Here is a 72089-nt window from a genome sequence, read left to right as displayed (position 1 = left end):
GTGCAAACTTGTGTTCCTCCTATACAGGAATTTTTTACTGCCCTGTAAGGAACTGGCTAGTCAGCAACACTCAATTCCTTCCAAACTGTCAGTTCCTTCGAGACTGAAGTCCCAATTTAATTTCTTAGGCTTGTTCCAAGCAATTTCTCTTTTCCAACATACTTACATGATTCCTAGAAAAATATACTCCTATTTTTCTGCCTTGAAGCTTCTACTCCAAAGCTTCTATTCCTTCAAAGGAACTTCTTTTTGCTTGTTCTCACTTTGGAACTGCTACTTATTCTCAAAGAACTTCTTCTCATTCTTCTTAGGAATTGCATACAGAGTCTAACAATATGTTTGTACGTTTAGACTCCATCTCTTTGTGTTCTCCCTGAGGAACTCAAGCAACGATCTATACATTATACGTAGGGAACCATCTTTAATAATGATCTAACATGTACTCAATAATCTTCATGTTTCATGACTTGTTCATGCACATCTCAATCCACATATTAGTTAGATAATCATCATTTGTTCATAATCATCAAAACCTTACAACAATTTCCCCCTTTTTGATGATGACAAACAAATAATGCTTATCACAAATTAAATAGTAGAAGAGATATATATATATATATATATATATATATATATATATATATATATATATATATATATATATATATATATATATATATAATCATTCAAATTAGGAGCTCTTGAATAAATAATGCATGTACGATAATAAACTACTCATAAGAAGACAATAACATCTTAATCATGATGTGGAAACCTGATTGTGTCTCCCCAAAAACCAAATCTGGTGATGAGAATCTTTCATGTCTTTGATTATCAAGTAAGGTGAAATGTTGAAGAGTCTCGTGAATTTCCCTTCTCTAAAATGTTTTAATTCAAAATAGTTCATTTTATATTTCAAAAATCATTTATTTCGTGTCCTATAGGGAATATTTCAAGCATCCCACACTTGAGCCCCACTGTGATCATACACTTAAGCATGGTGGCGTCCAAAGGGAAGGAAGCTAGAGAAAAAGAGTCGCCAACAAGTTTTAGGAACTTTTAAACCGTTCACAGGGTGAAGGTTACACCCCTTCACGATCCTAGAGATCGCTAACTCCATAGTAGTCTGGAACCATGACTGGATATTCGAGGATGAAGGAACGAATCCAACCTAAAAGAAATTGAATCCGCCCTAAAATAGGCCTGTACTTTATTCTTCTCATATTCATGTGTGCTTTCCGACTAACGTACAATCAATATATTAACCCTAAACCTATTTAATCTATGTTGGTTGATTGTTAATGCACAAATAAATCTATTATTGGCGATCACTTGAATTAAAATCAAATTATCCTAATTCAAATTATTAATTATCTTATTAAGTGTGATTTCAAATATAAATTCCCTTTAAACCCGCAAGAGAGGGCGTGATCAAGCAATAATATAATATCAAGCAACATAATAATATTGATACAATAAATCATCATCATCATAATATTCTCGTCAAAGTATAATAACATTAGCAAGATCCTAGCATGATACTAATAAGATTAATAACAAATCCTAGCAGTTCACTTAGCAATAAAAATCAAAGCTTTATCCCTAACATGATACCAGAAACATACATGATATTAGAAATATTAGTTAACTCCCTAAACATGATACTAGAAAGCAATAAAAGCATCCTAATATAATAATAGAAATTAATAAAATAATCTAAACATGATTTCTATATCAAAAAAATAATTAAGTAATTAAATTACTTACTTTGATTCCTCGTATCTCTTTCTATCAAAACAAAATACACGTTAGTAACTTCAATAAAAATATTAAACCAAACAATAAATTTAAATAATTGAAATTAGATTTGGGACCAAACCCTCAGAAATTATCAACCTTTCACGTCTAGGGCGAAGGCAACTTCGAGCTTGGCTAGGTATGTCTAAGTCTCGTGATGAAGGAATAGTGTATTTAAAAAGGCAAGGCTAGAAAGAGGGAGAAAGAATAAGCTTTAGCTTAGAGAGAGTAGAGAAAGAATAGATGATTGTTGATGATTTGAAAACGGGGAATAACGACCCTATTTATAGAGAAAAATATCTGAAAACGATCAGAAAAGAGTTAGAATTCGAATCACAGTAAAACTGATTTGTCGCGACGTGACAGAACTTGTCACGGCGTGATAGGATTATCGCGACACGACAGAATTATCGCGTCGCGATAAGACAGTTTTTGCGGATTTTGTTTTTATCATAACTTTTGATCCAGAAGTCGAAATAAGTGTCGTAGGAAAGCTCTTGAAGTCTACTTTCCAACCCAATTAAAATCTTTTGTAGAATAAAAGATATGGCCGAAATAGTGGAAGGGTGGCAGTTTTGGATAGAGTTTCGTATTTCTTTCATATCTTTTTCGTTATAGCTCGGAATTAATATTATAATATTTCATTGGAAAGATAATTTCAAGAGCTATCCAACCATCTAAGTTTTGGATAAAATTATGAGGAACGAAAATAATATTTGGCTGTCTTTGAACATCTTTCATTTCGAATAGAATTAGGACTTTCAAAAAGAGGAGTTTTATTCAATTTCAAATTCTTTATCTTTATCTTTTCAAAAAGGATAATTAAGATCTTTTATAAACTTCTAGAAGCTTACAATTATTCCTAATAGGTTTAAAAATATATTTAATATTAATGCACCCTCCACATGATCATTGGGTCGTAGATAAAACTCGTTTTAGGCCCAGTTTAGTATTTTTGCCATAACTTCCGCGTTATGAATCGGAATTGGACTTATAATATATCGTTGGAAAAGTATTTTCAAACCCCATCCAACTACATAATTATTGGACCCTAATTATGGACTATACTAAACTAGATTGGATGTTTTTTCATAAATACGATACGAAATGAATGATTTTCGAAAACAGAAAAACATTTTAGAAAACAGAAGAATTCACGATACTCTTCAACATTTCACCTTACTCGATATCAATGACGTGAAATGTAGTCATCACTAGGTTTGGTTTTTGGGGAAACACAATTAGGTGTCTACATGTCCTGGTTATGAAAAACGTCCAAACTAGTTTATTTTGGTCCATAATCTGGGTTCAATAATTGTGTAGTTAGATAGGGTTTAAAAAGATCTTTCCAACGATATATTATAAGCCCAAATGCGAGTCATAACGAGGAAGTTATGGCCAAAATACTAAACTGGGCCCAAACCGAGTCGGAAACGGGGTTTCCGACGGAATTTCCGTCGGAACTGGTTGTCGGAATAGGTTTGGTAGGAAAAACGGTCTCTTTCGGTGGAAAGAGATTTTCCAGCACCGGAAAATTCCATCGAAAAATTATTTCATGAAATTAAAAAAAAAAAAACACGTCATGCCACCACTAGCACGGCGTATCACCACCTCCAACCACCCAAAACGCCGCTACCAACCCCACCCCTACCCAACTAACCGAACCACACTACTACCCACCTTAACCGAACCAAACCCACCACCCCAACCCTCACAAACTAAACCCACCTCCTAGCCCTAACCTAACCAGACCTACCACCCTAACCCTCCTAAACTAAACCCTGATCTAAAACCACCCACCACGGCCCACCTAAACTAGATCTAAACCCAACCACCACAGTTCACCTAAACTTGACCCACCCACCATGGTCCATCTAAACCCGACCCACCCACCACAAAAAAAAAAACAACCGAAAATATAAGGAAAAAAATAAACAAGCCACCGATCCTCCAGATCCCTACACCACGGCACCAGCCACCACATCCACACCCACCACAACAACAATCTGAACAACCAAAAATTTAAAAAAAAAAAAAACAAAAACAAAATATTAAAGAGTCGGAAAAACATACCTTAATAGTCGAAACTGGCTTTGAATTCTTGATTTTAGTTTAAATAGGCCAAATTCGACCATAAAAAGTCTAGATCTAGACTTTTCATGGTCGAATTTGACCAAAAAACCATTAATTTCTATAACATCGAGAAAACAACACCCATATATTCCGGCCAAAAAACCTTCAAAGTCTAGATCCGACCATCTTCCTTTAACGTAAAGAAGAAAAGAGATGAGGAGAAGAGAAAGAAAACAGAACGGCGGAGGAGAGAGGAAGAGAAGAGGAAGGAAGAGGAGGGGGCGGAGGAGAGAGGATGAGATGAGAAAGAAAACAGAAGAGGAATGAAGAGGAGGGGGCGGAGGAGAGAGGAAGAGAAGAGAAAGAAAACAAAGAAGGAGAAATGAAGGGGAAAATGGGTCGGTTTAGGGTTTTAACGGGTAAGTTTATATATATACATTCCAATGGAATATTCCGTCGGAAATTTTCGATGGATTTTAATTCCGTCGGAAATTTAAATTTTTGACTGAATATTCCGTCGGAACGCCCATATATTCCGATGGATTTTTATTCCGTCGTAAATTTCCGACGGATTGTTAAAATTCGTCGGAAATATCCGACGGAATAAAAATCCGTCGAACTTTCCAACTTTTCTGATGGAATTACGTGTCCGTCGAAACTAGTCCGTCGGAAATAGGCCTATTTCTAGTAGTAGTGTAACCTACACCCGTTGACGGTTTACTAGTTCCTAAAATTTGTTGGTGACTCTTTTGCTCTAACTTCTTTCCCTTTGGACGCCACCATGCTTAAAGGCATGATCATAGTGGGGCTCAAAGTTGATGTTTGAAATATTCCCTACACATGGAAATTAGGAGCTCTTGAACAAATCATGCATGTACGATAAGAAATTATTCATAGAAAGACAATAACATGTTTGAAGTACATTACATGGACGTACACCAATATGACTTAAATATACGATAAGGAACTACTCATAAAAAGACAATAACATGTTTGAAGTACATTATATGGACGTACACAAATATGACTTAACTTGACTACTTTATTCATTAAATATCACTCATTCAATAAGTATCACTCATGAATAAGCACACATCACTCATGATTAAGCATATCCAACATCACATAAATAGGAAGAAGCATCACACACATATTCTTCCCCCTTTTATCATATCAAAAAAAGGTATTCTTGCACACATTTATTAATTCAAAAAAATCATTTATTCTTACATACATAAGATCAAATGTCACACAAGCCACTATAAAAATGGTTAAACACTTGGTTTTCCTAAAAGCTTAAGATACTCAATTTTCAAACTAGGATGCCACTACACAAATTTCCAATTCACAATCCAAAGACCCAACTTCAAAACCAATGAAGAAACTTGACAAATAAGATACATAATCAAGCAAAAAACCAGTTTTGAGAGTTTGATAGAGAAGGATGATGAATATTAGGCGCAAAAGGTATGAAAGAAGCTGATGGAAATATTTCGAGTAAAAGGAATTTGAGACAAATGTTGTGCTCTTAGTTTAGAAATTAAAGTTTGAGATAAGGTTCTTAACAAAAAGAGTTTAATTACCTTCATCTCAGACTCTTGAATGTTCAACGAAACACAGCACACATAACCTTAGTATGTAATAACCAAGTTTCCTTTACCTCAACCACCAACCTTCTTCAAGAAAAATCACTACTAAAAATATCGATTTTTGCGACCGTCGCATACGGTCGCAGAAAATAACAAAAACGGTCGTTATAAATAATTGCGACCGTCAACGGTCGTAACGAGGTGGTCGTAATTTACTTGGTCGCAAAAAACCAAAATTGCAACTGGTTGACGGTCACAGATTTTATTGCAATAGCGTTTTCTTATTTTCAACAACCGTATGTGAAAACGGTTGCAAACGATATTAATTGCGACCGTTTTGTGTCGGTCGCAATTTTGACAATTTGCGACCGCCAAAGATGGTCGCTAAACTTTTTCAAAAAAATTAAAAAAATACCCTAAATACACCCCCACTGCCTACCCAGCCTCACCACCAATTCCCACCATAAACCAACTCCAACTACTGTCACCGCCCACCAAAAAAGGCCAACGCCCACCAGAAAACGCCACCAAACTACCAATAACCCCAAAAAATATCAATTTATCTACATAATTAAACCTAAAAAAAAAACCCCACAAAATTAAACCAAATATCGACCAACCTTCAACCTAAAAATTAAACCCGCAAAATTACACCAAAAAATTCGACCATAAATGACACACACAAAATTAAACCCACAAAAACTATATCCTCAAAATTCAACCCACAATAATGAGAAAAATAAAAATTAAACACTTAGAATTAAACCCAAAAATTCAATTGAAAATAAGACCAAAATTTCGAAAAAAAATTTCGAACAAAAAACAAACTAATCTGAATAGAGTTGAACCACAAATTCGACCAAATATCAAACTTTAAACCAACCAAAAAATAAAAATAAAAAAAAAACAAAATAAAACCACTATAATCGAAAGTACACATAACAAACAAAATTTTCACAAAAATCAACATACCTTTCCCAATATTTCTTCCTCTTTGGGTTTGTATGGTCAAATTCGGCCATAAAACTCCAGATCTGGAATTTTTATGGTCGAATTTGACCATGAAAACCATAATTCGCATGTTGAAGATAATTGGAACACCATAATTAGTTTGTTGATGAAAATTTGAACAACCGAACTCTAGATCTGAAACAATGAAGAAGAAAGAGAGAATGAACAAAGGGAGGAGGAGTAGAAAAGAAAGGAAATAGAAGAGAGAAGAAGAAAGAAAAGAGGGAGAAAAGAAGAGAGAGAAAGGAAAGAGGAGATAGAGAGAGAAAGAAGAAGGATCGGCGTGAGAGATGAAGAAATAAGGGTTAGGGTAAGTTGGCCACTCCTTTTTACCCGATTTTTTAATTAAAAAAAAGTTAACCAGTTTGCGATCGCTAATAACGGTCGCAATAAGCGCAATTTGCGACCGCTTTTTACGGTCGCAACCATTTTACACACGTATTTTATTTTTAAAAATGTTAAAATACCTTTGCAATGGTTTAATATCTCAAAACGGTCGCAAATCTACGACCGCTTAGAAAACGGTCGCAATATTGCGACCGCGTAAAAATCGATCGCATTTTCATATTTTGCGACCGTTTTGTTGATGGACGTAGACAAACGGTCGCAATTTGACCGAATTTTAGTAGTGTATGGTGATAAATGAACCTTGAATTTAGATTCTCAAGCTTCATGAGTAAATTCTTCATCATCTAGAATATTATAAAATTTCCATCACCCTTTTTTTTAAGGGTGGTATTTCCATTTTTTTTCTTCCATTCACATACAATGATGAAATAGAACTTACTCATATACCATTGAGTTTCAACACCAAATATATTAACCACTTTGATTAGTTCCTACCTTATTTCCCTAGGGTTCCTTGTCAGTTTTTCATCTTGGAATTTATTATAGAAATTCCTCAAGCTAATTCTTCCTCCAAAACATCAAATGATAAATCACAAGCACTTCACTCCTTCCGCAACTTCCCCCTCAACATGTATTCATCTAACTCTTCATGTATCCTTGAACCATAAAAAGTGATGAATTTTAACTTAGAGCACATGGGTTGTGTGAAAATAAAGTGGAAGGATATGAATAAGGAAAACATAATGTGAATAAGCATCTTCAAAGTTATGTATATATAAAATATGAAAATGAGAAAAATCATAACACAACACGGATACACAATATAATGTTGTAGAATAGTGTTGTTTTTGAAGATGAATGATCTGACAAATTTGAAAGTTGGAAAAAAGATAGGTTTATTCCTTCTAGAAAATATAACCAAAAATAGTTTAGGATTAAACTTGTCTTGTTCCATCAAAGTTTCTTTCAGTGTTCCTTTGACAACTTAGGATTTTGTATTTGAGAACATCCACAGTTCTCAACGAGACCTTTGACACATTTAGGCAAGTGAGTATGCCTCCTTTTACAGCACAATAATTAAGTGTGACACATTACACTTAGATGTATATAGTTAACTTTATTGTAATAATGTGCACAAGAAGCCACACTTGATGCCATGCTAATGTATTGCCTTGAAAACAAGATCCAAATCAACTTTCCATCTCTCATGATTCAGCACCTCACTCATTGTATTACCAAGCATTTGAAAGTTGGGCATGCAAATCTGCTTATCACTCTTTTCGAAAGCAGTGGCATTTCCATGACAAACTATGAAAGCCTTAAGCTTAAAACAAATCACTATGTCCAACCCAAAACCCTTAAAGCTCAAAGCTTGCATGTTGTAAATGGAATTACCCAATTTCTTCCCAAATCTCTTCCCAAACCAAAGCCGGATGAAACTGAAAAACCAAATGAAGATGAGGAGTTGGAGAAATGGTTGGAGGAAGAAGACGAGAGTGAGGGAACATGAGTAAAGAAAGAGAGGAAAAAAGATAAGGTAGAGGAGTCTGGAAAGAAGGAGAAAAGGGGAAGTGCTCCAAGCTGTGGGCACAGAAAAAGTGTAAGGTTGGCTATAGGCCAAAATTGAAAAGTGAGAAGGTTAAGTCTCCTTCCTTTGTTGATCTGAGTGAATAGAAAGTATTTGTTCAGGGGAACAACCGAACAGGGCACTCTTGAGCAGGGCTCTGTGGTGCGTTCCTTTCCTACATGGGTAGGTTTTGCTGCCTTTAGCTCTCCAAGTTCCTCAGGGGAATTCAAAGAGCTCAAGGACTCTGTGTAGCAACTAGCTGAGTGCAGCCAGCACTACTTGTGAGGATATAAGCTCTTGAGAAGGTGGTGGCAGATCTTGTGCAGGCCTTCAAGGAGATAACCTCAGCAATGCAGCAGAGCACCTCAACTCTTTCTCAAGGGCAAGCTGATTTACTGAAGAAGCTGGAGGACTTGGTCATTAAAGAAGTTCCAGTTGAAGATGCAGAAGAAGAACATCAATCCTCTGCCCTTGAAGCCTAATTTTCTTTTTGTTTGTTTCTACCTAGCCTATGAAGATTTGATCTTTGAACTTGGTCTGCTTTGAACTTCTTTTTATTTTGCTTATTCTAGTACTGTAAACATTAAACAAGGTGTTTTCTTTTGGATTTTTGATGTTTGGAGGAACATCAATTTGTTTATGTGATGTTGATATTGCTTGCTTGCTTTAGACTATTTGCATACTATTTCCGTCTGTATGTGCTTTATTCTATGCTTTGGACACAAACCATCTTTAAATGGTGTACTGTTTAGATACATATGAGTGCATTAATTTTGATGAAGGCCAAAAGGGGGGAAATGGTATCATAAAGAAAGGCAAACTCAATTGTTGACAAGCTCTCCATTCATTTATGTTAAGCTGTGATTGATGACAGGTTCTTGGTTGGACTAAGTTGTATGCTATGAAAATCTAGAGTAAGAAAGGAGCATAGAACAAATGTTTGAAGATGGCTAATGAAGATAAGAAGAGTAATGAAGACAATCAGAATTCGAGTTCCTTGAGTGAGGAACTAAAGCTTCAAAGTTGAAGTTTCCTAAAGAGTGTTCGAGAAGTTTAATTTATCTTTTATATATTTTAGTCTTCTTATGTTCATGTTAAGTACTTTGATAATTAATAGGAGTCAAGTGGATTTTATTTTAAAGTTTTATTTTCCATAACTTAACTTGGTTATTTTATTTTTGGAATATTTTAGAAAATATCTTTTTTATGTTAAAAGATTTTCTGTTAAATTGTTAAGCTTATTTTTTGGAAAATCGGTTTATGGAAAATAACTTTATACGTGGGTTTTACTTGGTCAAAATTGGTTGAGATATTTTAGGAAGCAGTAAAACACTTTCAGCATTATTAGGAGAAGTGCGATTTGCTTGCTGCCCAAGATCCCACTACTTGCACTTCCTAGTATTAAGAAAGTTGTGACTTAATGGAGCTTAAGCAACAGTAAAACTAACCACTTCTCCTCTCTATAAATAGACTTGGTTTTTCTGTTGAAAGACACACTTGAGCATTGCAATATTTCTAGTTTTCGAAAAGAGTCAAAATGCACTTGAGTCCTTGAGTGTTTTAGTACTTAGCATTAGAGTTTAATCTTGAGTTGTATTGGGTTAGAGTTTGGGTAAACTCTAAAGTTTTTATTCCTTTGAGTGAAGCAAGAAGAAAGAGAGAGTTGTGAGAGTTAAACTGGTTGAAGGATCAGTTGAAGGGAACTCAAGTTTGTTGAGGAACTTGAGTTAGAGTCTTAGATTATAATAGGTTGTTTGTACTATTATAATTAAGAGTTGAGTTTAAAATCCCTTGTGGTCGTAATTTTTCTTTTTGATTAGGGCCAAGAAGTTTTACACGTAAAATCTTTCTTTGTACTTTAAGTTTCTTTAAGTTTTATTTTATAAATTTCGCGAAAATTACCCTAGTTCCTCTACAATACAATTCCCCCCCCCCCTGTATTGTTCATTAGAGTCAACAATTTCTCTTTGTATGACTTGCATTAATAAATTGTTACAGTATTTGGGAAGTCTTCATTAATGGAGCTTGTAACTGCAAAGATGTGTTACAAAGTGAATGACAAACACTAATTTTTGTCTCTAAATTGAGGGAGTTAAAAAACAGGGTTTTTTTTTTATGTGAGTGATTTGGAGGGAAAATGGGTACATTTAGGATAATAAGAGGTCATGTGACAAGCACACTATGGTCAATGCCGGAAATCAGAGGTTCAACGCCGAAAAATGGTTTAGGTTGTCTTTGACCAATATATTTTGTAATTAGGACTGAAATAACAAAAAAAAAAAAAAAAATTATTATAAAGTTGTTTTTTGATAAAGTGGTCAATTTAAAAGGTTGTTTTTGACAATTTTTCCATAATCTAATAATGAAATTGATTACAAATAATCTCTAATCTTTTTATAGAATATTTCAGCAGACCCCACATAGGATTGGAGTCAAAAAAAGTATTAATACAAATTAATATCAATAACTATATACTAAAAGACACACCGAAAATGACACGTGTCTTTTTCTGGTGTGTCCCTTAGTTTTTTTTTTTTTAAAAAAAATCTATTTAGAAAAGAAATCTTTTACATAAATAAAAGAATAAAAAAAGATTTAGTATATCCTTCCATAATATAAATCTATACCATACACTTAAGTAAAAAAACAAAATTAAAATTTTACCATTATTACAAAAAAAATATATATTTTTTTTTAAATTTGTATTTAATTATGTATAAAAAGCTTGCCATTGAAAAGAAATATCGCATAAGAGAGAATGAATAATAGTGTGTAAAAAAATTAATCTATTTATGGATTAAATACGTATTACCTAGATATTCATTCGGTTAATTAGAAGAAAATGAATAAATTTGTAGGTGATTTAATTTTTGGATGTTCCACTCAATTCACCCTTTTGGTTCTAGGTGGTTAGGTTTCAACCCCTCCTAATTGTTGTTTTGGGATCAAACACTACAGTCCTCCCTACAGTCTCAATCACCACTACACCAACAACCAATTGGTATTTGTATATAATAGTTATAGAAAATTACCGTGCATGGCACAACACCTAACCTAGTAAACATAATTACAAACTGTCATGGTATGTAGAGGTGAACATGGTCTGGTTTGGTGCGGTTTGAGTCCAAACCAAACTAAACTGCAAAATACGATTTGGTCAATTTTTCAAACTAAACCAAACCATGTTAGTATTGAAACCAAACCAAACAAAACTGCAATAACACGGTTTGGAGCGGTTTATGATGGGATGCCATTTTTTCTAAAAATTGCCAAATAATACTTCATTTATTCATAATAAAGTTTAAATAATGAGCCCAAAGGGATTAAATTGTACTACAAGGTTACAATAAAGATAACAATCAACTAATCAAGTGCTAACACATAATAAAATAATACATACCAATCATAAATTCATAATACGTTTGTAAAAAAAAATAAAAAATAAAAAAAAATATTATTCCGTAAATTTTAGTCAATAATACTCCCTCCATTTTTAAATACTTGTTCTACTTTTCTTTTTTGGTCGTTTTTAAATACTTGCTATATTTCCTTATTTGGAATGCTTTTACCATATTTAATATATTTTCTCTCATACAGTATTTTATTAATTTCATATTCTCTCTCCACTACTTATGTTTTTTTACAATTTTTTATTCTTCCACCTACCCCACTACCTCCATATTTATTACTTTCTCCAATTTCTCCTAAAACTCCACGCATCGAAAAAATGGAGCAAGTGTTTAAAAACGAAAGGAGAAATTGGCAGCTAGAACAAATTGGCAGCAAAATATGACCTATTGAATACTGGTTGTATAGTCTTTTTTTCATGTTTTTTATTAATTTTATTTTCTTTATAATATAAAATAATTAATTTTTTTATTTAAAAATTATATAAATATTTAAATACAGTTTATTGGTTTACGGTTTGGTTTGGGTTATAATTTTTGAAAAACCAAACCAAACCGTAAACTATATTTACAAAAAATTCGAAATCAAACCGTAATTTTATAAACCATAAACCAAACCAAACTGCTAAAATACGATTTGGTCTAGTTTTGTTACGGTTCACACCAAACTGTGTATAGCCCTAATGGTATGTCTAATTTGAGTTAGTATTGAGGTGAACATGACAAAGCCCTTTTTATCTACATTTAGAGTGAATGGGAAGGTGTGGAAAATCCAATGTATGACAAATTTGTTTTCAATTTAGAAAGGTAATTCATAAAGACATTGAATGTGGAATCAATAAAGGTGGTGCTACTTAGCAAGAGAATGATATTTCAAGGATTGATACAAGCACAATTATTTTCCATAAACTAGAAATTCTAAAATTCGTCTTTAAAATCAGAGGAGCGTACTATATGGTTCATGCATCGAAATTACTACATAATTAACTTGATAGGACATAGGAGCAAAGAAGATTAGGAAACATGCCAATCTAGTATAAATCACTAAGAAAATATTTTTGAATGATTATTTGTTTTGTATACTGTAACCTAGGAGAAAATAAATAATTATTTATCAGATTAAGACGATCAAGAAAATGTAAAAATAAAGGAGAGACAGGGGTAATATTAGTCTTATGTTAAAAGTGGTGAAAAGGGACCTTATGTAAGACACTTTTGTTGTGAAAAGGGACCTTGACGTTGGATTTCGGCAATTGACTCTAAAGCTCCAACGTTGACCCATCACGCGCCACGCATGTAATATTAAAAAAAAAAATCCTTTTTCTTCTCTTTCCCACGTTTCTATCCAATTTCCCTTACTCTCTCAAAATTTCCCCCAAAATCTCTCTCAAATTGTAATCATAATGTAAAAAAAAAAAACACTAATCACATACTACCTCCGATTTTTTTTAGTAGCAACTTTGGGGCATTATTTATAAGATATAAAATATTTCAAAGTTACAACTAAAAAAATCAGAGGTAGTATATTATTTAAATCAGGATGAAATTGAAGAAAATAAATGCAAAATAGTTACCCGGTGCAAAAACTAATTAATTGACATAAGAAGGAAGCAATTTGGTCAAAAAAATTTTGAGGAAGTGGGAATGTTAGCATGGAAATTAAGGTTAGGGCTCTATGATTTTTAAGGGAGAGAGATTTTTTGGGTATAATATGAGAGAGAAAGGAAATTGGAGGGAAATGTGGGGGATAAAAATAAGAAAGAAGAAAAGGACTTTTAAGCGTGATAACTGTAAAATTACAAATTCACAATATAATAAACAAGCAAGATATAGCCGAATGGAGAGCGAAAGGCGAGAGAATGAACTTTCGACTGAGGAAACGGATTTGATGAGAAGATCAAACAAGAAATTTATGCGTACTCTAGAGAATTCTCCTAGAGATCACAGTCGTCCTCATGACCAAGGTGTTGATTTAGAAATGGAAGCTGCTGATGAAGGGATCCCTACTTGAGAAATCCCTAGAATACCAAGTGTTTCTTATAGCCGAATGGCTAAAGGAAATACTAAAATGCTGAATGGTGAAAATACGATGCACACTGAGATGGAGAATTTTGACTCCGATGATATTCCATTGAATTGTGAATCTGATGATGAGTCGTGTCCAAATTTTCTGCTTTCCAAGGAGGAGAAACTGAGATTAAGAAAGCCTTGGAAAAATGCTTTGATTATCAAGCTTTTTGATACAAAAATGGGTTATGAGGTATTGATTAAGAGATTGCGCATCAAATGGAGTCTCAAGGGTGATATAACCCTAGCTGATGTGGGTTTTTCCTACTACATAGTGAGGTTCACATCCATGGACGATTACTATTCTGTTCTCACCCAAGGACCATGGATCATTGGAGATAGTTATCTAACTATTCGAAAATGGGTTCCAAATTTCATTGCGGATGAGGCACCTATTAAATTTCTTACTGATTGGGTTCATATTCCTCAATTGTCAGTAGAGTACTTTGACAAACAATTCCTTCATAGGATTGGATCAAAGATTGGGAAGGTTATCAACATAGATAAGAATACATAGTCTATGAGTAGAAGCCAATTTGTTAGGTTTAGTATTGAAGTTGATCTTTTGAAGCCGCTGCTATCAAAGTTTCGTCTCAATGGGAGAGTGTGGCGCATCCAGTATGAAGGGTTGAAGCAGATTTGCTTCAAGTGTGGCAAGCTTGGTCACAAGGAAAGTGAGTGTTCTCTTGAGATTGAGGATTAAATTGCAGTTAAGAAAAATCAAGTTGATTTTGGAAAAAATCAAGTTGATTTTGGAAAAAATCAAAGTCCTATGCTAGGAAACAATTCGAATATTCTGAGAAATAAGGAAAATGTGGACCCTCGTGATAATATAAGGAAAAAGATAATTTCCAATCTTTTCCAAAATCTATCACACCTTTAGGGGGAGTTTAGCAGAAGTATTCTTTTGTATCTCAAACTCCCTCTACCTTACGTGGTTCCCCTCGAGAGGGTACCTGCAACTAACTGTGGCATACCCTCAAGTTCCAATTACCTTGGCAACACAAATCCCCCCGACTTATACGGCGTTCATGGACTATCAGATGGATGGTCGAGCGAACAAAGAATTACTCGAAGTGAGTACACTCCTGCCACCGATCCACAATCCGCCGGATATGCTTGCTTTAATAGTGATTCCGATGGAGATAGACGGACCGATGCGAGCGCTGAGAGAAACGTTCATGAGCACTCTGCCTAACATTCCTTTGAATGTTCATGATCGTTATCCTTACTTCTCAATGTTTAATATGTCAATTAAAATTATGATTTGGAACGTTCAAGGTGTTGGTAATAAATTAGCAGATATCCGCGAGCTAATTAGAATTAATGATCCAACGGTTATAGCATGGGTTGAAACTCATGTAAGTGGTGATTAAGCTCAAAAAATTTGTGATCGAATTGGTTTTTCGGGTCAATTTAGAGTCGAAGCTCAAGGATTTAGTGGTGGGATTTGGCTTTTTTGGAGACAAGAAGTGGTTAATGTAACTGTGCTTGACAATCACACTTAACATCTGACTGTTGAAATTAAGAGAGGTAATGAAGACCCTTGGGTTTTTTCTGCTATTAATGAAAGTCCAAACTCGACCATTCAGAAATAATTATGGAAGGAATTAGAGAATATTAGAAAAAGCTTTAATGGTCCTTGGATGTTAGCATGAGACTTCAATGATACAATGTCAATGACCGAAAGAATTGGCATAGGGGGTTTGGAGATGGTGAAAAGATGCAGAGAATTTTCAAAGTGGGTGAATGATAATCAACTTATTTACATAGGTTGCTCGGGGCCTAATCATACGTGGAGTAGGGGTCAATCTCTGGCTACATATAAAGCGGCTAAACTAGACAGAGGTCTAATGAATGAGAAATGGAGATTGCGGTTTGAGGAAGGTGTAATTCGTAATCTTCCTAGACTAGCTTCGGATCACTGTCTTCTCTTGATCAATACTAATGGGTTTGCGCTAATTCCCTCGGCGATAAAACCCTTTCATTTCCAGGCTGCCTGGATTAAGCATGATTGCTTTAAAGCTTATGTGCATTCCATGTGGAATAATCAAGAACCTCTTATTCCTTTCTTAAAAATATTTGCGGAGAAACTTACTGTGTGGAATAGGGAACAATTTCATAACATCTTCAGAAAGAAATCGGAACTATGGGCTAGATTAGAAGGCATTCAGAAAGAAAAAGAGAATAGTGCTCCTATTTATTTGTTGAAGCTCGAGGAGGAACAAATGCAACAAATGCGTGACATCCTAGAACCGGAAGTGTAGACACCCAAATGTGTCTCCCCAAAACCAAACCTAGTGATGAATACCTTTCACGTCGAATCATAATCGAGTGAATTGAAAGTGTGGAAAGTCTAGTGTTGCGGTTAGTTTTTTATTTCTTTTCTTTCTCTCTGTTTTCGAGAACCTATTTTATAAAAATAGCCAATCCAGTTTAGTTTGGTCTATGGCAAGGGTCCAATAATAGTGTAGTTGGGTTAGGCTCGAAAAGAGCTTTCCAACGATATATTATAAGCCCAATTCAGATGAATAATGAGGAAGTTATGGCCAAAATACTAAACTGGGCCCGATTTGACTTTTATATGCAGCCCAATGATCTAGGGGAGGGCCCATTATGATTTATAGTTCCTAATGCAATTAGGATTGATTGTAGTCTTCTAGAATTTCTTAGAAGGTTCTTTTGAATCCTAATATAGTTAGCATTGATAATTGAGTTTTATGAGTTTTATTTAGAATAAAAGAAGCGTTTTAAATAAAATTACAGTTTTACCCCTCGTGCGCTTAATTTTATCAAAAATAGGAAAACGTGTGAAAAAAAACTGACTGCAGCGCCGCACCACAGGCTGTCGCCTGGCGACAAGCCTGTCGCGCGGCGACAGCGTCGTGTTTTATTCCTTTTCGAACTCTGATTCTTTTTTGTCATATCCGGGCTGTGGACTTCCGTTTTTAATCATCAATTCTCATCAACAATCATCATCTCTCTCTTTCTCTCTCTAAACTTTTCACAAACAAAATTCCGCATTCATAAGATCTAGACACACCTAGCCAAGTTCGAAGTTGCCTTCGCTTTAGACGTGAAAGGTTATAATTTCTGAGGGTTTGGTTCCTAATCTCTATTTCCATTATTTAATTTAATTGTTTGATTTTATATTTTCCTTGAAGTTACTAACGTGTGTATTTTGTTATTAGAAAGAGGTACGAGGCATCCAAGTAAGTGCTTTAATTGTTTAATTGATATTTTGATATAGAAATCATGTTAAGATTATTTTATTGCTTCCTAGTATCATGTGTAGGGTGATTTGCTTATATCAATTATGATTTCTAGGGTGCTTCCTATGCTTTCTAATATCATATCAGTATCATGTTAGGGCTAAAGCTTTGATTTTTATTGTTTTGTGACATGCTAGGGTTTGTTATTAATCTTGTTAGTATCATGCCTAGGATCTTGCTATTATTATGCTTTAGCGTTAATTATAATTGTTATTATAATTATAATTATGATGATTTATTATTATTTTTATTGTTATTATGTTACTATTGTTATTGCTTGATCACCCCTTTTATGCATGTTTAAAGGAAATTTGTATTTGTAATCACGCTTAATAAGATAATTAATAATCTTGTTTAGGGCTAATATGATTATAATTCAAGTGATCGCCAATAATAGTTTTGTTTGTGCATTAATATTCAACCAACTTAGATAAACAGGTTTAGGGTTAACCTATTGATTGCATGTTAGTCAGAAAGCGCACATGAATACGAGAAGAATAAAGTAGAGGCCTATTTTTAGGGCAGGTTCAATCTCTTTTAGGTTGGATTTGTACCTTCATCCCCGAACTTCCAGTCATGGTTCCAGACCTATTGGAGTTAAAGATCTCCTGGATCGTTAAGGGGTGTAACCTTCACCCTGTGGACGGTTTACAAGTTCCTAAAACTTGTTGGCGACTCTTTTGCTCTATCCTCCTTCCCTTTGGACGCCACCATGCTTAAGTGTATGATCACATTGGGGCTAAAGTGTGGGATGGCTTGAAATATTCCCTACAGTTTTTGACGACTCCACTGGGGAGGATTTCTATTTTCATTCCTAAAATTTATTTTGGCAATTATTTAGAATGAGTGGATGAGACTCGAAAAGTTCTAAGTAATTCATGTGCGTAATTTTGATTAACATTATTGTCATATGCATAAAAAAGATCTAATTGGAAAGACCATTTGTAATGAGTTAAAACATAGGATTTTTTACACGTAGGAAATTTGAGGAATATCTTTCACAACTAGAACCGAAATATTGCTGCGAAAAACTGGAAAATTTTACGAACACAGAAAGCTGCTGAGGCATGTAGGAACTGGCGTCTAGAAAGCAGAGCCTGTCGCCGAAGATATGGCTCTGTCGCCAAGCAACAGGGCTATATCGCAGCGACAGTCTCTGTTGGCTGGCGCTGCGTTCTTCCAATACCGAGCCAGAAATATGAGTTCTAATTTCGACCAGTTCTAGCATTGTTGGCTTGATTCTACTTCCTGATTGAGTTTTTCTCACTTTTCTGAAATCCATATGTGTTCTACATATGGACATAACCCTCTGGGGATTCATGCTCCATCTACCCGATTGAACGCTATGAGTAACAAAGGGTACATCCGAGAATGTTGAATTCACCAAACCATGGAAGCGAGTTTAACTCGCGGGGTCACATCCACTCGCGCCAACCCCTCCAAAGGTAAGGCTTCCGCGCGGTGCATCTGGACTCATAACCATGGACCCTCTTTGACTAACCCATATCCCGAACTTTAGAGAACTAGAGCCATGGATAGGTTGCAAACTCATTGCATCATATTGTGCCTACTTGACTATTTGTGCATTATTTGTTGTGCATACTCTATATGTTTTTCCTAACCGTTTGTTTAGGACTTTGCCTAATTAATTAATTAATTAATTTGAGTAATTAAAGCCTAATAAATTAATTAGAACTGACTTAGTACGACTTTAGGCCTGTCCCGTAGAGTAAAAGTACTGAAAGCAGTCCCAGATTAATACTCCAATAATGGCGCAAAAATCTGGGCTGCAACGTTGGGCGACAACCCTGTCATCAGGCGCTGCACTGCAGCGGGCGGCAACAGTCCTGTTGTTTCGGCGACAGTTCAGGATTTTGCTCGAGTCATCACGAAGAGTCTAATTAAACAGCTTGCTAATCGGTTCGATTATTTTGTTAATAACAGTACCCTTGCTTAGTCCTTAATTGAGTATAGACACTTAGTCCCATGGTCTTACACAAGAGTCAAAACATGTCACTTACACCCACAAATAAAGCACACACTAACATGTATATACACTTTGACCATGTCTAGAGAGTCTTGTATGCGCGTGTTTTCCGTCATTTTTTTAGGGGGGTAAGTCGGATATTAATCCTCCATTAAACCACTTGTTTGAACCCATATACTTGATTCCCAAAAATATACCCTATTTTTGTTTTTTTTCCTTTTCCTTTATAAACTTGTAAAGTCAAAGTCAATTTGAGTCAAGTCATTAAAACAAATAAATGGTTTAATTTACAGCACATGGTTAAGAAAGGAAGGGCGTTTAATCAAGGATAACCTCTTCGTTCAAGTACAACTTTTTGATAAACCAATCAGTCGGAAAAGAAAAGCTAAGAAAATAATGGCGAGTCAAGAAGAAGTCAATGATCTTAAAAAGCAAATGGCTAGCATTACTAAGGTGTTGAAGGCTCTAACCCTCCAAATCAATGACCCCGTGAGACAACAACAAATGGAGCTCATGAAAGAAAGCTTGAGCAAGATATTTAATGATTACAGGTTCCAGGGCATTAGTTCGCAAGGGGTCTCTGTGGACAAGGAGCTTCTTCCGCAGAAATTCAATGCCAACGACATCCCAAAGTTTAAAGCAATTGATAATCCTTATTTTCATTTAAGAGCCTTTGAAACTATAATGAATATTAAGGGTATTGATAGAAAAGTATTTCATTCTTTATTTTCCTTGTCTCTTGAGACCGTTTGCCAACAATGGTTCTTCTCCCTTGACAAAGAGAAAACCTCTACTTGGGAATCAATTGTAAACTCTTTCATTGATAGGTATAAATGCAATATTCAAGTTGAAACTGATCATAGGGAACTTGAAATACTTAAATAAAAAGACAACGAAGGTTTTACTTCTTTCTTCAATAAATGGAGAGAAACCTCTGCTAAGATGATTGAAGTACCAAGTGAGAAAGAATCTGTACGTAAGGATGTTCATTAAGAATCTCCAAGAAAAGTACTCTAAGCACCTTAGGTACCAAAACAATCTTCATACTTTCAAGGCTGTCTATGACATTGGAATTAATATCAAAGATGACCTAGCTAAACAAAAAGCTGCTAACAACAACTCCAACAGTGGCTGGAAAGGTAAGAAGAACGACAACCCTTCTTCTTCCAAAACCACCCACTCAAATAATGTTAGCACCTTTAATTTGAGTGAAGTCCTTGCTATGAACAACCAAGGAAAAAAGAAACCATTTAGGAAGAACTTTACTCCTATTGGTATGAGTTATGACATCGCATTCGATCGATTGAATGCAAAAGGTCTTATAACTCCTATTGGACCATTCGGGGATCCACCTGTTGAAAAGAGGACAACCAATTGGAACCCCAACGTACATTGCAAGTATCACCAAGGTAGGGGCCATCTCACTGAGAATTGTTAGAAGCTTAAGGAAGTTATCCAAGATTTGATAGACAACAATAAGCTACCATTGCCCCCTGTAAGCAAGAAGCCAAGTATTAACAATGCACCTCTCTCCGATTCCTTGGCTATCTCTGATGAAGAAGACCATGTTGATCTTTCATCTCTCATCAAACCTATTGAAGAAATTCATGCTATCGAAGAAGAGGAGGAAACCTTTTTCGATGCCATGAATGATTTTCCTTCTGAACAAGAACTTGCAACCAAGGAAGAAGTATGGATTCTCATACGATCAATGTGGGAGGGAATAGACTTGTTACGTGAAGCTATTGAATTAGTGAAAGAACTAAGAAAGGAGCTTCAAAGCAAGCATGCTAAAGTTCCATTTAGGGAGAAGAAGCCATTCCCTCCCCAGATAATTGACACACCCAAGAAGAGTAATAAACTCTACACTCCAATTGGGACTTCCTATGCTAAAATGTTCAAAATGCTCTCCGAGAGTGGTAAAGTCAAACCTCTCGAACCGAGACCATTTGAATCTCTAAAGAGGATAGATAGGTTCTACTGTCCATACCATCAATCAGGGGGACATACCATTGAAAATTGTTTTAAATTCAAAGATTTAATTCAGAAGATGATTGATGACAAGAAACTAGTTCAAATCCCACAAGAACAAGATATAAGCATTAATGGGGTTTGGGATAGCGATGACGAAGACGTCTATCTTAAGGATATCGAAGAACCTCCACTTTCAGTCGTATATCCTATAAGCGATTTTTGGGATGAAAAAGATTCACCCATAGATGTCCTCACAAGATCTGGGAGAATGCAACCTCCCATGTCTACGTAACTTGTTCCTGTTGTGCAACAAGTTCCCATACCTATTATAGAGGACAATGATATTGTCAAACAATTTAAGAAGACCAAGGTCGAAATGAATGTATGGAAACTTTTAGCTACATCTCGAGAACATAGGATGGCGGTAATGAATGCCTTGGATAAGATAGGGATAGATTCCGATACTACTCCTGAGGGGTTGGCTAATTTCCTTACGAGTGATCTCCCTAGTCCTATCAATCTAATCACCTTTTCTGACAAGGACTTACCCCCAGAAGGTGATAAGCACTACAAGGCTATGAACCTCACGGTAATCTACAAGAGGATGACTGTCCCAATGACTCTTGTAGACAACGGATCGGCAATCAATGTATGTCCACTCAGAACTGCGAGGATGTTAGGCATAAGGGATGAGGACTTAACCCCGTCAACACAAGGAATAAGAGCCTACGACAATACTCGTCGCCAAGCTCTTGGAAAAATCACTATGAATGTAACGACGGGAGCAATAGAACATGCCACTACCTTCCAAGTGGTAGATATTAAGGCTTCCTTCAACCTATTGTTGGGACGCCCTTGGCTTCATGACCTCAAGGCAGTCCCTTCATCTCTTCACCAACAAGTAAAAGCTATAGTTAGAGGGATCCCTATTACAATCGATGCTTCACCTATTAGGATTAAAGCTGTCAAAAATCCGATCATTAATGTGGAGCACGATGAAGATGACGAAGACTTGTAGGGCTTTAGTGAGGAGGTCTCCTTAATCGAGGAGGATGAAAGGACCCCTCCTTGTTACGACCCCCACTCCAACATGACGGTAAATGCTATTCTCAAGAGACAAGGACACTTTCCAAGAATGACTCTAGGAAAGAAAAAGGAGATAGCAAAACAAATGGAATCGTCTGGCCTCCCTAAGTTAGATACTTTTGGACTTGGTTTCGAACAAACTCTGGAAGATCTTAAGCAAGCCTAGGAAAAGTCTAAGGCACGTAGGAACGCTCTCACCTAAAAAAAAAGCGGTCCCGATGGACCAGTACCCTCTTACTCTCAACGGACAGTCATAAGAGAAGGAGAGGACTATCCATGCTATAATTTCCCGAACCTTTTGTTGTAAATGGCATAAGGCAACCTGGGTTCGAAATCTTTCTGGATTGTTACTTTCTAGATGAGATCCCAACTCCTATTCACAAAGAGAAAGCACCCCCGTGCTTTGACTTTAATGCTATGGGACTCCTCTTTGGGCGTGAAAAGGATGAGCCGAAATATGAAGAGGATAATTCCTCGCTTATTCAAATGGTCCTACAAAGCAAGAACTTTGACCCTTCGAAGCTCATCACTCCAGCGGAAGGTTTAATGCAAGGATGGCGTAAAACGGTCAAGTTGACTACTCCGGGTGGAAGAAAAATATCAATAACAACAGGGCAAGGACCAATGTTTGAAAAATCGTCTGAATCAGAGTCGGAGTCGGAGTCTGAGTCTTTTCCTGTAGAGTCTTCTGAGTCCTTAGTCATAGCACCCCCTGTTTCTAATTCTTCAAATTCCATTCCTAGGATAGTTAGCAATCAAGTCCCTGAGGACATTTCTCTTTTTTATGTAATGATTTCAGAATTCAATAATATGTCTTCTTTCTCTTACTCCTCGTGTTCTTCATTAACCCAAGATGACGAGCATTGCTTAACTAACAATGAAAAATGACAAAGAAATTATTAAAGAAATGGAAACACTTGAAAAGAAAACACCAATAATTGAGGATACTGAAACGGTTGATATTTCAAATGATTCAACCATTAAAAGAGAAGTTAAAATCGGACTAACACTTAATAAACAAGAAAGAACCGATTTAATTAATCTACTCAAAGAATTTATCGATGTATTCGATTGGTCATATGAAGATATGCCAGGCATTAATAGAGAAATAGCTCAACACACTATACCACTAATTCCAAGAATGAAACCTGTAAAACAAAAGTTGCGTCAAATGAAACCCGACGTAGCCCTTAAAATAAAAGAAGAAGTTTAGAAACAAATAACTGCAGGTTTTATTAGGGTATCCAAATACCCCGAATGGGTAGCAAATGTGGTCCCAGTTCCGAAGAAGAATGGAAGGGTAAGAATGTGTGTCGACTATCGAGATTTAAATAAAGCAAGTCCAAAGGACGACTTCCCTTTACCACACATCGATATTTTAGTAAATAATACAGCAAATCATGCACTTCTCTCATATGGATACGCAGGGTACAACCAGATTCTCATGGCGGAAGAAGACATGGAGAAAACAACACTCATAACACCGTGGGGTACTTACTGTTACACGGTAATGCCATTCGGGTTGAAAAATGCGGGTGCTACTTACCAATGAGCAGCAACTGCCCTACTCCATGACATGATGCACGAAGAAGTCGAAGTGTATGTAGACGATATGATTGTGAAATCAAAAGATCGCTCAGGACATCAAGTAGCCTTAAGAAAAATTTTCAAAAGGCTAAGAAAATACAACATGAGGTTGAATCCATCTAAGTGTGCTTTCGGAGTCACCTCAGGCAAGCTCTTGGGATATGTTATAAACTCTAGAGGAATAGAGATAGACCCAACCAAGATCAAGGCGATCATGTTAATGCCACCGCCCAAAACCGAGAAACAAATTCAAGGATTTATTGGCTGGTTGCAATATATAAGTAGGTTCATATCGAAGCTAACAACGATATGCGAACCAATATTCAAGAAGCTCAAAAAGAATGTGCCAGTAATATGGGACGACGAGTGTCAAAAAGCCTTTGAAAAGATCAAAGCCTATCTCGCAAATCCTCTCGTATTAGCACCAGCGCTTCCAGGGATCCCTCTTAGGTTGTACTTAACAGTCACCAAGGAGACAATGGGGGCTATGCTTGCACAAGAAGTAGAAGGTAAAGAAAACGCAATCTACTATCTAAGTAAGAAAATGCTCGAGTATGAAGTACGCTACACACCGCTTGAGAAATTGTGCCTTGCATTGGTGTGGGCCACAACCAAGCTAAGACATTACATGCTCGTGCATACAGTCTTTGTAGTTTCTCGAATGGACCCACTTGAGTATCTCTTCGAAAAGTCTACACTCAATGGGCGCATATCAAGGTGGATAGTCAATCTAGCCTAGTTAGATGTAAGATTCATGCCTCAAAAGGCTATCAAAGGATCTGTGGTTTTGGACTTCCTAGCGGATTTCCCAATAGAAGATTCGACGCCAATACATGACAACGAATTTCCAGATGAAGACTTGATGGTCACAGAAGATGATACTTGGACTTTATACTTTGATGGAGCCTCAAACCAAAAGGGATGTGGCGTTGAAGTACTATTAGTATCACCTAAAGAAGAGCATGTTCCAATCTCTATAAAGCTAGATTTTGACGTTACCAATAACGCTGCCGAATATGAAGCATGCGTGGTAGGCCTTGAAACAGCTTTGGCATTGGGAGTGAAAAAAATGCGAATATTCGGAGACTCTTCGTTGATCATCAACCAAATTTCCAAAAGATGGAAACTAAGGAGTGAGAGTCTAGCCCCTAACCAAACTTATCTGGAAACTCTCACCAACCAGTTAGAAAAGGTAGAATACACCTATTTACCTAGAGAGGAAAATCAATTTGCTGATGCCTTGGCAAGACTAGCCTCAATGGTTAGGATTCCTACGGAAATCGAACAAATGCCTCTAACCATAGAGAAAAGGCATAAACCAGCTTACATTCAAGCCATAGAAGATGATGAAGTAGTCCAAGACGAAGAAGAAGAAGAAGAAGAAGAAGAAGAAGAAGAAGAAGAAGAAGAATCGTGGTATATGGATATACTCAACTACGTCACCAAAGGAGAATATCCTTCTCATGTTGACAAAAGAGAAAAAGGATCATTAAGACTCTTGGCTTCCCAATACGTACTCATAGACAACGAGTTACATAAAAGGGTACCTAGGGGTCGAGCTCTCTTATGTGTAAGGAAAAAAGACGCCCAAAGAGCTATGAGGATAGTCCACGAAGGTATTTGTGGAACCCATGTTAATGGCAAAATGCTAGTCCAAAAGATAATGCGAGAAGGGTACTATTGGACCACCATGAATAGGGATTTTCATCAATATGTAAGAAGATGCCCTAAGTGCCAAATTTACGCTAACTTACAACATGTTCCTCCGTCTCTACTCTACACCTACACTTCACCATGGCCATTCTCTACATGGGGAATTTATATTATCGGTAAAATCACTCCTCCTGGGATAGGAGGTCATGACTACGTCTTAGTAGCAATTGATTACTTCACAAAGTGGGTTGAAGCACAATCATATGCTAAACTCGCTGCGAAACATGTAGCACTCTTTATCGAAAGGAATATTATTTGTCGATACGGAGTCCCACATGAGATGATAAGTGACAATGGAACTCACTTTCAAGCTGAATCTGAAGAATTGTTACAAAAATACGGTATTCAACACCATCATTTTTCCCCCTATACATCTCAAGCAAATGGAGCAGTTGAGGCAGCTAATAAAAACCTAAAGACTATTATCGAGAAAATGACATAAAATTACAAGGATCGGCCTGACAAACTCCATTTTGCACTTTGGGGTTATCGCACGTCAATTCGCACATCAACATGAAATACGCCATTCTCCTTGGTTTATGGAATGGATGTCGTACAACCTGTAGAGCTAGAGATACCGTCTCTACGCATTGCGTTAGAAAGTAAACTCGATGAAGTCGAATGGACTAGAGCAAGATACGAAGAGCTAATCCTACTCGATGAAAGGCGACTAGAAGCTCTACATCATACCCAATGTTATCAAACCCATATGGCTAGCCACTTTAATAAGAAGGTCAAAACAAGAAACATCAAGGTAGGAGACTTGGTGTTAAAAGCATTAAGGAAAAACGTTTTGGACCCAAGAGGCAAATTTAGGCCTAATTAGTCCGGACCATATATCGTCAAAACCATCCTATCAGGAGGAGCAGCAAAACTAACTGACATGGATGGCAATGAGTTCTCAAACATGACGAACCTCGACCAACTTAAAAAGTACTACCCATAATTACTTGAGTAGGACACTCAAGAGAGCTACGTTTGGCCTGATTCCTTAAGAGAGGATACGTAGGCAACCCTTTACAGGGTGCGGCCACTTTAAATTTTGCAAACCTCGCGTCTCAGAAATAACAAGAAATCCGACGGAATAGTAGCACCACGGAAAGAGGTCTGTCGCAGGCCTACAGACTGCAGCGCAAAGCGACAAAGCCTTTCGCTCGGCGACAGACATCAAATCCTGGCGAAAGAAGCAAAACAGCGGCACCGTTTTTCTGGGAATATCTAGGAAAATTTCGGTGTTTTCTCGAAAACTTTTCGACTTCCGTACTCGATAAAATTTCTGGAAAATAAAATAATCAAACTTGTTTTTCATTGCTTTAATAAATTAAATTTAAAAGTTGATTTAATTAAAAATGTTGAAATTTCATTAATAAAATAAAGCAAAAATTACATTATTGATGGAATTCAAATAAAATCATAAAATTGAATTTAAATTTAAAATAGTCTAATAAATTGGAAGTTCGGTAATGCTTCAATCTTTCTTCTCTTTCTTTGACCTTTTCCAATTTTTATCTGCCTCCTCTTCATCGTCCATGGCTTTAGCTAGTAGGCATCCTTTAGAGGACCTACATTCAATTTTAGAGTATATAGTTTCTCTTTTAGCTAGGACTCCATGTTTCCTTTCTACCCAAACCTTCTTTTCTGAAGTGTCAGCTTTTCTTTTCCCTTTATCCTTTGTAGTACTTTTCTTCTTAGGCATCACAGGTGTTTTAAACTCAATTTTCTCACCCAAACGTTCCTTCACAGGAATCACTTTGTCACCTAGACGGTTCTTCACATTGGTTCTACTCTGATCTTTCTTCATGTCCTTGGTAGGCTTATTAAGAAGCAATCTTTTCACATCATTGGGCAAGAAAGGAGGAACCTTTTGGGTAATCACTTCCCATAAAGGCCTAGCACTCCAATATGTGTCAAATCTCTCTACTTCTTGTGAGACAAGGAATTCATAGGGACGACGGAGATCCCCGGAAGGGATTATTTGAAGTAGACCGTGCTGCCTTTTTACCGTGCAAGGATAATAAAAAGTCATCTTGGTTAAGCTTGGAAGACGTCAGAAGGGTTGCTTGTTGACACCAACCGTCTTCTCTATTTTCCACCATGGGACGACCCACTTGATAGCAAAGTTGCAAGAAGCAAAGACTTTATTCTACTCATGACGCCCAATCTTAGAGAAGCGTTTCTTTCGCCTCACAAAATAATTTGGAGTATATTTTTCAATATTGTCAGGAGGACTAATTAATTCTAGTCCCTCCATTAGCCATATCTGCAAAAAATTCAATGCAAAAAAAAAAAAAAAAAAAAAAAAAAAAAAAAAAAAAAAAAAATTAATATTACTATACAAAAATATGTTTTTAATTTCTGTAATTAAAAATATTATTTTCCTGCCTGTAATAAAACTGGAGAGCCCCGAAAAGGTGCTTTTGGATTCTTCTTTAATTCATCAAGACTAAGAATAGTCTCTCCAATAATTAATGGCATTGGGTTTCTTCCAGATTCAATTTGCTCCAAAACAATTAAAATATAATTGCTTGACCCTCACTAGTTCTACCACTAGTGAGAAGATACTGGTTAAGCATGCAAAAGAGAAAAGCCCTTCTTCTATAAACATGAAAAGATTCAGAATAAGGTCTATCAAAATAGTGGCGTGCAAATTCTTTTAGATTGACTACACTACCATCTACGATATTGGTTAGATCTCTGTCTCTTAAATTAAAGAAGCGCTCAAAATCTTTATAATAATATTCATTTATTCTAGGGATTACCGCAAGATCTAATGAAGGGAAGCCTAGGATGGCACCAAATTCTTCCGGTAAAGGGCTAATTTCATCACACCCTAGTCTAAAGCAATGTGTATCTGTGTCCCAATATGTTAAGGCGGTATGAATAAAATCCATGTCAAGATCTACCCCCTTAATACCATAAATACCTCCCATGTGAAAAAAGTCGATTTCCTTTCTCTCTTTAGCAGTTAAAGAACGACACCACTCACGAATGAAATTGACTAAAGCCATGATTATTTGTTGAGAAACTAAGATTATAATTAATCTGTTCGAATTATACAGAAAATCGGCGGATTAGGGGGGCTATTTATTTACAAAATCGATGCAGTTTGACTCCAGAAAGGATTCGGAGGCAGCGCACTGCAGCGCCGAACGACAAACCTGTCGCCTAGCGACAGCGGCAGCGTTGGGCGACAGCAAAAAAACACGTGACGACACGCAGCGCTGCAGCGCTTCCTCGACGTGCTATACAAACCGCGTTTTTCTGGCTATGATTTGAATTTGTACGATGACTTTACAATTTCGGCCTTTGTTCAAATACCCATACATATTAATAAATATATTTTCTTTTCTCTTTGGATTTATTCTAGCTTAATCAAATTTAGGCTTATTTCAAGTCCGATTTATTTTTCATTTTTTCTTTTAGGGGAGAAAGTCGGATACCCTCCAATAGTAATAAAATGACGGAAATTTTTGCGCAAAATTAATCATAAATTTTTGCACACACACATACGCACATAAAAATGAAAAATAAATGCAAAGATAATACAATCATAATAAATAATAATCTGTATATACAAAATTTGTCTAACAAATATAGCTAATAAACGAGTCAGTCAGGCAAAGTCCTATAAAAGTCAAAATAAATAAACACAGGTACAACTACAGCGCTGGAGGACGCAGATGATGAGGAATGTTCATCATATCAAAGAACTGTGCAGATCGAGGAGTATGCTCCCCACCAGCTCCGGTCTCGCCAGGAGTAGGGAAACTCGACTCAAGACCGGTCCACCTAAGATCGCCCTGGTGATGAATCAGCAAAGGTTGGGTGAGGCTGCGGAGGCTGCTGCGACGACAAGCCGATCTCGTACGTCCCACCACCTTCTAGAGCCGATGTCGCCTCTCCTTGGCCCATTGGCCCAGCCTATGCACCCTCAGAAGAAGAACCCGAGCCCTCCACTGCTTCGGTCCGGGCAGCATCAGATCGGCCGCCCCGACCACCAGAAGTAGTGCGGCGACGCCTCGAGCTAGACCTAGCCGGCTCTCTGCGAGCCTTAGGTCTCATCCGAGTACCGGAAGGAATAGGTTGTCCCTGCAAAAAAGAAATCAAGTCAGATGCAAAGAAAATATAAATATAAACAAAGCAGAAATAAAGAGCAAAAGCTACCTCCCGAGCAGTGTCGTCACGACGACAGGAAGCCACGTCCCTCATTCGCACTAGTTGGCTCCGAAAAGCGTCTATACACCTCGCCATCGCCGTAACCACCTCGCGTGAGAAATATTAAAGAAATAAAATCAATAACAAAACAAGACATATATAAAACAAATAGCAGGTAAGCAACTCACCCGAGTCTAGTGACGAGGGATAGATCGCTCAATGAAACGCTGATCCTCGGGAGCCGGAGGGATCATCTCCCCAATAGGCCCGTATGTCCCCTAATAGTGGATGGACATACGAGGGGGAACGAACTCAGTAGGCTTGGTCTGCCAAAAAAGCAAACCAAAGTGAATAAAATACCACTTGGGGGCTACTTGGCAAAGAGACAAAAGACAAAAATCATACCGCCGCCTCCTCAAACAAAACAGGAGCCGGAGCTAACAACACAGCAAATCTTCCTCATAGCATCGCCCCGAGCTAGCATATGATCGCCAAGGGGTACCAGCAGGTGACCTCTCCGAAAAATTAAGTAGCATCGCGTCATGGAACATGTGGCGAGGCGGAGAAACAAGGACGACGAAAATCTCCGAGGAGTGCTGAATAGCAACCCTCTCTCCTAGGTACACCGCCGCCTCATACGTCCCCTGAAAGTAGCGACGCTCAGCAGTATACTGCGCGGCCAGCGCAGGAATAACCAGACCGTCCCATGGCCGGTATAATACCTCAGGTTCCTGCAAAGAATGTCTATAAGATGAAGCTCTGCTAAAAGCAATACAAATATGTCAACTATTCAAAAAGAACATACCGAAAGGATCAATTCTCGGACATGGGCAGTAGTCGCCTGGTTACTGAAGCGACCTCCCCAACAGGCGCCAACAGGGAGCTCGCGTGGAGATGGTCTCGCCGGCGCAAGCGAAGGAAAGTACTCATAGAACCAGATCTACGAAGATAAAGAGAAAATCAGCAGATGCTAATGAGAATTTAGAGCTAAACTTTTAAAGAGATAAAGTGTACCTCTACCACTCTCCAGAAGCTACAGAGAGCGATGTTTCCTGTGTAAGACCGGTGTCGACAGGAGTCTCGCAATCCCCGCAAAAAGTCAGCATAGGCCAAGCTGGCCCAATCGTAAGTCCCGATCAGCTGAAGATCGCGAAGAGCAGGAAGGTAATAAAGCAGCACCCGACTACCCTTGTTAGGAGAAAAGGTCCCCTGACAGCAAAATAAGTGCAAAGATGCGCAGCCGCTGCTCTCGGGTGGTCGCATCGTCCTCAAAAGCCATTACCAGAGTCGACCGACGAATACACCTGGAGCTAAATCGTGAGGGCTCCACCTCAGCACGGGCCCGAACAGCGATCGGACCCAACAGCTCCTCGACCACAGGAGATAAAACACTAATAGAGCTGTCGAACGGCAGCGCAGTCGAGCAAAACTCCAGCCCCGAGATGAAACTGAAGTCGGCTGCGGTGACAGTCATCTCACCCCAAGGAAAGTGAAAAGTGTTAGTGGTATCCCAAAAGAACTCCACCAAAGCGCGAACCACGTGGTGGCTCGCATCGAACGAGTACATGGCCTGCGTAGCCCGAAATAGGGCAGTCAGCCTACAAGACTCCCAGAGCAGTCGCAATTCTTAATTGCGGAAATATTTGTCGTACAATGCACCAATGGTCTCGTTGCCAGAGCCGTGGCTACGGGTCCTGCACCAACAATCCCACGACGCACCCTCTCAGAAATATGATGCTCGGGGGAAAAGAACAATGTCCGCTCGTCCCACTCAGGGAAGGGACCGAGAGAGGTGGACGGATCGGCGTCCTCTTGAAAAGGCTCGTGCTCCCGTCGTGTGTCTCGGGACCGAGAACTAGAACCGCGTTGTCTAGCCATACTATACTATGCAAAATTGACAAAAATTAAGGCTCTATAGTGTCTAAGGTTCGCCTAGCCGCATGATACTATATTAAAAAAAAAAAAAAAAAAAAAAAAAAAAAAAAAAGAGTACGTAGTACTAAAACGGAGCACAATTTCAATTCAAGCATATATGGAATTTTTCAAGCAATCAAACAATTTCTTGCAATATTATGATAATTATTGTGACAAATTGGACAAGAATTGCTAGCAAAAAACATCAACAACGAGTCACATTGTTCTCAAGACCTTAAGAGGTTCAACAATAGTGAATCGCTCGTTTCTTCACCAAATTGAGCCAAACAAGTCTCAAAATACTCCTAAGGCAATATACAAACATAATCAAGAAATTTCATAGCATAAAATTTGACAAATAAAGCAAATTGAGCAATGTAAGTTTCGAATTTTCAAAGAAATTCGTGAATAAAAATGTGCAAAATTCACCAAAAATCAAGTGAGTTTGGAAAAATTTACATGGATCAGCAAACTAGATGAACGAAGCTTCGATTTGCAACAAATTTGGACGAATTTGGTTGAGAAACGAGCAAGAACGGGCAATTCGAAGTTTTTGTGGCGAAACTCGAATGAAAAAATGCAGTAGCAGCGAAATGAGGAAGAAAGGGGATTTATTCAGAAATCCCGACAGCAGCGTCGCACGAAAACTCTGTCGCCGCGTGACAGAGTGCAGCGCCGAGCGACACAAAGAAAATGCGGAGACAGAGACTTCGTAGTGGCGACAGAACGCTAGGTCTCTCAGAACGATTATTTCAACCTCATACAGCAGTTTGGGTTCCTTGGTTCGCCAGTTAGCCCCTATAAGAATTTTGATAAGATTAAGTAATCGGCTTGATTACAATCACAATAGGTGATCGACCTGATGAAAGATCGTCTCACTTAGCTTAAAGCGCCTAAACATTGGCTCACAGCAAAGGCACCGACATAATGGTTCATAAATAGCAAAGGCACCGACAAACTGGTTCACAAGCAAGCAAAAGCGCCGACACAGTGGTATAGAAAAAACAAGTTCAGGCAAACTTTAAAGGATCAACAAGCGTTGGTCTTCGGTGATGTTCTTCGGAGTATTATCGCAGCAAAAGAGGATGACTTTAGGCGAAGGCATCTTCGACAGCGTTCCCTAGCTTGTGGAGGGTTGTCACAAACAACTGGAGGTGATTTCAGGCGAAGTTATCTTTGATCATGTTCCCTGGCTTGCAAGGGATGGTCACAAAAGCGGCAGAAGATCGTTTCAAGCGAAGCAGTCTTCGATGGTGTTCTCTAGCTTACAAAAGACTATCACAGCAGAAATTAGAGGCAGTTACAGGCGTAGCGGTCTTCAGGCGATATCCCCTAGCTTGAGGAAGATCGTCAAAAGCAGCAGGATGGCGTTCCCTAGCTTGCGGAAGGTTGTCACAACAACAATGCAACAACACAAATCGGTTACTCCAGAGACGTGTGCTCGACGGTGTAAGATACGCGTTGCTTAACTCTTTTATCTATTTAACTAACGCTAGTTTGCAGTTATCGGCGTTACAAGAGTGATTTAGGATTGCAGAACATTCTGAATCATTCTCCGTCCCAATCGCTACTTTGACTTTCGTTTTTGAAACTTGCGTTTCTCCAAACTCAGTCAAAGTGGGGGCTTCTGTAGACACCCAAATGTGTCTCCCCAAAACCAAACCCAGTGATGAATACCTTTCACGTCGAATCATAATCGAGTGAAGTGAAAGTGTGGAAAGTCTAGTGTTGCGGTTAGTTTTTTATTTCTTTTCTTTCTCTCTATTTTCGAAAACCTATTTTATAAAAACAGCCAATCCAGTTTAGTTTGGTCCATGGAAAGGGTCCAATAATAGTGTAGTTGGGTTAGGCTCGAAAAGAGCTTTCCAACGATATATTATAAGCCCAATTCAGATGAATAATGAGGAAGTTATGGCCAAAATACTAAACTGGGCCCGATTTGACTTTTATATGCGGCCTAATGATCTAGGGGAGGGCCCATTATGATTCATAGTTCCTAATGCAATTAGGATTGATTGTAGTCTTCTAGAATTTCTTAGAAGGTTCTTTTGAATCCTAATATAGTTAGCATTGATAATTGAGTTTTATGAGTTTTATTTAGGATAAAAGAAGCGTTTTAAATAAAATTACAGGTTTACCCCTCGTGCGCTCAATTTTATCAAAAATAGGAAAACGTATGAAAAAAAACTGCTTGCAGCGCCGCACCACAGGCTGTCGCCTGGCGACAGGCCTGTCGCGCGACTTTTATTCCTTTTCGAACTCTGATTCTTTTTTATCATATCCGGGCTGTTTTCGTTACAAATAAGGTCCTTGGACTTCCGTTTTTAATCATCAATTCTCATCAACAATCATCATCTCTCTCTTTCTCTCTCTAAACTTTTCACAAACAAAATTCCGCATTCACAAGATCTAGACACACCTAGCCAAGTTCGAAGTTGCCTTCGCCCTAGACGTGAAAGGTTATAATTTCTGAGGGTTTAGTCCCTAATCTCTATTTCCATTATTTAATTTAATTGTTTGATTTTATATTTTCCTTGAAGTTACTAACGTGTGTATTTTGTTATTAGAAAGAGGTACGAGGCATCCAAGTAAGTGCTTTAATTGTTTAATTGATATTTTGATATAGAAATCATGTTAAGATTGTTTTATTGCTTCCTAGTATCATGTTTAGGGTGATTTTCTTATATCAATTATGATTTCTAGGGTGCTTCCTATGCTTTCTAATATCATATCAATATCATGTTAGTATCATATTAGGGCTAAAGCTTTGATTTTTATTGTTTAGTGACATGCTAGGGTTTGTTATTAATCTTGTTAGTATCATGCCTAGGATCTTGCTATTATTATGCTTTAGCGTTAATTATAATTGTTATTACAATTATAATTATGATGATTTATTATTATTTTTATTGTTATTATGTTACTATTGTTATTGCTTGATCACCCCTTTTATGCATGTTTAAAGGAAATTTGTATTTGTAATCACGCTTAATATGATAATTAATAATCTTGTTTAGGGCTAATATGATTATAATTCAAGTGATCGCCAATAATAGTTTTGTTTGTGCATTAATATTCAACCAACATAGATAAACAGGTTTAGGGTTAACCTATTGATTGCATGTTAGTCAGAAAGCGCACATGAATACGAGAAGAATAAAGTAGAGGTCTATTTTATAGGGCAGGTTCAATCTCTTTTAGGTTTGATTTGTACCTTCATCCCCGAACTTCCAGTCATGGTTCCAGACCTATTGGAGTTAACGATCTTCTGGATCGTTAAGGGTTGTAACCTTCACCCTGTGGACGGTTTACAAGTTCCTAAAACTTGTTGGCGACTCTTTTGCTCTATCTTCCTTCCCTTTGGACGCCACCATGCTTAAGTGTATGATCACAGTGGGGCTCAACTGTGGGATGGCTTGAAATATTCCCTACAGGAAGAAATCTTGTGCTTTCAAAAATCGAGAGCTACTGCAATATGTGATGGTGATAGGAATACACGGCATTTCCATCTTTCAACCATAATCAGAAGGTGAAGGAATAGGATTGAAACGCTCCAAAACTGTGATGAAGAGCGGATTTCGGATCCAGAACAAGTTAAAAAAACTTGTTCTGGATTATTGGAGAAATCTGTTTTCAGAGGAAAATACTACTTCCAATTTGTCAGATATGTTGCTCAATTATTTCCCATGTATTGATGCGGATTCATGGGAGACGCTCACGAGACCCTTCGCACCTATTGAAATTCAGAATGCAATGAAGAGTATGGACCCATATAAGGCGCCAGGTCCCGATGGCTTCCAACCAATCTTTTACCAGAAGTTTTGGGATGTAGTACACCCGAGTCTAAACCGTGCTATCCTTAACATTCTTGAAAGCAAAAGTTTCCCTGATGGCCTCACTGATGCTTTTCTAGTTTTGATTCCAAAGGAGGAAATCCCCAAAAAGCAAACGAATTCCGCCCAATCGGTCTCTGCAATATCACATATAAGATTGTGACAAAGGTTTTGGTCAATCGACTTAAACCTTTAGTTCCCACGCTGGTTTCCCCAACTCAATGTTACTTTGTGCCATGACGACAAATTACTGATAATATCATTATTGTGCAAGAGATGTTGCACACAATGAGAAGAAAGCAAAGAAGAATAGGCTATATGGCAGTCAAAATCGATTTTGAAAAAGCCTACGACGGACTTAGGTGGTCGTTTATCAGAGGTTCTTTGTTGAAGTTAAGGCTGCCTCAGAATATTATTGATTTAATCATGATGTGTATAAGTTCTACGAAGTTGAGGATTCTTTGGAACGGTGAACCAACGGAAGAATTTACTCCTTCAAGGGGGATCCGACAAGGAGACCCCCTTTCTTCCTACATTTATGTAATTTGTATGGAGCGCCTTGCACATCTTATAGACAGAGAGTGCAAAGTGGGATCGGGGAAACCTGTACGGGCTAGCAAGAATGGCCCCCCGATTTCCAACCTTAATTACCTTTGCCAACGATCTAATTTTTTTTTGTGAAGCCTCTCTTGAATAAGCCGAGTTGATGAAGAATTGTCTGGATACATTTTGTCAAGCTTCGGGAAGCAAATAAGTGTCACCAAAAGCCGTGTCTTTTTCTCACAAAATGTAGACTCATACATAAAGGAGAATATTTGTGCAACTCTTGAGATGGACTCTACTGATGACTTTAGGAAATATTTAGGGGTCCCGACGATCAATGGCAGAGTTACGAAGGAGAATTATCAGTTTTTTCTAGACAAAGTAAATAGAAAATTAATGGGATGGAGAGCTAAAACTCTGTCAATGGATGGTCGCGCAACTTTGGTGCAATCCTCTTTGGCTTCGATTCCTTATTATGCGATGCAGAGTACTAGAATTTCGAAGGGAATTTGTGATCAAATTGACAGTAAAGGGGAAGTTTCCTGTGGGACTGAAGAAAGAAAAAGATGCATCTTGTTAATTGGCAAACTGTTACAAAACCTAAGGTGGCTGGAGGATTAGGAATGCGGTCTATGAGACAGGTTAATGCAGCTTTTCTTTGCAAGCTCGGTTAGAGAGTTCTAGCCGAGCCTGAATCTTTATGGTCAAGAGTGATCAGACACAAGTATTGCAAAGGCCGGTGTGACACGGATATGTTTGTTGCAAAGGCGGATTGCTCGAATGCGTGGAAGAGGAACACTGAGAATATTGATGTTCTTAAACAAGGTATCAGCACTGCAGTGGGAAACGAAAAGGAAACTTCATTCTGGATGCACAAGTGGCTACTTATAAACCTCTAATCGAACTAGCAGACCCCATACCTCCCAACACAGCCCTTGAGCAAACTGTCAGTGATGTTGGGATAACACTCAAGGCTGGAAAATTGATCTCTTCGCAGATTACCTTCCAGCTGACATTCTCCTCCAAATTCAGTCTTATGAACTAATTGAAGACGAAGATGCCATTGATAATATTATTGGAGTGGGTCACCTTCTGAAGTTTTTTCTATTAATTCTGCTTTGCAGATTATTAGAAAAGAAGAGGATTTTAATGGAGAAAATCAGAGGGCGTGGAATCATATTTGGAAACTCCAAGCTCCACAACGTGTCAGATTTTTCTTATGGCTAGCCTAGCATGACAAGGTTATGACTAATTCTAACCGATTGCTTCGACATTTAACTCATGACCCAAGATGTTTTATGTGTGATTGCGTGGAAGAAAACATGGCTCATATTCTCCAGGAGCGTCCAGCTGTTAAGGTTGTTTGGGAAAAAATTCGAAGAAATTCGAATAGTCAATGGCTGCAATTACCTCTCAAAAAGTGGCCGGAAGTAAACATTGGTTCAAAAGATGAAGACTGGCAGTTAATTTTTGCCACAACATGTTAGTGGCTTTGGCGGTGGCGCAACGAGAGAAGCTTCAATCGAGATGTGTCAATTCCTTTAGATCAAGAAAGCATTATAATGTCTAAAATTGGAGACATCAAGAGGGCGTTTGAAGCAAATTTTTGGGGTGAAAACAGAAGTAAGCATCGAAGAACAGAGTTTCTTGTGCGGTGGGAATTCCCAAGAGAAGGTTGGGTGAGATTGAATAGTGACGGTGCTTCAAAGGGAAACCCAGGCTTGGCTGGAGCTGGGGGGTGTAATATGAGGCTGCCAAGGAGAATTATTTCAGCTTTATGCGACTAATTATGGAGAATGCTCATGTACCAAAGCTGAACTTATCGGTGTCTTGAGAGGTTTGGCCATAGCTTGGAATGACGGCCATCGAAGTGTCCAAGTTACGGTTGATTCCAGCACAATAGTGCACATGGTGGTGGATCCTACTCCTCCCAACTCTCCTTTTTATCATTTGATCAAAAACTGTAAGTCGCTAATTTCCAGAAGAGATTAAAAAGTCACCATATAACATTGTTATAGAGAAGCTAACAGAGTGGCAGGATGGCTGGCTAATTTTGGAGTGACTTCATCCCAGAAATTGGTGATCTTTGAGGAGGTCCTAGAGGACCTTCGTGCCGTTTTATTGGTGGACCTTGGTGGTGTCACAAGGCCTAGGATGATCCCTGATCCCGCTTAGTCCGAGTGATTAGTATTTGTTGTAGTTGTAGTTTTTCTTTCCTACTTTGATTTTTTCTGTTTTGTTGCTTTTGTTTGTTCATTTTTGTTTCTAGATTCTAGTTTGTTCTTTTCTTTGGGGCTTGCCCCTCGTGATCACCAAAAAAAAAAGGGCTTATTTTGAAAAAAAAAAAAAAGAAAACAAAAAAACACGTGATGGGTTAACATTGGAGTTTAAAGTTATCTAGAATCCGATATCAAGGTCTAGCTTCATAACAAAAGTGCCAGTCCTTTACTTTTGACATAAAAGGTCATTTTTCACAAAATAAAATAAATGAAACATACTATTTCTTATAATGTAAGTCCTGTTTTAAGTTATAACAAATTTTCCAAATAAATGTTGGGTAATTTTAAGGAAATTTTGACATTTGCTATCAACGAAAGAACTTTGTGTCACATTTGCTACCTGTTTAATTTTTTATTTTATTTTGCTACCTCCAAATATTACAACTGATAACTTTTGCTACCACTTAGGATTCTGTAAAGTGGGGCCTACTTTTTATTAAATAATAATTTTATTTAATTAAAAAAAAGAAAAACTTAAAATAAAATAAAAAAATATCCTAGCCACACTACAGCCCGTCAACCACCCCTCCCACCTTCCCCCGTGCCAGCTGTCGGGGCCCAAATGATCTCCCGGCGCTGGCGACCCACCCCCTTTACTTTCCCACTCTACTTGGCCGCCCTACAAAGTTCTTACCTTTTGAAATTGGGGCTTTTCAATGCACTAGGTTTTCGATTAGATGCGAAATTGGTAGCGATGGTGGTGTTGCGGGTAGTAATTGATTGTGTGTGGTGAGTAAATGAATTGATGGTGGTGTCGATTGCTGCGTGCGGTGCCTAAGGTGGGTTGTGACGGTTGATGTTCATTGCTGCTGGAAGCGGGGGCGTAGCGGCTGATTTATTGCAGGTTGTTATGGGGGTCTGCGAATTGGTGGGCTGCAATTGTAAGGTGCGACTGGTGGCATTGTTGTGCAGCTCAGTGGTTACGCCACTCGATGGCTGCTGATTATTATTAGTGTTTGTGCAGGTGGTTTGGTGAATGCTTGGTGCGTTGAGGGGTGAAGGTGTTGTTGTGATTGGTGTGTGAAGGTGGAGTTTGGGTGCCGGCAGCCAGCACGAGGATGGGGAGGGGGGCTGGCAGTAAGGGTAGTTGGAAGGTGGTTGGAAGGAGGGTAGCAGGCAGTAAAAGTGGTTGGACGGTAATTGTGCCCCACTAACAGCAACATTGACAGAAACCGTTATCTGGTAGTGAAATATATATTTTTGGGATTTGGGTGGTAGTAAAGTGAAAACAAATATTAAACAGGTAGCAAATGTGACACAAGATTTTTTCCCTAGTTGCAAATGTCAAATTTTCCTAAGTTTAAATTTATTACTTTGCTCACAAAAACATCCCAAGTACTTATTCTGTCCATTTTTGGACTTGTAAAGTCTGAAAAAGGTTCGAGAATTACAAACTTTGAAGATACAAATGTTTCTTCCAAAAGGTTTAACACCGATTTTTTATTAGCTTATAAACTGCGTAAGTTCATGTTCACTTCACCTTAAAAAAATGATATTCGGTAAAAATAAGTCCGGTTCAATAAATATTTTTTCAGTCAGTAAAAATCAGTATGTAACAGTAAAGAAGAAATACAATAGAGAATCAATAAAAATAATTTTAGTTCAACAAAAACAGTTTTAGTTAAGTAGAATTACTAATTTCAATTTTGTAAAAATAACTTCATTTAAATAAAAATATGGTGAAGTGAACAGGGTTTTACATAGACATAGTCATAAGTCGAAAACGAGATAATATGAAATTTTATTCTATTAGTTTAAAAGTGAAAAAATATAATATGAAATTTGTTCTATTAGTTAAAAGAGAAAAAAACAATTAGTATTTAAACTCTCACTAGATCATCTATTGAGTACAATTTTACGTCTATATTGTTGTAGACACCAAATTGTGTCTCCCTAAAACCAAACCCAGGGATGAGTACTTTTCACGTCATTTGATTATAGAACGAGGCGAGATGTGGAAGAGTCTCGTGATGTCTCCGTTTTAATAAAAATATTTCTTTCTGTTTTCTAAAATATGCCTTTTCGTACCTTATTTATGAAAATGTCCAATCCAATTTAATTTGGTCCATAATTTGGGTCCAATAATAGTATAGTTGGATGGGGCTCGGAAAGAGCTTCCGACGATATATTATAAGCCAATTCCGATGAATTGTGAGGAAGTTATGGCCTAAATATTAAATTGGATATTAAATGAGTTTTATGGGTGACCCAATGATTAAGTGGAGGGTCCATTTAATATCATTCCTAAAGTCATTAGGAATTATTTTAATTTTCTAGAATAATCTAGAAGGTTATTTTAACTTCTAAAGAGATTGGAATTAATAATTATATTTTTAGAAAAGGTAAAGAATTTTAGTTGGAATAAAACAAGTGTTTTAAATGGACTCTAAATATCGAGTTATATTCGATAAAGGATTCAGTATGGCCAAAAGTTATCCAGCAGCACCATTGCGTCGCAATGGTCCTGTCGCGCCGCGATGAAGCCATCGTGTTGCGATGGTCTTGTCGCACCGCGATGGCGCAGTTTTACTTCGATTAGAATTCGATCTTCTTTGATCGTTTTTGGATGTTTTTCTCTATGAATAAGGTCGTATTTCCCTGTTTTCAATCATCAACAATCATCTATTCTCTTCTCTCTCAAAGCTAGAAGCTTATTCTTTCTCTCTTGATTTCTAAGCCTCCCTTTTTCAAACACCATTCGTCCATCACGAGACTTAGACGCACCTAACCAAGCTCGAATTTGCCTTCGCCCTAGACGTGAAAGGTTGATAATTTCTGAGGGTTTGGTCCCAAATCCCTATTTCAATTAATTGTTTGATTTAATACTTTTATTGAAGTCATTAACGTGTGTATTGTTTTGATAAAAAGAGATACGAGGCAACAAAGTGAGTAATTTCAATTGCTCTATTTCTTTAGAAATCATGCTTAGATTATTTTAATTCCTAATATCATGTTAGGATGTCTTTATGATTCCTGGTATCATGTTTAGGGTAATAACTAATATTTCTAATATCATGTATGTTTCTAGTGTCATGTTTAGGTTGCTTCCTATTTCTTCAATCATGTTAGCATCATGTAAGGGCTAAAGCTTTGATCTTTATTGCTTAGTGATATGCTAGGATTTATTATTAATCATGTTAGTATCATGCCTAGGATCTTGCTAATATTATTATGCTTTATTGAGATTATTATGATGATGATGATTTGTTGTATCAATATTATTATGTTACTTGTTATTGTTATTGCTTGATCACGCCCTGTCTTGCAGGTTTAAAGGGAATTTGTACTTGAAATCACGCTTAAATAATTAAAAATTTTATTTAGGCTAATGTGATTTTAATTCAAGTGATCGCCAATAATAGATTTATTTGTGCATTAATATTCAACCAAAATAGATTAAACAGGTTTTGGATTAATATATTGATTGTATGTTAGTCAGAAAGCGCACATGAATATGAGAAGAATGAAGTAGAGGCCTATTTAGGGCAGGTTCAATATCTTTTAGGTTGGATTTGTACCTTCATCCCCGAATATCCAGTCATGGTTCAGGACCACTATGGAGTTAGCAAAATCTAGGATCGTGAAGTGATATAACCTTCATCCTGTAAACAGTTTACAAGTTCCTAAAACTTGTTGGCGACTCTTTTGCTCTAGCTTCCTTCCCTTTGGATGCCACCATACTTAAGTGTATGATAATAGTGGGGCTCAAGTGTGGGATACTTGAAATATTCCCTACAATTGTCAACTGTGGTGTATTGGCCTTCTTGCCGGCTATCTCTTATATGAATCACGATCGCCAAAAAATCCTAACTTATTACATGTTTCAATATAGATACATGTAGTTTTTAGTCACTTTTAAATCTTAATTCGTTGGCTTAAACTACAAAACCAAATAGTCAAATAACTGAATCAAACTAGATTTTGAACAAAAATAGGTTAAAATTTGAGAGAAAACACTTCGTACAACATATTTTGTTCTAAATTTTATCACTATGTATATCATTATATCTGCTACCGAGAGAAATATGAACTATTACTCAAGGGTGGCTACTAACCGATTTTTCAAGTTTTGCTCCAAAACCGTCAACTTGATATGGTAAGTTGACATATAAGGATACCTTGTAAATATCATTTTATATATGAAAAATCGAAATAAATCTCTTGAGTTATCTCTAGTTGATTTTTGATTGAACTACTCTCAAAATTACAAATAATTTAAAAAAAAAAAAAAAAAAAAAAAAAAAAAAAAAAAAAAAAAACATCCATTAACAACCTTAGTAGTACTAAAGTATAAATTACTATACTTTGTATTTTGTTAATTAATAAGATATGAAATTGCAAAATGAAACCACAATTATTTAGCAAAATTGTTATGTAAGTATAAGTCAAATTGTTGCATTTAAAAATAGAAACGGGAGGAGTGGGTGTGTAAATTAAAGGATCTCAAATATAACTCTCACAAGATACTGAAATTAACGAAATACTGAAATTATACTAATTAAGAAAAGAGCATTGTATAAAGGAATAGAAGACTCGTATATTGTGGATGATAGATTGTATTGTAAAGCTTCTTAAGCCGTGTATGAAATGCATAACGACTCTATCAATTTATAGTTGCTTGATGTTGGCGGAATAAGTCTTCTAGCATTATGATGACTGTTCTAGCTAGCTTATTATTCTTTAGCTATCTTGATATTTTGTTTGTTGTAATTGTCATATACTTCTTCCATTTGTGTCATTTTCTCCAGCCTTAAATTATAAAATGGGTTGGGAATGCATGATGTTTTTAATATTCTTTGATAATCATGATTAACCTCCAATCTACCACTCAACTGAAGATAGCTCTAGAATGTTCTAGGTAACACCCGACTCATTTTCATCGGACTGAAAAGAGCATCCGAGAATTTATTTTACTTAATAAATATTTACTTCTACATTCGGTGTCTCGTTTTTACAATATACTTAATTGGTTTATCGTGTTTTTAGTATATTAGGACTATTAAGATTAAAAATGAATAAAACATAATATTCTCTCAAAAACCATGACCTTTAAGTTTTATCTTGTTACTTTAATAATTTTGTCATTTTAATACAACCACCATAAACAAATATATTCAAATTTTACTTTTATTATGCATCAAATTGGTATCATAGTTAGCAAAATTGACTCTCTTATTCACGATCCAAATAGAAGCCGGAATTAAACATGATCAAAAGCGGAATCATTTTGCTTTGATAATCTCATTCGTTCCAAAAGCTATTAAGATGGTTCATTTTTTAAAAAATGGATTTTTTTTTGTCGTCTTTATTTTATGTGGAAACTTTTTTACTTTTTCAAAATCGCATTCTATTAAAGAAGGCATGTTTTTGTAAGTGCTATGTGTTTGCATAAATCTTAGTGCCTGAAACTTTCGAGTTATTGCGAGTTCGTTGTATATATACTTGGACTTATATATATAATGATTCTTTTTGCATAACACTCCCCAAACGTTGAAGTTTGTCTCTTTACAAGTACGTTTCGTTCATATCAAAAGAGGAATAAGACATAAGACTTTAAGATTTGGATGCTTATCTTCATTCGGAGACTTGTTGTGATGTTTATTCAACCATAAAGGTACTTCAATTCCAAGACTCTTTGCTATCCTTAGGCAGTAGGCTTCTTTGATAGTGTTGTACCATGAAATCTGATACTAACTCATGGACTGATCTTTTAGTTAAGATGCATAAGAAATTTGTGTTTAGATCTTATAAATTTTATTTTAGTTCGAATGCTCACCTAATCTTTACAACAAAACTGATCTATAAGTGTTAAGGAATTTGTGAAGGAGTTTGAATGCTTATCATTGGCTTGTAATTGAAAATATGGGAGGAAAAAAAAGACCGATAAATTTATTCTTAGCCTACAAAAAACCTATTGACAATCAAGTCGAATTGCAGCATTAATAGTCATTTGATGAAGCTTATTCTTAGGCCTACAAAATGGAGAGGCAATTGAGTTGTCCTAGTCTTTGTTTTAATCATCCTAGTGGCAAGTACTATGCCTAAGGCCAAGGGTCTATTTTGAGTGCTAGTAAGGCTAATTCTTAGGAGTGTTCAAATCCGCTTACTTAGTGTTTACCCTTTGAAAGCAATGCCGACCGAGATGGAGCTAGGAGCTTTTTAATTACCTGTTAAGGTGTTAACACTTAAAATAGTCCCCCATTTTAGCACCTAATGAGTCTTATTCAAGCGAGCAATGACTGATAGATGTCCATTGCGGGCCTTTGAACTCCCATATCATTCACCTAGCCCTGAAAAACCCCCCTTAAAAGCTCTAAACCGAGGTCTAAACACCAAAATCAAATCCACAAACCCTCAAAGTCAAACTGCGAACATCCAAAGCCCAAAGAAAACCTCCAAGGGCCCAAACCACAACCTAAACTCCAGAATATTTCTTGTTCCTTAAGCCCAATAGTATATGCACCATGGTGTACCACGATTATATTTTTGAACATTTAGCAAAAAAATATGAACATGTCACAAAAATTGAACATAAACATGCAATTTTATATGTTCATGTTTTAGAATAAAATGTTCATGGAGTTTTAGGAGAAATTAGAGAAAGTAATAAAATATGGAGGTAATGGGGTAGATAGAAGAATAAAAAATTGTAAAAAGCAAAACTAATGGAGATAATTGGAGGAGAGAGAATATGAAATTAATAAAATATAATTTAGGTTGGGTCCACTAGGTGAGAGAAATGAATTAAATATTGTAAAAGCTTTCTAAATGAGGTAATGGAGCAAGTATTTAAAAACGGCCGAAAAAGGAAAGTAGAGCAAGTATTTAAAAACGGAGGGAGTATTATATAGTGTTGTATACTTGTATTTAATATACTACATGTTCAAATTTTAAGATTGTTCATATTTTTTTACTAAATGTTCAAAATTTGGGATTGTTTAAGTTTTTTTTTTTTTTTACTAAATGTTCAAAAGTATAGGCGTGGTGTATTGCGATTGTTCATATTTTTTTTTTTTACTAAATGTTCAAAACTTGCGATGTTCAAATTTTTTTTACTAATAAATGTTCAAAATTTGAGATTATTCAGATTTTTTTATCAAATGTTTAAAAGTATAGGAGTGGTGCATTGCAATTGTTCAGATTTTTTTTACTACTAGGGCGGCCAACACGCGCGATGCGCGCAGAGTGACGTGCCCTTTCTTGATGTTTATATTGGCCTGGGTTGTGTTTAAACTCTTCACAACATTAGGTTTTTAGGGAAAATAGTTTGATAAATTAATGGAAAGTGTATATTGGGGTTGTGTTTAAACTTTTTATTTTTTCCTGCACAACTTTTCTGGTTGTTTACAACTGTTTTTTCAGGAAACATTATTCAATAGTGCAATATTGCAAAAACATCTACAAACTTAATTAGGAATAGATTAAAGTTAATTCAAAAATTATAGAGCACATATTATATACTAACAGAAGTAATTTGACATTGCATATGCATATAATAATGGAAAAGTTTTCCAAAGCATTTACTATTTGCTAGTGTATACTCTTACCCAACCTAATAATTACTCTACATAAATTATATGGAAATAAGTATGTATGAAACTAAAAAAGAGAAACAGTTACACCCGACTCGCATAACGCATTAACTTTCAGGCAATCAGAGATATCAGCTTGCATTGACAACTTTCTTCCAAAAACGTGGATTTGGTTACGCAGTAGAAAAAGCTTTATGCAGCATCAATTGTAGCCTTTAAACCCTTGATAATTCCCTTGACTTCCTTCTTTTTTTTTCCCTTTTCACTGTAGTCAGTTTGGTTTTCTTTCTTCCTAGTACATCTACTTCAGCACAATCATCAGATTCATTTCATTGGTCTCAATATCATTTAAACACAATTATATGTAAGTCGTTAATTTTGACCTTCACCAAGAAACAACATTTTGTTTGTCCAGTTGATAAAGTTGCCAAGCAATTATACAATAGCCCCCATTAAATATCAAACATTTTAAATTTTATTATTTCATTTTCCATTTAATTTAAATAATTGAGTAGAAAGATCTTTCAAAGCGCAATCTCCTACTTTTTATAAGGTAGGGAAATGTTCAAAATTTGCGATGTTCAGATTTTTTTACTAAATATTCAAACTTTGCATTTGTTTAAATTTTTTTACTAAATGTTCAAAAGTATAGGCGTGGACGCGTGGTGCACCTTAAAATTTGAGCCTTAAGCCTTCACCCTTAAGCTAATCAAGCTCACAGAGTTAGGGCAATGCATCTCCAAGTGTATGCACCTACACATGGGACTGTTTATGTTGTATGTTGTATGTTGTAATTATTGTTGGAGTTATTTATCCCCTGTAGTAAAACTCCAAGTCTACATACATTTTTGCTTCAAAAGATCATGAAATTAGTTGACTTTTTGCCATAAGTATTTCTTTCCATTACCCATTTTAAGCCTAACCGTGCATAATTAAGGCTAAGTTCATAAATGCTTGTGATCACCCAATTAAAGGGACTTGATTGATACTTCTTGACTTGGGCATGCATGGTTGCCGGAAATTGGAATGGCCATTCACTAAAATTCACACACATAAACAACGAACGAAGCAACCTTAGATACGATATGTTTTTCAATGAACCAAAGTTAACAAAGGTCAATTTCCAAAAATCTGCAAAATTGACAGATAAAGGGGATATATTGCCTTAAAAAAGTGCTAGATTACAACCATTTTTGAGTGAATTAACTGAATGAACTATACTGACATTTATCAATATATTGCTCCAAATCTTGTAAAACTTTTTATAGTACCCTATAACTTAGACAATACTATACTAGTCTTATTGTTTTTGACCATACAACTCCTGAACAAAACTAACAATCATGATAAACAAACATACAATAACTAAAATACTTGTGATCCCACAGAAATTCCAAACATCTTCCAGCCAAAAAAAGAAAGAAAAAAAACAATCATTCATCTGTTTCTCTATTCCTTCTATGCTCTTCTTCCTGCTCATTGTGCTTCTGCTTTCTGAATGCTATGTCGCGATTCAAAGAAAAATGATCCTATATATATATTTCTGGATTATTACAGCGACCCATTCAAGTCGTGCAATAAGATAGACACTTGCACTAACAATTTGTCGAATGCAATAAACACGACTGTTTATGCACAATCAAACGAACATCCAAGGTTTACAGGAAAGCGACAACATGAAATTTGTGCAAATGTGGTATTTGATTAGATCATGGAGTGACACTTCTTGAAGGATTGAACAAGACTATACGAAGGTACCAACATAGCCAAAGCCAACGATGAAGAAGGTGATGCTTTGGAGGAAGAAGTAGACGTAGTAGCTCCACTTGCCATATAGAAAATCATACCATCCGATGGAGAAGAGGAATACTCCAACTATCAACTCCAAGAAGTTCATTCTGTCAAAATTGTTACATCGATCAAGAGCATGTTAGCATTGTTCTTTGATTAGGAAACCGACAGAAGAAGCAATGAAACGTAGACATGTGGTTTAAGACATATTCAAGGAATCGAATTGATTTACCAAAACCATTAGTTATTTTACATTTCCGTTCTCTATATCATTATTATTTTTTCATGGAATTCTTAGACAAGAGTGTAAATAACTAAATAAGGGATAGTATGAAAAGGTTCAAAGTTAGATGTACTAAATTTATTAGAGGTCTATTCTTTTGAGGTTACCTAATAAACCTGTGTGACCCGTGTTACTAAGGGACGAAAGGAATAGTTTTTAGCTAATCAATTGGCTTGTAAAAAAAAAATAAAAAAAATAAAAAATAAAAAAAAAAAACAACGTCCTGTTACCTGTCTAGGATCTTGGATCGCGCTTTCCTTACTGCAGCTTTTACCCCGGCTGATTTCTCTTTGGCATTCCCCTTGTTTTTCTGAGAATCTCCGAGCTTCTCAGTGACAACCCATTCGTTTGCCCTGCCTGCTTCAAAGAGGCCAATGAGTGTAGCCTTAGTCCGATGCAAGGACATCACATTCTCAAACAAGATCCAGTAAAACAGTAGGTGAATTGACCTGCATTTTATATTCCATAGCAGATTGTAAGTGAAAGATCAAAGATAACGAAACTGTTGACAGAAATTAATGTTGAGCTAGTACTAGACCTTGGAGTTCCAACAGAGTTGAGGATGGTGATAACTGAAGGGATATAAACTGATCCCCAAATCGGGACTTCGACTTCAGGAATGAGTATTGTCAAAGGCAGAATAATACAGTAGAAGAAAAAGGTGACCATATGAGCTGTGATCTTTCTAACTAAGAAGAAGCTGTAGATTGTGTACACTTTCTTCCAGAATCTCACATTCTGCAAAACCAAGATTTCTATGAATATACGAAATGATCAAAAGAAGCTAACTATGATTAAGGCTAATATAGTCGATTTTATTTTGTATAAACTGATTGAATGCTGACCTTATTTCTGACAATCTCCATGACCATTTTCCTGAAGAGATTAGCAGGGCCACAGGACCATCGATGTTGCTGAAAGCGGAAAGCCTTGAAGGTACTTGGCAATTCACTTTTAACCTGGTCATAATTTTAGGGAGGAAAAATACGATAGTTAAGATAGTATTCTCTCCAGATTAAAACCCGACTAATCTAAACAAAGAAAATAAGAATATTCTCTATTAACATGATGTTCAACAAGTAAAATAACACCACATAAATGACCACATTCACATCAATTTTCTAATGTTACACTATTGTATTAACCATCTAATAGTGTCCATTAGAGTTTAATCCCTTGCTTAATCCATATTGCTTTCGAATTAATAATTATACATGTACATATAGAGCATAGAATAATTTCAGCTAAGTATACCTGAAGATCACCGAGGTAAACAAATTTCCATCCACGAAGACTAGCTCGAACAGCAAGATCCATGTCCTCGACTGTTGTTCTATCTTTCCACCCTCCTGCCTCATCAATGGCAGCTATCCTCCATACACCAGCAGTCCCTGCATTTTCGGAATAAAACAGGGTTAATAAATGTCAACTTTGTGCATAAATATGTTGCGTAATAACTCCTCATTTTAAAGAATTGATTTCATTTTCTGCATGAAAATCCTTCTAATTAATACAGAGTATTATACTTCATATGAATGATATTCATGTTTGACTTATAACCCAATCAATATTTCTGTCAAGGTTTATTATTGTCAGCAAATTTTTCTTAATTGATTCATTCTTGTCAGAATGCCCATTTTCTTGCTTATTTGAACACTTGCACTACTCAAAAACATCGTACTCAATACTTGTATTATTACACATAATATAAGGGGAAGATGTCATCAAGATTCTTAACAAGCAAATTATAATTAGACTTAAGTAAGAACATTATCGACATGTCACCACTTTTAGACTGCCGAGGCACCTAGGCAGTTAACCTGAGTCGTAAACAATTTTTGACAAATTTTGTGAATAACATGAAATGAACACAAGACCAAACACGAACACGATACGACTTTTGGGCAACTCAACATTGCTACGTACACTTATCCAATCAAAATTATGTCCGAAAAATTATCTAATCGGTTGGTTAATAATGCTACTAGAAAAATTATCCAATAATCAAATTTCAAAATATCCGAAATTAAAGGTAGATACTTCATACTCCGTAGTCCATATGATACATAGGAGGCCTTGTTCATTTTTTTTAATATAACATAGTGTTTTTCCAACCAATTTCAATATTGTGCTATTATACATTGAGTATCAAACACTACTCTAATCCAATTAAAATTATGTCCTTGTTGAGTACTAAAACAACAATCAAAGGCTGTCAATTATGCTGCTACATTACTTTAAACTAAATGTCCACTTCTTCTTGAATACTCAATTTCGATATTAATAATACCTATAAATATATAATTTTATTATTTTTTTTTTCTATATTTTACTACAAGTGTGATAAGTTAAGTTAACCTATGATTGCGAGATTTGATATTCTGGGTGAATCGTGTCACGTGACGTATCATAAATGAGGCAGTACATAGCAGTTCCTGAATTGTCAGTTGTAACAAATGGCTAAGTAATGGGAGAAACAAGAAAGTTGGAAATTACCATTGAATCCAAAGAAGGCATGAGTTGAAGACCCCACTTCTTGTTCCACCTTAAAATGGTAGTCTAGTGACATCTCTTGCATCCTCGTCATTAAGCATTCGTTCGCGTTCACTGTAAATCAACCATGTAAAATTGGATTAGTATAAGTGTGTAACCAATTAAGAAATCGACAAGTTACTTGCGTTAACCAATAGTTACACAACTAACAAGAAGTAAAATGTTATAACATCAAGATACGTAATCTAATAAGGGTTTGTTTAGTTCAGCTTAATTTCAGTTCAGTTCAGTTTAATTCAATTCTTAATTTCCTTCTCTTATAAATAATTCATTTCAACTCAGCCCAACTCAGTAAATCAGAATAGGCTCTAATTGTTTGGTAACGTAACTCACACATGGCGACATGAAACTGCTCTTAAGCAGTAATAGTGTTTCGTTCAATACTTGACTTTATTTTTTTTTAATCAGCTCACACTTAAATATTAATAAATAATTACTTGTTAAATCAATTAATCACTGATAAATTAAAGTTTCAACCAATCCACTACTCTGTAGTAACTACCACACTCAAAAGTGCACATATTATAAAGTTTACTCTACCATACATAGTGATAAGTGACATTTATATTAACATAGTTAAGCCTAACACATGATCATAATAAACTCAAATTACAATGGCATAAGATTCTAAAGAAAAAACACCAAATCCACAGCAATTATTGAAACCTAATTGTGATTTATTATAATGGTGGAACACCATTACTTTAGGACAGGTAGTGTCGGCGGAGACAGAGTGGGGTCTACCAAATTTGGCTGTTATTAATCAGCGTGAGTGAGAAAGTGTCAGTACGCAAGTAATAGCTCAGCAAATAGATGCTATTATACCACGTGCTTGTGGGGCTGTCCAACTGCTCTACCACTCTAGATTTCATTACTTTTTTTTTTTTTAATCTCTTCGTTTGACCAACTACCCTTCTTCTTTTTTATCCGTACTATAGGTGTAATTCTAAAAGGTAAATTTATTGCCAAAAAAAATTATTTTTTATTAATGTATTGTAATTGAGAAATACAGAGTATGTCATAAAATTTCGTACTCGTAATAATTGGTGTTATTAAAGTTTGATTTTTGCGGGGGATTGAGTTGGCCGAGAATTTGTTTTCTAACAAAAGGGTTTAACAACCCTTGTGCGCGGGAAAAGCAACGTCAGAGTGATATTTAGTAGAGTTAGTGCCTGTGCTGAGATTTAGCGAAAACAATTGAACTGAATTGAAATAAAATTAATTGTTTATGAGAGAATGAAATTAAAAACTAAACTGAATTGAAGTGATTGAAGCTAAAGTGAACTGAATTGAAATAAAGCTAAATAGAACATGCTCTAACTCACACTAATGTGAGAGATACTATCACTCATGATTATTTTATCAAAACTGATTTAAAGTCTGTTCACATTCACTGAACTGAACTAGCTAAACTAAACTAAAGTGAACTGAAATGATTAGAGCTAAACTAAACTTAACTGAATATTTTATGAAATAGGGAAATTAGAAAGTGAACTGAATTGAAAATAAGTTGAAATGAACAGACTCTTAAGATAAATTCATCAAATTTTAATATGAGATGAAATTATAATAACTTATACAGCACATTGTACTCCTATAATTTATTGTAGTTTCATTCCACCTCATATGAACCGACAAAAAAAATAGCTAAGGGGGGAGAAAGGTTATGTAGGCATAACATAGTAACATGGATTGTTATGCTAAAAGACAAACCTTACCCCAGAAATTTAGGGTTGATCACAACTTACAACAAATATAGCAGAAATGAGAAGATAAAGAAGAGAAGAGCAAGGTAATGGAGAGTGGTCCGGTGGCATTTAAATTTTAATTTAATCAAGCTTTAGAGTGAAGAAAAAGAAAGAGGACACTTTAATTATACCTTTAATCAGAATCAATTAGTAGCGCTACATGCATTAAAAGTTGTAATATAATGACCATTATGTTCAAGAGATTGTTTATAAAATCTATACATTGGAGATAGAGAAGCATAAAAAGATTTGAGCATATTACAGCTTGGCCCCTTGGGAACATTTAGATTCTTATTAGTCCTCGATCTCTTTGTTTAAATTATTGTGCTCTTATTAGTTGTAATTTCATAGTATTACTTTCATTTTCTTATTTAACTACGTACTACGCTCTCCACAATTTATTAGTTCTGACTCGATTCTTCAATATTTAACGTTGTTTCACAGATTATACTATATTCACTTGACTTGTTCGACCAACAAATAGTACTCTTGTTGCTTAAGTTGATGGTTGTTTTCGTCGGTGCTAGATAGACTAGCTCAACTCTTAGTTCAATCAACTTCTTTTACATCTAATATTTGTTCTACTCCTATCACATTCACTCTCGTATTAATTCTTTTCAAATCCCCACGATTAACTATTACTTTTCTATAGACAAAATTACATTAGATACCCCTCCGTACGAGCGCTAATTACATACGTAGTCATAAGTCTATGAGTTGATAATTGATATGTATGGCTATAAAATAAATTGAGGACCATCATCAAACCCGTTAGAGTAGGAAATATCCCGTGATTGGTGGGTACCTCGATTGAGAAAGAAACTCCTAGTATTTTCTCGTGTATTAAACCAAACTATTTCATTTTCATTTTTGTTCTTTTTCTTTTTTATTTGTTTTTCTTCTTGTATGCTATTCTTTCCCAAAGTGTAAACTTTACCCCCACCACATCCCTATGTTCTCAAACAATGTAAAATTACACAAAAATTGAAAAGATTGGTGGCATTTTCCAAAAGCATATAAAAGTTAATAAAAGACAGAAAAATAATAAAAATATGCATTTTTTTTAGCAAAGAAGTTAACAGCCCACCGACAGTTTCTCGTTATAGAGAAAAAATAAGGTAGATGGTCACTGATCGTAATTATTTGTGCGGGGTACAAGACTATACTAGTCTAGACGTATAATGTAGTAATAATATTCACTATTTTATTGGTGTGTGTCAGTGTCAAATCCTCAACGCATATTCGTAGATATAAATATATCGACGGTACGAAATTTCTTAAATAATCCAGTTTAACACTTGGACAAGAACACAAGTCATGTATCAATATCAGACACTATTAGGTAAAGTATTGGTGAATTAGAATCTATGTACTTACCAAATCTCCACCGTCCTTGAACAAGAGCTAATTCAGGGTTGTACATCAGGAATGGAATTGCTCGTCGGAGATAATCGGGCTCTGGCCGGAAATCAGCATCGAAAATTGCAACGTACTCGCAATGCTTGACATAGTCCCTCTTTAACCCTTCCTTGAGAGCACCAGCTTTGTAACCGACACGATTTTCTCTAATTTGGTACACTATATTAAGCCCTTTGCTAGCCCATCTTTGGCATTCTAATTCCACCATATCCTGTAAATAAAAAATTCACGATGTCTCAAATTTAGCAACATAACGCAAAAACTTTAGTGGAGTGCACAAACGTAATTCAATAAATTCAATAAAAATTTGTGGATTATCTTAGTGAAATGATTACAACTAAAAAAAAGCAGCAAATTAATCATATCGAATTTTATAGATTAAACCACATTTTACTTTTCCCGTACAAGAAAAGGCAAATATGTCATTCCATAGAAACGGCATCTAGGCTTGGAGATTAGGCCTAATTTAGCTAACTCTTAAAGCTAGTTTATTAAGTACATTCTAATCAAATTGATAAATCTCATACCTTTCAACTAATTAAAAGTTATGGGTATGGTAATTACAGGCTTTTTTTTTAAAAAAAAAAAAAAAAAAAAAAAAAAAAAAAAAAAAAAAAAAAAAAAAAAAAAAAAATCGTCTTAATATCTAAGAAAATTAAGTTATAATTAAAGAGGGTAATTCAATTCGAAAACACGAATCAATAGTCTTACTAAATTCGGAATAATAAATTTAATGCGAAAGAGAAAGTAATGCTTTATTTGCTACTAATAATTAAATACAAACCTGTATCAATCATGGTTTATGACAATTAGATTACATTTTTGGCATTAACACATTATCTTACTCATCTACCAAACATTTTATTTTAATAATAATTGTAACAATGACTAATAAATTACCGATTATATTAAATGAAAAAGGGAAAATGATGTAATAGACATAACCTATTTAAGGAAAAAACAGAATTCAGTTGTACTCCTAGTACACTAATATAGTGACTATTGTACTAGACTAGGCATTAAATTACCAAAATGCCCAAATCATTTTTACCTTGATAACCGGATCAGTTGAGTCATCAAGTACTTGGATCACCATTCGATCAGCCGGCCATGAAAGGTTACAAGCTGCACCAATTGATACTTTGTACACCTACACAAAATTACCAAAATTATACATTAAATTAATTAATATATTTACTAATCATAATTAGTTATTTAATTAACTTAAATTGTGAAAAAGTGGCAGCTTTTCTTTAATTACACAACTATCAAAACCAAATCAACCAAGTGGCACTAACACCACACCAAGTCAAGGCAACATCTACCATGATTTGTGTGAACCTAAAAGAAAAAGTCTACCATGATGCATAAATCTTCTCTTAGAATTATTTTTTTCTACTCATAGTAACCTCGATATAGACGGAATTTGATCTCAATTTTAGAAATCACCTTAAAGACGTCACCAACTAGCTATTGCTAACTCTTATTTTGTCTGCCCATATCATTGATATAGACGGAATTCGATCCCGAATTTCAGACACCACCTCCAACACATTACCAATTGAACTATTGCTAAAAAGCTAGTTAGAAAAATCCCAAATTCAAGTAACAAAAACATTAGGAAAAAGAAAAAAAAAAGAAAAAAAAAAAAAAAGGGTATGAAATTTTTATACCTCTCTTTCATTGAACATAGGGATTTGAATAAGTACATGAGGGAACTTATTTGAGCCGCCAGTTTCAATATCATCAATAGAATCAGGTAAAGCTTCCCATTTATAACGTTTTTCAGGCTTCTTCCAAAACAACTTAACCAATACAATTACAACACCCATATAAAGCCTTTCCATAAACAACATCAATGACATTGCTAAACAAATAATAACACCAAGTTTAAGCATTGGTACAATTAATGGTGCTTTTATTGTTTCCCACATTAATCCTAATTGAAATGATAAATCTCCCCTTGCTTGTAACAGCTGATCTTGGATTAAATCCGCCATTTTTACCCCTAAAACAGGGGATTTGGGGTTAAAAAAAAAGGGATTTTTGGGTTCAAAACAGGGGATTTGTGGCTTAAAAAACAGGGGATTTTACAAAAAAACAGAGTAATTTCTTGAAAAATTGACAATGTGAGTGAAATGGGGTTTTTGAGAGGATGATTTGGGGATATTTTTATTAATTTTTTTTTTATTTATGTATAAATCTCTTCTTTCTTCTGAGTTTTGTGCCAAACAATACTTGCTGTTTTCTTTCTAGCAAGGTAGAAGAGAACAGAAAGTATTGTGGCACTAGACTAGAGAGAGAAAGAAGAGAGAGAAAGAGAGAAGTAGGAGAGAGGTGGGTGGTGGGAAGTGAGAGTAGAGCAAGTGATGATGAGAGAGAGTTTGTATAGATGTTTTATAGTCAATTTTTGTTTGGGTTTTTGGTTAATTGCTTACTTTCCAATCTCTATTTTGTTTTAATTTGCCTTTTTTCTTTTTCTTTTCTCTTTTCTCTTTTTTTTTTATTTTTTATATATATATTTATTTAGGGAGAGAGAGAGGGGGGGGGGGGGGGGTAAGGGTGCATTTTGCTTGCTTGATGACTATTATTTGGTGGCATTAGTTAAATATAGATTTTTTCAGTAAAAATCTGTTTTAATCAATAAAAATTAGTTCTAACCAATGAAAAATTATTAATTAGTTGTATTAAGTGGGGAAAAGTAACGAAACAGCGAAATCAATTGTAATTAGTAAATATCATATTCCATGTTTAGAATTTAGTTTCACTTGCGAAGAAATAGTTATTATCCATATGTAAGTAGGGAAATTCATTTTTTTTTATATAAAAATAGAAGCTACGAGTAAAAGTTGTTTTAATTTGGTAAAAATTAAGTTACGAAAATAATTTCTTGTCATTTTTTGTGTCATGGATACAAATAATGTACTCTGTACCTGAAATTTGAAAAATTGATTTTGGATACATAACTACATACAATGTGGCTTAAGGACTGAAACAATGTATTTGTAAGAGAACAAGATGTAGTACTCTCGTACATGTATGTACGATGTATGTTACTATGTAAGTGATGTAACATAAAATTCTTTACTTGTCTCTTTAAGCATATAAGTCACTAAAGTATTTCCATGTACAACTTCTTGGTTGTAAAATACTTAGAAGCTTTATACTTGATGGTAAAAAGGGACAGCTCAACCTGCCTTCATCTTAACAGTTGTATAAAAAAGAAGAGATTATAGATTGGTAAAGTAAATGGTGAAGAGTAACCTTGTTGTTTGTGTTTGAGATTTTTGCTTATTTTTCTAGCTTTATAATAGACAAACCATTAAGTATCAACCTGGTCAAAGAGAAATCATGCATGTACTCACTACGTTATTATTTGTCTTAATTTGACATTTTATATTTTTACACTATTCACAAAATCCACTTTTAATTAATATTGTTAGTGATTTATATATACATAAGAAAAAATAAAGTTATATTAACACTCACTTGAATAATCTCAAATTATATATGTTTTCAAATATCAACTTTTCTTAATTTATACTTCCTCCGTTTTTATTTACTTGCAACACACCTCTTTGGCACGCATTTTAAGGAAGATATTAGACTTGGTAAACGGATAAATTAAATCACAAATTTTTACCACTGATAAGAAGAAATGGATAAGTTGCTACGGTTAAAATTTCATAGCATAATTAATTCGTTTACCTAACCTAATCACCTCCTTGAAAAGCGTGATAAAAGGTGTGTTGCAACTATTAAAAAACAGATGAAGTATTTATTAATAATTAAAGATATTATTGACCTGATTTTTGCATTAACATATATATCAGTCAAAGTGGGACAGTTTTTATAAATAAGAGGGAGTTTACGTCTTGAATATATGTCAGAATCACGAATAATATAGTGATTGATCCTGATCACCTTATAATCTTCGAAATTGCGCATATTAGAGAGGCCACCACCACCCACTGCTCTCTCTAACCAGGCTATATTTGTGAATAAGATAGGGTGGTTAATGGGTTCCCATTGTAAATCTGACAAGATATGAAGGCTCATCAAAGGATCGTGAAAGAACACTTTTTTTTTTCTCTAATTTTGTGAGCAGGTTGTATCGCCTTGTACATTTTTAATTAATTAACATTACCTAATGGGCCTTGGGGGAATGGTACAATTACCTAATACATATATTGAATCTTGGACGAACCCACGCACGTCACTCCTAGGGGGCGTTTGGTATCAAATTAGTAAATGTAAAGGAATGGAAATAAATTAGGAGGGGAAAGGGTAATATATAGTGTTACCCTTACTAGTTGTTTGGTATTAGTAAGGAAACGTAAACAATTATAACCAATCCTTTCCTCTTGTTTGGCATAGATAACTTGAAAACAAATAGCTTTCCTTCTATTTTTTGTTGTCTTGGCTAACTTTTGCTATATATTATACAATGTACAGCAACAATAATTACCATAATATATATATATATATATATATATATATATATATATATATATATATATATATATATATATATATATACTTACCATAATATATCATATGCTAGATATAGGCAAAGTCACATAAATTATTGATTACAAAAGCATTGAAATTCTAGTATTCTCAAATTAAAAAAAAAATAATAAAAAAAAAGCATTCAAAAAACATCCAAAACCTTGTTTCTTCATAACAACTTAGGACAAACTTTCTACTTCTTCTTAAGAAGATCAATTGCATATTGTTTCTTCATATTAGTTGGCGCCTGATAGAAGATACGAAGCTTATGTTCTTCCGCCATGAGAATTGTAGCAACCTCTAAAGCTTCGGATAGAGAAATTTCATCTAACTTCATCACCTCATCCAAAACTTTGTTCACTTTTTCATCTATCCTTTGCTCTCTTTCTTCCGCTTTAGACCATGCACTAGCCATAGTCCCAAGATTAACATTGATATTTTCAAATATCTTCCCAAAATTGTTAGAAATATCATGGGGGGAGGCCACCAAATCATCATCATCATTCCTACACAAACTCTTCAAATCTACCTTGTTTTTTCCCTTTACCTTAGTCTCCTTCGCCTTTGTAGAACGTTTTCCGGATTGAGTAGTGGAATCACTTGCGGAAGAATGAATCATAGTAGCCTTCACTTTTGCCATTTTTGAAGGAGTTGAATGATCATCCTCTATCTTCATGGGACGTTTTCCGGATTGACTTGTAAAAGAATAAGTGTCCGAATGAGTAGAATTTACATCATCTTCTTCATCACTCTCGACATTCAATGGTTACTTATCAATCTCTTGATCCATATCTTCTACAGCATCAATAAACGACTCACTTGCATCTCAAGTAGCTTTGTCTTTTGCATAAATTTCTACTAGAGTGTCATAATGAACGAATGGAACTCCAAACAACCCCTTAGCTTTCTTATAAGTCTGCCATATAAGAGAATACAACAGGGAATTTATGGGTATAATATTTGCGTAAAATGTCATGAGTAAGATTGGTCACATTGCTTAATCTCACAGGCAGAAAATCTTAAGTCTATCAAAAAGGTCAGATAACTGAATCTCATTGTAAAGCCTCTACCAGTAAATTTTTTTTACCTTGCCAGAGTGCTTAAAGGCTTATCAGCAAAGAGTTTACAGCTATATATGTGCACATGTAATTGGCCGGAGCATTATGGTGTTTCGATTGGCCTTGTGGGGAGGGCATGATTCCAATCACAGGTATTACAGAAAAGATCATATAGGGGTAACAGGGCTACTCTGATTAAACTGACAAAATATGCGGTTCCTCCTGCTCCATCAATGTTCTCTTTTGGCAAAAATCCTTTATACATTTTCTCCTCAAAGGTAGGTTGGAAAGAATAAGAACAGAAGAGTAATGTTAAAGAATAATAGAGGTTCAAGACATGCCTTAGGTCCTAATTCTTAGCAGATGGATGCCATTTACTATTGAGGAAAGTACTCCCACAGTTGGACCTTTTTCTTTAAGCTAAGCTATTAGAATATCATATCTTAACTATTGTATATTTCACAGTGGTTTTGTAGTTCAATTTCAAGTTAACTAATCAGTCAAGATACACATCACAGAATACTAAAGCAATGGCTTGAGATGAAAAGATAATACTATAGACCTTGGCAGGTGAAAAGATAATAGTATAGACCTTTTTATGCACCTATCAGATACACATCACAAAATTATACAAATTTCATACAAATTTTATGCAAATTTTGCGTAGTTCTGGCTGTAATCAGCTAACCTAGTGAAAATGTTTACAAAGAGGCACTAAAATGCCACCAAATCACCTGCCAAAATGCAGAACATACATGTGTTCAGCAGAACATACATGCTGAACACATACACTAGTACAGTAGTATGTAAGCACACAATTACAGAAAAATGATTATCAGAACAATCAAGAAAAATCTGAGAGCAGAGGACAGATTCAGATACTACAGAAGCAGATACCATAGAAGCAGATAATACAAAAGCAGATACTACGAAAGCAGATAATACAGAAGCAGTGGAAGATAATAACAGGCTGCAAGGCTTATAAAAAATTTGAGAGCAAAACAAAGAGGTGTGAAAGAGCAGTTCATACCTTTACCCATCCGTCGAACACCGACTTATCTACTTGTAGAACCTTCTTCTCAGCATCCCATCCAAATCCTGAGGTGGATAGCATTTCCGCCAATGCACTATATTGCTTGACCAATGCTTGATCCTCAACTCAATGTGGGGAACCGCTCTCAAGCCGCAATTAGGAAGTACACCATTGATCATCTCTTCCAACTTATTCATGTAACCATTCTTAAACCCATTCTCACACTTCCACTTCGGATCGCAACTCAACTCATGCAAATATCTTATTAGAACCGCATCTTCTTCATACGTCCAATACCTTTTATTTTTACCTCTGCCTCGATTGCTTGCCTCACCCTTAGCTTGACTAGCCTCCATCTGAAAAAATTGCCGATTAAAAGGCATATTAGAACTAAACAGAACAAATTACAAGGCTGATTATAATAGAACATATCATACATAACAGATTATAAGGCATATTAGACAAAACTGAACATAACATATTATAAGGCATATCATACTTTTTGTGTTATTGACCATGTCCACCTCTTGCCCTCCAATCGTTAAACATATCTTGGGCTAATCTGTTTCTAAAATTGGTCCAATGATCTGAAGTAGCAACACTTGTAATAAATTCCCTCTCATCATCAGAATCACTCTCGAAATCATCATCGGATTCACTCAATTCATCTTCTTTTATATCATCCGTAGGCATGAATTTTCTAATTAGATTATGCAATAAGCAACAAGCCATCACGATACGTCCATGAGTTCGAATAGGGAAAAATGAAGGACTTCTAAGTATACTCCATCTTCCTTTAAGTAGAGCCAAAACATCTCTCAATCACATTTCGCGCCCTAGCATGCTTCATGTTATAGAATTCCTCGGCACTTTCGGGTTGTCGATCCGTCCATTCTTTTAAATGGTATCTTTGACCTCTATATGGAGCAAGAAAACCCTCACAATTCGTATATCCCGCATTAGCCAAATAATAATTACCTTTAAAAAAAAGACCTTCACTTACCTCACAAAAACTAACAAAACATATATACTCACAATAAAAAAAAGGCCTTCACTTACCTCGAGGTACCCTAAAACCGTTTGGTCTATCATGGGCTGAGCCATCCCAACCAGGAAGAACATAAATAAATTGCATATTAGGTGCACAAACACCCAATACATTCATAGCAATCATTCCTTTTCTTGTTCTATACTTTGGTCGTTCTTGTGAAGGCACATTTACATTAATGTAAGTCCCATCTAATTTCCCTAAACAATTCTACAAAAATAGGAAAAAATATTACTTACAAACAAGCAAAAATAAGAAAATCCTAGCAAAATTTCGGGGCTTTGAAAATACCAGTACCTTGAAGGATTTCCACCTTTCATCTTCACAATCATCCGATATTGGTGTGGGATTGTAAAGTAGTACTTCATGCAACTTGAGAAAAGCCCTTAGCCAAAGGTGAAATTGTCGGCTCACGGTTTCTTCACTTCTAAAGAAGTATTGTCCAATAGACCTATTCTTCTTATGATGAGCCAACGTGTATAAAAACATGGCTTCTATCTCTTGAAGAGACATGTTTTTTGTTCCACTCAAACCCCCAATGTCTCTAAGCATCTCACAAATAATATTGAAAGTTCTTCTATTAACGCGAAACTCACTCTTGCATTTCACATCACTCACCCTATAAAGCCCTCTCAATACTAACATCCGTAACAATTTTTTGTTTCTTTTCCTTTCTTTTATTTGAACCCCCTTATTATAACAACGCAAATTATATACCACATCCAATACATCATCAACATAATAATAACCATTGCAATTACTAATTGTATTTGTTTTAGCTTTTTCTTCCTTATAGAACGCATAAGTCGAGCCATTGTACAAGAAACACAGAAAATAAATGGCAATTGAACCTGATAAACGGCAAATAACAAATATTAAAGAGCAGATCATGAAGAGTAAACTAGTCAATAAACAAGCAAAATTAAGCAGAAAACCATGATAAACTGCATACTTCAAAAAGAGTTCAAATCAGCAAGTGAAATTAAAGAGCAACAAACCAGATATGTTCCAAGATGCACCAGAAAAACCAAGTTCTAATTCAAGTCTAAAACATGAAACATTTGTATCTTATAGTTATAGTTCATATATGACAAAAAAATGCATCAGAACAGAATATAAGAACATGATAGGCTTTAGCCTTTTGTGGCCTTATTAAATTTGCTTTAGGCTGAACGTTTTGACAGTATAGTAGTGTCATTGTGTAGCACAAGTGCCAAAAGGTACTATATAGTCATACTAATAGCCCTACAAATATATCTATTGTACATTTGTACCACTGTCCTCAAAAAATCACCTTTCTTACAAGCTATCTCCAACCTCCCAGTTGCATCTTCATGTATGAACTATGAAGTTTGTGGCACTAATATATTATGCTGCCCTTTAGCCCCTATAGCTCCAATTCAACCATTTATGTTAACTTGTTAATCGTATATTTTTGCATCACTTTTTCATTGTCCTTGTGATGATATAAAAATCATCACAAGATATTAATATACAACCATACAGTGATCAAACCATTTTTGGAAGTCAAGGACAAGTATACAAAACTCCAATGTTTGTTAAATAATTTCAAATAAATCGCCTAATACGAGCCGCAATCAATAGAAATCGCAGCTTACATACACCATTAAACCACAATGATGATAATTCATAGCTATTGAGCTAAGATTCACATCGTAATATTACGATTAATTGCATCAAATGCATTGTACAAAAGATGATTTTACATATATCAATATTCTGACATCAAAAATAAATGAATTAAAGCGTAAAACAATAACATTCGAAGCTGAAACTTGAAGTAATACAATAATACAATAAAAAATCAAACAAAAACAACTTTGATCAATGCATATGAACAAAATCAGATTCAAACATTCAACTCCAACAAACATCAAAAACCTAAATCAAATATTGCAATTGAACACGCAAGTAAAAAATTCAAACCAAAAACGCAAAAATTGATACTACATGAACCCTACAAATTGAACGAGAGAAATGAAATAGCAAACCTGTGATAATTTCTAAGGATTTGCAGTAGAAAATTGAAAATTTAGGAGTAAGATCTGGAGAATTGCAGCTTTCCTTGTAAAATCGTCGAACAATTTTGGGAATTTTCAGAGAATTGTCGAGCAATTTTGTCGAGCAATTTTTAGAATTGTCGAGCTTTCTTTAATTTTTGTGTTAGAGGAAGGAAAGAGAATCTGTTTCCTCACTTATTACGGCGGAAACAATTGGATGGATTGGGTTACCCCTTACTAACGGTTTGTGTTACTTTAGTCCGTAACCAAACACAATGTAACGAAAACACTAACATGATTCCGTTTCCATCCCTCTAAAAAACCTATACCAAACACCCCCTTATAAGATTGACACAAGACCGACATGACACAAATGTCGTGCACTTGACCGCTCTTATCTCATTTAAGACATGGTCGATTAAGGGATCGGAAGATGTCCAACGGCCCAACACATGACCCGACTTATGGCTAGCGTGCTTTTATAGCCGCACCTAGTTAGAGGAAGAACAATCCAATTTTTTTAATACAATGTTGGCATGTTAATATTCTCTGTGGATGTGAGTAAACTTAATTGGTAAATAAATTCTTATTAACTGATCAGATATCCAACCATTAGAAATCAAATTCTATAGAAATTACTGTCAATTACGGTTGTGTCTATACGACTCCGTATATCAAAATGCTTTGTCTTTTTAGTACTTGCATTTCATAATGACGTATTGAGACGACATAGATTTACTCTAGCTGGTCATCAGCAACAGCCTTTGTTTCTTTTTCTATAAAACCCGTAATTTTCTACATGGCCTTGGTTACAATCGGAAGGTGGCAACAAACTAGTACGGCGTTACATACATCTCATCCACATAATAAAATAAAATAAAATAAAATAATCTGGTTCGATCTCTTGGTTAAGAAATTTAACAATCTTTGATCTGGTCCAAAACACCTTAAAAATCGATTTTAGACCAAACTGTTTTTTTAAAAAAAAAAAAATTTTAAGTGAATAAAACTTCTACAATAAATATTTAGGGGTCGTTTGCTTGGGAGAATTCATCAAACCGAATGGGAATCAACTGCCCTCGTTCCCTTTGTTATTGTTTGTTAGGCCTTTTTTCTCATTCCCTTTACCCTTTTCATTCCCCCAAATCCTTCTAATTTGATTCCCCAGCCCCCTTAGGTATTTCCATTCCCATTCCTTAGCCACCACCCTCTTACCTGCCCAAATCGTCGGAAACACAGCCATTGCACCACCGCTGCTTCCCGCACCCTTCGCCAGCACTACTCCGCCCTTTGCCGGCCTTCGTACAACTCTCCCCTCCCCCGAAAAATCTCCCTTAGCCCCGAAAAACCCTAGAAACCAGTCTCACTCACCGAAAAACCCGTCGGTCGCCCTTCCTCCACCCTCGAAACCCTAGTGGAGGGTTTTTTCGGGGCTGAGCGAGGTTCTTTGGGGGAGGGGAGACCTGGGGGGAAGGGCAACGGAAGGCCGGCGAAGGGAGGTGGATGGTGAGGGAGGTGCGGTGAGTGGTTTGGTGGCTGGAAAAGGTGAAAAGTGAAGGTTTCAGGTGGGACTAGTACTTCAATAGGCTATAAATATTTTTAATTATGTGTCATTTATGTTAGATGTTCAAAATAGGCGTTAAATAATTATTTCCCACATATTTAAGTTTTCAATTTTTATATTGTAATAAAATTTTAAAATCGATCAAAACCGGTGTAATCTGAGTTTTGAACTGGTTTTATTATCAATCCAATTCAAGTTCAGTACATATTTTACCATTAATGAAAATGTGCTCTCTTTTTTTTTCGTCAGCCTTATAGGTAAGCAAAAAACTATTTTGGTCTCCAAGTCTTAAATTTTCAATTTTTTTAACTCCGGTTGATTCGATGTGTATTATACTCAATTCTAGACCATCAAGAAATGAGTTTGATCGAATTCTTACCGCATATCTACTCCAAACCTTATGATTTTGTTTTTACATTCAACTCAAATATCTTACTTAGACTCGAGAGTGTATACTTTTTTTGCATTAGGTAATTAGCTAATTTTTCATTACTTAAAATTATTTCAATAAACCATAAATAATATAATACGTGAGTAAGGGCCTATTCTGATTTATTGAACTGAATTGAATTATTTATGAGAAAAGGAAATTAGGAACTGAACTGAATGAAGCTGAGCTAAACTGAAATAAGCTGAAATTAAGCTGAAAAGAACAATCCCTAATTTGATTCAAAACAACACAATGCTCGTCTAACCTATACACTAATTCCTTGACCTTCTTCTATTAAAGTCGATTCAAGTCAAATAACTACCAAATCAACTGTCAAAGTACTCAAGTTAGTTTGTGCTCAACCTTGACAACAATCCGTACTCCTAGATCATAGCATGGAATTGAGGCAACACTTCCCAAATTCCAATCAAGCCATATCAAATGTGGTCAGAAGTGATACGTCTATTTAACATCTCCACTATATCTTCTTTTTGGCTCATAATTTATAATATTATCAAAGATAACATACTTGTATTAATTAAGTAGGCCTTTTTCTTTATTTTTAACTTAATTTATGGCGTAATTCAAGCTTAGAGATTATTGTGCTTAATATTGCATGCAACTAGTGCTCACTAATTTTGTCTTTATGTCACCCAAAATATGGAAAAATTAGCCGGAAATTAAACAAAGTGGAAAAAAGTAAGAAATTCTGACAAATCATCAACGACTTCTACCTCTCAAAATTGACCAAATTAAAAAAAAAAAAAAAAAAAAAAAAGACGATATTTTGGTCAGCTTTCCTTTTACCTGCTTTTCTTTGTGACATTTCTTAGGTCGGAAATGCTTGACATGGTACATGTACTTGTGTACATCAATCCAAATACCTACCCAATTTATTACAGTACTTCTAACATTTTTTTAACAAAGATTAAATTTTATTTAAATCTATTTAACTACATGTACAACAACGACAATTATTAATTCGGGTTAATAGATTGGGTTCGGGGTTAGATTTCAGGTCATTCTTAAAAAATTATTTAAAATAGTGTAAAAACTTAATATCAATACACAAAAGGATAAATGGGCCAAATCGGATTGAGTTTAGGTTATTTGGTCGGGTTCAGATTTCTCTCAACAACTTCGGGTTAAATTCAATTAGGTTTGAATTGAGTTATCAAGTTGGGTTAGAAATTAACAACTCTAATAGGTAAACAAAAATAAGTTGGATTAAGGGCTTGTTCTGATTTACTAAATTGAGCTGAATTGAACTGAACTAACAAGCTAAACTGAACTGAATTGACGAACTGAACTGAACTGAATAGAGGTGAAATGAATTGTTTATGAGAAAAGAAAATTAGGAAGTGAATTGAATTGAACTAAACTGATTTGAACTGAACTGAAATTAAGCTGAAGAGAACAGGTCTTTATCCTGTTAGGTCAAAGACAAATAATTTTATAAGTTGGTTCAATTACACACTGACTACCGAGTAGCTATGTAAAGATTGTAAACAATGTAAAAATTCATCGATTGATAAAAAGTAAGGCACTCCTGAGCTTTCTTTCGACTTTTAGTTTACTCACCTATCAAGGAAGTTGCTTTAGATTTCTCAACTTTTGGTTACTCACCAATCAAGTAAATTACTAAACTTTTAGGATACTACAATTCTTGCATTTCTAGAGTAATGAGCTTATCAAGTAAGGCTTGAACCAGGTAGAAATATGTTGAGAATTGAAATCCTGTATCTTGCCTAAATTTTGTCTAATCATTTTGTTGTATCCACTTTTGTGTGTAATTTTGTTTGGTTCTGATAAATTTAAGGCCAATGTCCATGTTAAAGATAGCCATAATTAGGGCTTGGTCAGACAAATAATAATAATATAAAAAAAAAAATTGTAAATTTATCAGATTGGGTTAATCAACCACTCTCCAAACCATGATTTGAGCATGGCTTTTACATGCCTAGGCATTGCTTTGATCAAATTTTTTTTATTGTACTTTTACAAGCTAAATTATGCACAAAAAATTACTAGGAGTTATTGGACCAAGAGAAGAAGGAAAAAAAAAAAGCCACCTTGACTTGTATCCAAAATTGGATTAGGGTTTAATACTTTTGATACGTGACTTAAAAGTGATGCACAAAAAATTTGACATAGAGGCTTTTACGGCAAATCAATCTTACTTGTAAAAAGAATTCTAGTATGGTATGATAAAAGAGGAATCAATAATTAAAAGAGGACTCAATAATTGAATACTTTCACAAGTAGTAGAATTTGTATCAGTAAGCTATAAGCTAATTCTAGCTAAGATGTATCTAATTTTTGTTCTTCTGATACTTGCGCATAATTTTTTTTTTATAATTGTACCAATTCCTAATTTATGATAATAATCCCACATTGTAATCAACCCTAGTATTTGTAATACTCAATCAATATTTAAATCATCGATTGGAACTAGAATTTCGTACAATGTACAGTGTAAGTGTAAGTTTCCCTGCAAAAATTAAACTTCCATCATATGGCCTTTTGCTTCTTGTTAAATAATAATTTACTTAATTAATTAACTGTAATCAATTTTAGTTAAATTTTTTTAAACAGATGCATCCAAATCTATCATTAACTAGTAATAAAAAGAATTAATAAGTAATGTAATTAAAAACAGCACATAACCAGCTACTGATACTAATGGAATCTACCCATAACATGGCAAGTCTTAATTAAGTGCATGATATGATAATAATATTAAGTCACAGTTGCAAGTGTGTTAATTATTTGTTTTATATTTTCTCTCTCTAAATGTAGCACATGATAAGATGGTAGAAAGAGTAATGTGCACTACTTAAAAACAAAAGCATATATTATAACAAATATGACTCAATTATTATTATTATTATTATTATTATTATTATTATTATTATTATTATTATTATTATTATTATTATTATTATTATTATTATTATTATTATTATTATTATTATTATTATTATTATTATATGTAGCATGTATATTTATAATTATTATATATGTATAATAATAGAGTATGTAGTAGATCATGAGTGAGCAAGTGACATATATAGGCAGAATCGTAGCGGCCTAAATCTGGTGATCCGCAATTTCAATCAATTGTGGAAGATTTAGAGTATGATCACATGAGAAACAGCGTGCCTTCACTCATGAAAATAAAAAGGTTCTTCTTTCCTATACTGCCGGCTCATGTGGAGCCTACTTATGCTTCATTCCATAGGTTTTACTTATCGGGATTATCTCCTATTTCCTTTGTTTATTTTTAGTTGTTTCAATTTGATTGTATATATTTGCTATGTTAGGGCCTGTTTTTTTCAGATTCAATTCACTTCACCTCAATTCAGTCAATCAGAATAGGCCCTTAATCTGTAATTTCAACCTTATATATTTACGTGTAATTGTTTAAATTATGAAGATTAATAAATTGAACAACCCTAATGATGAGATCTAGCATAACATTGGCTATGCAATTTTAATTTAATATGATTTTTTTTTATATATAATTATTGTAAATGGAATAATGAAATGAGATGTTGTTAGACTTATATTACGTGTACTTTATAAATAGTATGATTTTCACTATTATAGAATAAAACATATTGAGGGTTAGATGTAGTTCTGATTTGTTTCGTTCAATAAATTTGTACCAGTGTGGTTTAGTTGATCTAATACGGAGTATGATCATTTCTAAAATAAGTAAAAAATTTCTTAAATAAGTTCCGAACATAATCCAAGTTTTTGGTACAAACTACAATCAATAGTTTAAGAAAAGTGAATGAATTTAAGTGAAACCACTACAAAATTAGACAAAATATAATTTTCAAAATAAATATATTATACAATAATTTGTCACGTTGTAATACATTACTATAACTATAAATAATAGGTGCATCTCAAATAAATTAAGGCTTTAATTTTAGTTCTTTTACTTATTTTCTTGAATATGGTTTTCCAATTAAATATCACTATTCATCAAGCAAAATGCAAACATTAGCTTACTTGGAAAGCTCTTACTACTTAGGTTTTCAAGGCTTGGAGTTGGAAATCTTGTCAAGTACCTGACTTGCATATATTGAACCAAAAAATTTTGAAAGCGTTAAAATCTAGTCAAAATCATAATTCTTCTTATCCAAATTAAATATTTTTTTTTTTTTGCATCAATTTGATCAGTATATTTGTCGAGACACAACTTTGACCATTAATATTTTTAATTGTTACTTAGTAAAAATTATATTATGAAATTAGACATTATGACAAATTTAAAAGTGAAAAAATTAAGTCAACTATAATATGTGAATAGTGCAAAAAAACGGAGGGAGTATAATTTTTTTTTTAAAAAAAAATACCGGTAAATAAACTTAATTATTAGAAAATCAATTATTGCACATTTATGCAACATGTACTGTATATGCTAGACTCCTAGATCTTATCAATCAATGTTGATGGCGAAGTCCTATTGGTAGTAATCCAGAGTTGCGGACCCAACCTATTGGCGTTTTGTCTAATTTGCCATGAAAGACATGATTGACCTTCACAACTTTCTGAGGTCAGATGTTTGTATACACTCGTCTCCTCTAATCTGTAACGTTGCCCTACAAAAAAAAGATCCATATGCTAGGCAATTTCCTCTCCAAAAACTAAAACCAAAACAAATAAAATAAAATTACTATTCCAATTTAAATTAGATACGTAGTATTATATTAGTAAAAATTATACTACGTACTATAATTATTGTTGATTATTCACCTATTGACTGTCAATGCAGTGCTAATTGGGGCTGCATTTGATAGGAAAACGGTGTGTTTGATCTCTCGCAATAACAATTTTAATAGGACAGAACCTTATCAACCACTCAAAATTGAGCCCGAATCCGAATTAATCCAAAGAGAAGAATCGGGTGAAACAACAAAAAATAAAAAATAAAAAAAAAATTGTTGATTATTCCATGAAATCAATGATGATTGATGAATGATTGATGATTGATGATTGATGAATGGTGGTTTCAAATGCCCTATGCACGTAGTCCCTCAATTGACAAATGATTTTGAATTAATTGAAGTTGGAGTTAAAATTTTATCAACGAAGTTGAAAGTTTTCAGCCCAGATGTTGTTTGGGCGAACATAGGAGTGCCGGAATATTTATTGTTTTCAAATTCCATTTTTCATCCTGATTTTGTTTCTTATTTTCCGGCAATGCTCATGAATATCTTGACCCTAGTCAAGGGTTGTTCACTTCAACTTAATTTCAGTTCATTTCATTTCATTTTAATTCAGTTTCTAATTTCCTTCTCTCATAAAATATTTATTTCAACTCTATTCAGTTCAGTTCAGCTCCAATCAGTTCAGTTCAGTTCAGCTCACTTCAGTTCAGTAAATGTGAACATACCCTGACTATAAGTAAACACACGCTAAATTTAATAGGCGTAACTTACTAGCTTAATTTGAAAATAACACTAGTTCTATTAACCGTGTGTAACTTTCGAATTATTTAACATACTCAATCTCACGAATAATAGATAATCACAAGCTTGAATGTTTAATTTCATATTCAGTACAAAATGAATCAATTCACATCAAATTGGTTGCTCAATAACATAATTAATTTATTAATACGTTTATTATTTACAGACGCGTTAATAAAACTTATTTGTAATTAGGATCTTATAAATATTTATTAGAGTTTTGATCAAATTTGGACTAATAGTCATCTTATTCTCCCTCCGATTTTAATAAGTGTTTATTGATAGCTCTTAATAGCAATTGAAATTTATCAAAGTATCAAATAAACTTGATATGCGTGCCAAAAATATCCTTTTGTCACATTTCGTGAATTATAGTTGTTAGTTAATACGGAGTATGATTTGCAGTAGGTGACATTTCTATTATAAAATTTATAATATGTACTTTATTTATTTTTTGAGACATGAAAGTTTTTTTTACTTTTACACTAGTTACATATTAAGTTTAACTTTAAATCTAATTGTTTTTTACTACGGAGTAATATATTAAATCTAAGTTTTTTTAAATCTAAGTTTAACTTTAAATTTAAGTTTAACTTTAAATCTAAGTTTTTTTACTACGGAGTAATATATTAAAATAAATATAATTGTTAGATTAGTCTCAAAATATATTATCCAAACATTAAATTTTTATAATTTTTATTTATTACTGAACTCTAGTACATATGAATAAATACCTCAAGTGTAAAATTAGACATTGACAAATGCATAAGTCAAACTCTATTACACTTATTTAGATACAAAAAAAGTATATACACGTAGTTCAACATTATATCTTACGAGTAGTATACAATATATAGTAGCATAAGACGGTTTAAATTACAGTTATCTTTGCAATAACATTCTAGTAATAATATACCGGAGTAATGGTAATGAGATGTGCTACTTTGGTCGACCAACCATCTAGCTAGTCGAGCAAGACAATGTTTACTTTTGGTGCGAACTATGCTTCAATTTGTGAATGCATAGAGTAAACTTGTGTCTTCCCATTGTGGTCATTATACACGACATAATTTGGAAAGATATTTCGTGAAAATGATGATATTATTAAACATTGACTACTGTATAATAGAAACCTATATATCCACTGGTAATATAAATTGATTAATGAAGTTCCAAAATTCAAATCATGCAATGAATCATCATCAGTGACAATACACTTCCATAATCCATATCAATTGATGACTACATGCATAATTTATTACTCGTTCTATTTGCACTTTTTACGTTATTTATTTAACTTACTTTAATTTGACTAATGTTTGTGAATTATACTCCCCCCGTCTTCGATTGATAGTCACTTTTGTCATTTTTGGACACCCAAAATGTTAGTCACATTTGTTTTTTTCAAGTAC

At 35.1% G+C, this 72089-nt stretch overlaps 4 protein-coding genes across 4 annotated transcripts; 3 read left to right on the top strand and 1 right to left on the bottom strand.

The window, feature by feature from the left end:
* The first annotated feature begins 13839 nt into the window (after positions 1-13839).
* On the top strand, positions 13840-14562 carry LOC145588882 (uncharacterized). Its single transcript, XM_081645475.1, has 2 exons — positions 13840-14349; positions 14431-14562. Exons 1-2 carry the CDS (start codon positions 13840-13842, stop codon positions 14560-14562), a joined length of 642 nt encoding a protein of 213 aa, XP_081501601.1.
* Positions 14563-15532: 970 nt separating this feature from the next.
* On the top strand, positions 15533-16126 carry LOC145588881 (uncharacterized). The gene has a single exon (XM_081645474.1). The coding sequence runs from the start codon at positions 15533-15535 to the stop codon at positions 16124-16126; it is 594 nt and encodes a 197-aa protein (XP_081501600.1).
* A 19542-nt stretch (positions 16127-35668) lies between these two features.
* On the top strand, positions 35669-37710 carry LOC145588880 (uncharacterized). Its single transcript, XM_081645473.1, has 6 exons — positions 35669-35961; positions 36079-36528; positions 36642-36748; positions 36897-37003; positions 37048-37128; positions 37411-37710. The coding sequence occupies exons 1-6, from the start codon at positions 35669-35671 to the stop codon at positions 37708-37710; spliced, it is 1338 nt and encodes a 445-aa protein (XP_081501599.1).
* A 9227-nt stretch (positions 37711-46937) lies between these two features.
* On the bottom strand, positions 46938-55935 carry LOC145589615 (glucomannan 4-beta-mannosyltransferase 2-like). Its single transcript, XM_081646269.1, has 9 exons — positions 55202-55935; positions 54580-54678; positions 53487-53739; positions 50305-50415; positions 49063-49199; positions 48654-48767; positions 48347-48546; positions 48039-48257; positions 46938-47632 (listed from the first exon to the last, which is right to left on the bottom strand). The coding sequence occupies exons 1-9, from the start codon at positions 55526-55528 to the stop codon at positions 47479-47481; spliced, it is 1614 nt and encodes a 537-aa protein (XP_081502395.1). The 5' UTR covers positions 55529-55935; the 3' UTR covers positions 46938-47478.
* Positions 55936-72089: the final 16154 nt, after the last annotated feature.

The sequence above is a fragment of the Chenopodium album genome, chromosome 17, assembly GCF_948465745.1.
Source record: "Chenopodium album chromosome 17, dcCheAlbu1.1, whole genome shotgun sequence".
Classification (NCBI taxonomy): Eukaryota; Viridiplantae; Streptophyta; class Magnoliopsida; order Caryophyllales; family Amaranthaceae; genus Chenopodium; species Chenopodium album.
Note: the sequence above shows the minus strand (reverse complement) of the source record. Positions and strands in the feature narration are given on the sequence as shown.

Bases quoted from the DNA above. Each gene is read 5' to 3' on its own strand.
- LOC145588882 (XM_081645475.1), top strand. From the start codon at position 13,840: ATGGCTAAAGGAAATACTAAAATGCTGAATGGTGAAAATACGATGCAC. The intron at 14,350-14,430 runs GTTATCAACATA...GATCTTTTGAAG, and splicing joins TTGGATCAAAGATTGGGAAG to CCGCTGCTATCAAAGTTTCG.
- LOC145588881 (XM_081645474.1), top strand. From the start codon at position 15,533: ATGTCAATGACCGAAAGAATTGGCATAGGGGGTTTGGAGATGGTGAAA.
- LOC145588880 (XM_081645473.1), top strand. From the start codon at position 35,669: ATGAGAAGAAAGCAAAGAAGAATAGGCTATATGGCAGTCAAAATCGAT. The intron at 36,529-36,641 runs GTGGCTGGAGGA...AAGAGTGATCAG, and splicing joins AAACTGTTACAAAACCTAAG to ACACAAGTATTGCAAAGGCC. The intron at 36,749-36,896 runs GTATCAGCACTG...ATAACACTCAAG, and splicing joins TATTGATGTTCTTAAACAAG to GCTGGAAAATTGATCTCTTC.
- LOC145589615 (XM_081646269.1), bottom strand. From the start codon at position 55,528: ATGGCGGATTTAATCCAAGATCAGCTGTTACAAGCAAGGGGAGATTTA. The intron at 54,679-55,201 runs GTATAAAAATTT...AATTTTGTGTAG, and splicing joins CTATGTTCAATGAAAGAGAG to GTGTACAAAGTATCAATTGG. The intron at 48,768-49,062 runs GTATACTTAGCT...AATTATGACCAG, and splicing joins TTTACCTCGGTGATCTTCAG to GTTAAAAGTGAATTGCCAAG.